The sequence below is a fragment of the Talpa europaea genome (assembly GCF_964194135.1).
Source record: "Talpa europaea genome assembly, chromosome: 6".
NCBI classification, from domain to species: Eukaryota; Metazoa; Chordata; class Mammalia; order Eulipotyphla; family Talpidae; genus Talpa; species Talpa europaea.
The window spans coordinates 3,374,731-3,444,740 of record NC_140072.1 but is presented as its reverse complement, the minus strand read 5'-3'; the positions used below and the strand labels follow the sequence as shown (position 1 = coordinate 3,444,740).

Here is a 70,010-nt window from a genome sequence, read left to right as displayed (position 1 = left end):
TTGCTGTACTAAGAATACATTCAACTTAATGCCTCCACTGTTTTTTAAAAGGCTCCTGTTTGGTTATTGTTTGTTAAATAGTGGTGGACATAGCGGTGTTTAAGGTAGCCCGCGGGAGCTGTCGTGGGGATAGCCAAACAGCTCTGACTTCTATTCGTGACAAGGTCACAAGTACTGACCCGCTACGGTAGGTTGTTCGTGTTCATAATTGAAGGAAACCCTAAATTTCAGTTACAGGCTAATGAAAATAAAGCTTTGTTTGTTTATTTGCCATCAAAATTCACAGAGCCCCTGAATTTTTATCCATCAATCCTTTGGCGAGTATGGGGACCCCAGGTGAAGAGCCCTGGGTTAGAGGGTGTGCTCTGTGTTTAGGTTCATAGGACTTTCTGCTCTGTCTTTGCACTGCTTAACGTTGTAACTGAAGGGGGTACATACTCAGACACAGGGTAGGAATCCTGTCAAATTTTGCCTGGTGGACAGCCACGTGGCCCACCTGAACACAGAACATATGCAAGTATGCACAAGCAGCATTTCAGGACAAGCTCTTGTAAAACACTGAGGCGCAGACCGCGTGGAAGGTGATGAAGTGTGGGCTGGGGCGTGAAGGACTGTCAGGTGGCTCTGGCACTGCACCGCCTGCCACTTGCCTGCTGCTTCTGTGGAGTGAAAACAGCAAGGCCGGTGCAGGTGAGATGAAGCCCTGTGTGAAGAGGGAGCATCACTGTGCTGGCCGGTGGCGTTTGTTCATGGGGTCCCGAGAGACCTCATTAGAAGAGAATTTACTTTGCTTAAAAAGCATGTCACCTAACGGTGGTGTCTTCCGTCTTCATGCAGTGGATGTTCTACAACGATGAAGATGAGCAAGCGGTTAACTACAGTGGTAAAGGCTTGTTAGCAGAGCTCCTTTCTGTGTGTGTATTTCACAATTTTTTTCAAATGCCAGTAGCTAAAAGATTACGGTGGTTTTCCCTGTGTTCTTGTCACTCTCTGTCTAGCTCTCACTCTTTTATCACCTTATTGTGGTGTCAGGTGCTTTTCAGCTTGCTAGGTTTACTAATTTGGGATTGCGTGTGCATTTTTGGCTGCACACCTGCTTGTGGGAGCCAAAGAGCACCAGGTCCAGGCTCTGGTACAGATGCCTCCCGATCTGTGCAACAGCAGGGTTAGGCTGGGCCAGGGGCTGCCTGACCTTTTCAGCTTTCCACTTGCAGGGGGAATGTACGTTCCTGCGCCCCACCTGGGAACACTCATTTCTTGGGTCCCATATCCTGCCTGCTGCCTATAGCTCAGACCGTACACAGAGGCACAGTCAACTAAGTAAAGCTCTGAAGCTCCTGCTCAGATACAGAGTTATCAAGGAATTGAGCAATAATTTGGAAGCTTTTAAAATTTTTGATCTAAAAAAGGGTTGTGGGAAGGGCCCCTGGGCCCCCACATGCAAGTATGTGGAAGCCGCATGTGGGGCGCAGACATTGGTGGTGTTTATTGGGTTAGGGTCAAAGACTAACTGTTGCCTGTTTGCATTTTTATCCTCTGCAAGGTGTGGCCACTGCCAGAGGTTGACACCAGAATGGAAGAAGGCGGCAACCGCGTTAAAAGTAAGTTTCTGAGAGCTGGGCGTCCAGCTGTGCATGTTTGAGTGTGGAAGCAGGCAGACAGGGTGTACACTGGGGAGCTGATTTGCATTGTGATGCTCGAGCCCTTGTTCTGGTGCCGGAATCTTACAGGGAACAAAGGAATAGTATGTATTTTAATTTTTACGTTGTCTTTTTATTATGATTTTTGGTTAAGTGACATGATTACTCTTAGTCACACTAACCCTGGAAGCTGCAGAGTTCCCTCCATGGGTTAACGTGCATCGTTGTTCGTCACGAACTGGCATCCCAGAATAGAGCCCTCATTGACTCTGTGTGTAAGCCTAACCCTGCTCTTTATTACTTGTCTCCGAATTGATGTGATTCAGGTCATGGGTTCTTGTGGAATCTGTTTCAGTTGAAAAACAAATAGATGCTCCTTTCTGCTTCCGCAGGGCATTGTAAAAGTTGGTGCAGTTGATGCAGATAAACATCAGTCCCTAGGAGGTCAGTATGGTGTCCAGGGATTTCCCACCATCAAGATTTTTGGATCTAACAAAAACAGACCAGAAGATTATCAGGGTAAGGACTTGTCCTGGCTACTTTATTTCCGTGGTGGGAATGGTAGTTTGGGCGGGAGGTGAAAACTAGGAGGGAGCCTCAGCTGCTTCGTGACTTGTTCGCTCGGCCACCCGCAAATTTCTCAGCCTCTTGTTGCCTGAATTTCCTCATCTTTGAAATGGCAGTGAGTGGTTCCCACCTTTCCTGAGTCATTTTAAATGTGTCACACAGGTCAAAGTTTGGTTTTAAATTACCATTGTATCAGTTTAGGCCAACACTGTCTTAGCAGTAATAGAGCAACAATGTTCTATGCTTTTGTCTTTCTCATAATTTTAAAAAGAATGAAAGTTATTTAATAATTTACAGTTACTTAGTATTCAGTAAAGCTCTACAAATTTTTTTTTGCTCTCATCTCCCTTCCCTCTACTGTCGAAAGGGTCTGGACCATATTGATGTGTAAAAAGAAGACCGTGACCCTAGATGCCTGGTCCTTAAGTGCTGACACTGTTTCTTAGTCTCCTAAACTGTTGTGTGCATCTGCTGCGAGTTACTGGGGCAGCTGAAGAGAGAATTCTGGCACAAGCCTCGAAAGGCCAAATTTTAGTCATATTCTCTTATAAAATAGCCCTGTGAGGTCATGCTGTGAGCTCATGCACGGTGTTGCCCACGGAGCGCTGTGTTTAGGATCAAAGGAATTCCCAACTTCAGCATCTTCGTGGTCCTGATGGAAGTGCTGGGCACTGTGTAGCTAAAGTTCAAATCATGGCTCATTCTGAGAATTTTTTTGTAAGGTTTTGTAGCATGGAACATACAACACGACTGAATTAGAGTCTAACATCTTTGGTTTGCTTTATGTTTAGGGCAAGATTCCATGGGGTGGGGGTGAGGTGGAAAATGAGCACCACAGTAACAGCGAGTGTTCATGAAGTAGCTGTTCTTGGTGTCCTGCATTGTCTCCATCTGATAAAACATGCTCAGAAAAAGGAAAGTGAAGGGCAACGCAACCCCCCTGGGTCACACTCCCTAGTGTGGCCTGTGAAGACAGTGCCTGGGTTTGCCTGCTGGCCTCGGCACACTCCGGCTTCTTCACTAAATTAAATAGCAAACTCTGGACCTGCTTCTTAGCTGTAAGATGGGGGTGTGACATCTGTTTTAGGCTGTTAGGAGTTTCATGAGATAGTACATCTCAGGGAAGCGATCTGGTAACTATCAGTGTAGTTCGTATATCACCAAGCTGGGGCTCATAATACTTGGGGACACACTGTTTCTTCTAGACTCCCCCAGTCTGAAGTTCCATAAAATTATCAATTTCTTTTTTATGAATAAACATTAGCTTTGGAATAATAAGTTGTTCATTTCGTGCTAATTTGTAAAAATGGGATGTGTAGTGCAGGGATTGACTTGGCCTGCCGCCTATTTCTGCAAATAAAGTTTTTCAGAACACAGTCAGGCCTGTTTGTTACTGTTGTCTGTGGCTGCTTTCTCACACAAAAGGCAGAATTGAGAGGCTGCAAAAGATAGTATGGCATGCAAAGCCAGCAGTAACTAACCTTTCTGTAGCCTTGGAGAGAGGCAATTGCCAGAACAGGACGCCGGCTGGGGAGGTGGAGGCACCAGTGATCTGAACATGCTCTCGGGCTCTGTACTGTGTGATCTTCCTGGCGTCAGCTCTGAAATGTTTTGTATCTCTGGGCAGTTTGATTAGAAAACTTCAAAAATAAGAATGAATGAATGAAGAGATTTTATTAAAGCTTTGCTTTTGAACTCAGATCACTTTGTGACACGTACTGCCCTGTACTTCGGAATCAGCCGCTAGTCCCCTGACTCCTGGCATAGGTTTTAAAAACTTCCATAGGCTCATCATTGGGTTTCAATACAGGGTTTGTTAACTTACATTGCAAGTAAGTTCAGCCACAAAATCTAAAGCTCAGATACCAGTGTTTTAACTTTAAGCTAGAACAGAGAGGCCTGATTTGCTTTACAGTTACTTAGCTTTGGACACCTCATATCCTACTAGTCTAGCTTTTTTTTCTGTCAGTTACCCCACGGGGATTTCTTTTTTCCCCAGTTTTCCTCATTCGGTACTTGTATTTAGATATTTCTACTGCTTTCTTGACTAGATAATACACATTCATCTGTGTATATGTGTTATGGTCAGTAAACATTTGTGGATTATTCTCATTAGTAACTAGTATTATAGGTGGGCAGGACGTTCTTGTTCACACTAAAGCTAAAACTGAAGAAGAGGCTTTGGTCTTTTCAAGTGTAAAGTGCAGTGCAATGCAAAATGCATTCTGGGGAGAAATTGGCCCTGTCCTAACTGTACATGTTGTCAGATCTGTTTGAACATCAGGCGAAGTGGACAAATTTGTGGATGTGCTAGTCTCTAGACTGTGGCAGGCGCATGGCCCGCTCCCCCTCTATCTGATGCCCTCTGTCTTCCTGCAGGTGGCAGAACTGGTGATGCCATCGTGGATGCTGCTCTCGGTGTTCTACGCCAGCTCGTAAAGGATCGCCTGGGAGGCAGGGGTGGTGGGTACAGTTCCGGAAAACAAGTAAGATTCTATGGTATCAATTTTTACTGTGTCTGATGATTTTGAAGCCTAGTGTAGGCGCATAGTAATTTGTTGTTTTTAACATTTTAAGTTGGTGAACTTTTGATTAAAAAATAATAGGGGTTTGGGTCATCTGCACCTTGGGGTCAGCCAGCCTTTCGCCTCAGAATCATCCTTTGGCCTTAGCCAGTCCCAGGGCATCTTGTTACAACTCCAGGCCAAGAACTGGGCCCTCGATAGGCTTTCTGGGCCCAGGACTGAAATAGAGAAGTTGGAACTACAGTTACCGCGTGACTTTGGGCACACAGGGATGAAGTTTGCATAAGCTCTTAGCCTGTACCTGTGGCAGTCAGCCCAGAACCTGCGGACAATGTTACATAAGTGCATAGGGAAGAAGAGGAAGATGTTTCTGTCCTACAGATTGGCATTTTAGATGCCCTTGTCTGAAATGTGAAGTTCAACCGTGATGTTCTGTTCTTGTGAAAGGACAGTAAGTTATTACTGATTGAGATAAAATGGCCCTTCATGGCTTGTGAAATCAGTAAGAGGAGCTTTTTCATACAGAGCTTACCCAGAGACGACCTGCTCTGGTCTTTATTTCAGACCTAGACGTTGATGAGCACAGTGCGTCCCTTCTCCAGGCTCTCAGCCCAAGCGGCTCTGGTGCTGAAGCAGTCCTGGCTTGCTTAAGACTTAGCGCTGAAGAAAATTCTTCAAAAAAATAAAAAAAGGGTTGAATAATACTTTCTCCTCTTGAATGGCAAAGCTTTGTGAGAAGGTCATCACTGTAGTTGTGTGTCAGAGCCTGGGCAGAAGCAGCAGCTGTGCTTGGATCTGAACTAGAGTAAGTGACACAAGGCGAGTCGTTCAGCCTTCTTGAGGTTTCTCATTAATAAAAATATCTGATAACAGAATTCAGACACTTGTTCTGTGTTATGTACCGGCAGTTGTGTTCACTACTTACCAAGTGGAGTGAACAGTATTAAGCAGTGTCCCACATTTTAGTAAAAGAGTATTTTGCTTGGGAAAAAAAGAACTTTGTTAAAATGTAGAAGTGATTTTTGAGAGTTATATTCTTTTTGGCCAGGTTGTAATTTAATGTTTAATGTCACAAATTACAGGGTAGAAGCGAAAGTTCAAGTAAGAAAGATGTGATTGAGCTGACAGACGACACCTTTGATAAGAATGTTCTTGATAGCGACGATGTTTGGATGGTTGAGTTTTATGCCCCTTGGTGTGGTCACTGCAAAAAGTAAGTGTTTTTTTTTGCCAAGTCCTTGTTCAAGTCTCCCAACTTCTAATATACCCGTTGAGCTATCTGCTTCTGCTGTTCTGTTTGGACCCACTCCCCGACTGCCTGCCCAACCCCCAACACCCTCCCCACCCCCACCCCTGTCTTTACTGTCTCTGTGAGCTTGGCTTTGTTTTTGTGCCTAGGTTGCGCGTGCGTGACCCCTCATGAGCACACCCGCCCGCTCCAGGGGAGCTCTGGCCCTGAAACGCGGGCAGTAGTGCCAGGGCCGTCCCCAGCATAGTCTCAGAGATTAGAGGGAGAGGGCGCTGGCGCCACATTATGCTCAAAGTACACCTTCACATGCAAACTGTTCTCCTGCAGCCTCGAGCCAGAATGGGCTGCAGCGGCCACAGAGGTGAAGGAGCAGACGAAGGGAAAAGTGAAGCTGGCTGCCGTGGACGCCACCCAGAACCAGGCTCTCACCAGCCGCTACGGGGTGAGGACGCTGCGCAGCTCACGGCTCTGGCGGCGTGGTCTTTTCAGCTCAGAGTTCAGCCAGTGCCCCGGGCCCCTGGGGGAGCGGGGGGATATTTAGCTGTTTTGTAATGAAGACATGGCATTTTATGTACAGTTAGTAGGTGTGGAACTCAGACCTGTTGTCCATTTTTTCCCCAATATCTCATTATTCTGCGCGCTGACCGTGAGCCTTCAGCTTACCCGAGCTTTTACAGGCTGCTCATATATGGCTTTTGAAGTCTGTGCACTTTCTCTAGAGCACAGATACTGTGTAAAGTATACTTGCAAGCTGTGAAAGATTTGACTGAGCCTGACATTCAAATTGTTAAAAACCCCTGTGTCTTACCCCTGGGACATTGACGTGGGCTTGGGTGTATTTCTGTTAACATTAAATCATCTAAAAGGTGGTTTAAGAATGTATAAAAATTATCTTATTGTGGAGTGTTAATTTGAATTTTTAAATAGATTAGGGGATTTCCTACAATCAAGGTGTTTCAGAAAGGCGAGTCTCCCGTGGATTATGACGGGGGACGAACAAGATCTGACATCGTTTCTCGGGCCCTCGATTTGTTTTCTGATAACGCCCCCCCTCCTGAGCTGCTTGAGGTAAACCCATCTGCCATTCAGTGGGGAAAGCCCTCCCCACCTGATAGTGGAGCTCTTACAGCAGTGATGACTCTTCCTGTCTGCCAGGTCCACTCTTTTCCTTCCCTTCTAAAGTGCTCTCTTTAGAGTGTTTTTATACTTCTAAATGGGCAAACCTGTCTGATAAATTGCTGCTATTCATAACTTTTAGTGCTCAAATAATTGCACTGTCAGCAAAAATGTGTCTAATCTCCTTAACAATAGAAAGGACCCCGTCCTGACAGACACCGTTCTGTGCTTTGACGTATGTGCTTCTCAGTTGATTCCTTGCAAGCACTTAGAGGGAAATACTATTTTTGTCTCCATTTTCCAGAGGAAGAAACTTTTCACTTGCATTATCATGTATGAAAATAATGTCCCTGAGCGATTGTCAGAGCTGGGCTCTGCAGGGCGTTTTATTCCAGCGGCCTGTACACCCGCGGGTGTCTCGCCGCCATCCCAGACGGAGGCTTAGGCTGCCTGGGGCATCTTCTGCAGAGCAGTTGGTCTTTTCGTGACCCAAGCGAGGCCATGTTGCTTGGCGGCGTCTTACTGCTCTTTAGAGGAAGTGATGGTGTTCCCGGGGGTCTGTGTCATGTGTCTTTCCACCCCTCCCTTGTCTTCGGGCTCCCTCAGATCATCAGCGAGGACGTGGCCAAGAAGACGTGTGAGGAGCATCAGCTCTGCGTTGTGGCCGTGCTGCCCCACATCCTGGATACCGGTACGGGCAGCCACCCCGCATCCTGCTCTGAGGGCGCTTGTAAGAGGGCTCATGTATGGAGTCCTTTATGTTCACCGTTTAAAAACTGTCTTTACACAGGAGCTGCAGGCAGAAATTCTTACTTGGATGTTCTTCTGAAGTTGGCGGACAAATACAAAAAGAAAATGTGGGGGTAAGTTGAACTTAATTGTCTCAGCGTCTTAGGGTAGGGCGCTGTGGCACGTCCCGAAGGCGCTGTGCCTCCCGACTTTCTGTAGGACATGTTCCTCTGTGTGCTTTGAAGTGTTCCTTATATAAGATACCAAATAATTAGGAAGAGAAGAAGGAAGGCAGGACTCTTGTTTGCAAGGCTCTTCCTAGTGCCACAGCATACTTCCTCTCATAGGAATTGTATTTTTAATTGGTCGCTAGGGCCCCAGGCTAGCAAGCAAGAATTTACTCAGTAACATAGCTGGGTGCTAATACGACCTTGCGAGAGGATGCCGTTGGAAAGTTCTAGAGGTGTGCTTCCGTACTGTCTTGTGAATGAGGGCTTGGTTTAAGCAAATTTTGAAAACCAAGTGTGCCTGTCTCCTTCCCTTTGCTTCTTATCCTCTATGTCTGATGCCGTTCTGCGCACGCGCTATGTCTCAGTGACCTTGCACCGCCTTCCCTTGCGCAGCAGTATTCCTTGTGCCCACAGAAGGCCGCGTTCTCCGTTCTCTGTTCTTCACCATTACAGAAGTTGTGTAAAGAAATGAGAGTATTTTTATATGTATGGAATAATAACATGCCAGACTTTTTATTTAAAGAAGTTAGTATACTTTTTAAAAGGCATGCATAATAGATTGGGAGGGTTAATTCTTGAGGTTTAGTAGACAACACTTGGGAGCTGTGGGTGGGGTGGGGAGCTACGGTCTTACAGACAGAACAGTCCATTTGGGGACTTCTACACTTAGGGTTTAGGGAAGTTATGTAAGAGCACATTTATAATACTTTTTTTTAAACTTCTGGGCTTTTGTATTTATACACCCATTTCGTTGCAGGAGATATTTGAATGTGCTTTTCTGTTATTTAAGTAAGATCTGCCAGCTCCATTGCAATTTGAAAGGAACATTTGCCTTAACCATCAATCTGTCTCTCTAGGTGGCTGTGGACAGAAGCGGGAGCCCAGTCTGAACTGGAGAACGCCCTGGGAATTGGGGGGTTTGGCTACCCCGCCATGGCAGCCATCAATGCCCGCAAGATGAAGTTTGCTCTTCTGAAAGGGTCTTTCAGTGAGCAAGGCATCAACGAGTTTCTCAGGTGATCTCTTGGTTTCTTTGGTGGTTTTGTTTTTCTGTCTGGTTCTGTTGTGGGTTTTGGTTCAAAGTTAGGTTTATAGAGACCAGGCAGCAAATGGAATTATTTTGCATTTGACAGTCTAGGGAATTAATTGTTTACAAGTTAGATCTTTTAAATCATCTGCCTGGACTTTGTTCTCCTCGTGGGCACGTTGTACACAGTGAAAGATAGGCACACTCCCTGCGCTCACGCCACCTCACCGCCCCGCAGATAGCGTTGGGCCACTTCCTGGTTGTCATAAAGGCCTCCTCAGGGCCAGAAGCAGGCCTGTCTCACCTGTTCTCGTCCCAGCATGCTTCGTAGCCCTGACCAGAGGAGATGGGGTTTCCATTTGTGCCATGGGAAGTCCGTAGGCAGTAAATGCTTCATGGAAAAGGTATGGGGAATGAGAGCACGTTGTGAACACAAGACAGCTACATGTGTCAGGTGTGGCAACAGACGGCCATTGGTTGAGATCACACGGGCCCTGAAGCGGGAGACCTCAGAACCCCACCCCCTGCCAGTGGGGATGCGCACGTGGTGGCGGGTAGGAAGGGAGCGACGGCATCTCACTGCGAGCAGTGTGCAGCGAGTGGCTGTGGACCCGTTTCCAGCTGCGTGAATCTTGTTCCTGAGTACGTGGGCACAGCACTGGTGCGGTGCCCCCTCCAGCGGCCGCCTGGCCTGGCTCCCCTGCCCATGTGCATGTGAAAGCAGCAGAAACACCCTCCGTCCGTGCTCGTGAGCTGAATTGATCAAGTAAAACCATAGACATTTATGAATGAGCCACATTTTAAAGTGTACAAGATAGTGGCAGCGGCCCCAGACTTGGTGAGCCCAGGTAATGTGAGCCTTTCTGCCTCTTTCCTTGGAAATGTGGCGGCATGTGCCTCTTGCCGTGGCAGCCAGGAGAGAAGAACATGGGAGCGTGTGTTATGCACCCAGAAGTGAAGGAAGGACCTGGATTTTGTGTCCATGGGTGTTTGTTCAGTTGGTTTGAAAGCAGCCCCCATGTTTCCCCAGCATCAGCCAGAGATCTGCCTGTTAGCACTCAGAGCCCAGGAAGGCAGGCGGCAGGAGGAGGTAGCGGGATTGAACCTTTTTTTAACAAAAAGGAAAAACAAAACAACTGCGGTCTACCCTGAAGGCATAGCCCCTCACAATTTTGTGCCTATTTAAAGGTGTCTTTCATTCACCTTTGCTTGGCTGGAGCTGCTGACGTGGCCAGGAAGCTGTGGGTGTGCGTTCTGCCGTCCAGCACATGTCCAGAGCAAGAGGCTGAGGTTCCACAATAGCGGAGCACACGTGGCTAGCACGGGGGGAACCGCAGGCTTTGTACTCACTTGGACTTGTTTCCCACATCTGACGAGCCTTGCGTCGGCCCGTGCTCCTCACCGTAAAGCGAGCCATCCTAGCCAGGAGTTACGGGCTGTGCGCCACAGATCTAACGCAGCTGAGCGCCGTCTGCTGGCATGGCGGCGTGCTCCAGTGAAGCGCAGTGAGGCGGGTGTAGGGCGCAGTCAGTCCTGTTTTCTGAGTGTACGCGGTTCCGTGCACTTGGTGTTTTGAGCCCAGTGGTTCTCCCCTTGGCCTGTGCCTTGTGGGATGTTTAGCAGCGTCCCTGGCCTCTGCTCCCTGGATGCCAATAGCGCACACACACCCCCGCCACACGTGGAATCTTGACAACAGTGTCTCAGGACATGGCAAAATAGCCCCTTGTGGGCAAAAATTGCCCCAATTTAAGATCCACTGATAACAGTTGTAAAAATGCAAAGTAGCCAAAGGCATTGGAGAAAATCACCATTTTCCCACCATGCAGGGACCGTGTCAGACACACACGGGAGCGTCTTGTCTTTCTGCTGCCCGTTTTCCCCGCGCCCTTCCCCAGAGGGTATTTGGAGCTTCCTGAGTCTAGTCACTGCCCCTGCATCTTTGAAGCGAAATGCCTTTTTTCAGTTCCTGCCAAAATCAGGACCTACCACTTCCTGCTGGAGCCAGCTTGCCTCACGTAGAGCTCGAGTGAGAGAGACGCTAACACCCTCTGTCGTTGAGAGGCCTCCGGGCTGGTTTTGAGTGCTTCCGCTTCCTTGGCGGTCTAAGGGAAATGAGTGAATTTTTCTAAAAGCCTTTCTGGGTCTTTAGCCTAGAATTTTGTTAATCAAATGTCATTGTTGGTTTTACCCGTGTTCTAGGTCAACCTGAATAGTTTTTATTACCTAATTTGTATTTTAGCAAAATACACTGGCTGAGTTATGAATTGGGCGTCCGTGGTTTAAAGGTTTTCCACAAGGAGTTTCTCAGGAGCAAGCAGTGAGAAGCACCCACGTTAACAAAATGGGCAGGTCGTTACTTTCAAAAGTCGTTCTTTATCTCCATTGTAACCGCTTGCGCTGCTCCGGGTCCTTCTCTCTCAGGGAGCTGTCTTTCGGACGCGGCTCTACAGCCCCCGTAGGAGGTGGGGCTTTCCCCCCCATCAGCGCCAGAGAGCCGTGGGACGGCAAGGACGGCGAGGTGAGTCCCAGGGCCCGGCTGCAGAGCGCCTGGCCCCCTCCGCTTCCCCGAGCCCTGCGCATGGGCCACACAGAAGTCGAGTTCTCCCGCTAGACCCCAGCGTCTGATGGTGCCTACAGTCACAAGGCCTCCCGGGCCTACTGGGGGGCCCTTAAGGCCTTTACCCCATCTTCCCTGTTCAAAAGCACAGCTGGCATTTGATTCTTGATAAACCCCAAGATCAGTTTCAAAAATGAGGTTGTTTCCTGATTTTTGGTGGCCCCAAAGTAGTGGATATTTAACCTGGAATTCACTTACTTTGCTTTAGAGAAGCGTAAAGTTATGTCTTTGAAATGAACATTGAATCCAGCCTCCTCCTCCCCCCATCCTCAGAGGACAGGGGAACAGCTCGGTTGCTCTAGTGAGGTCAAGTCGCGCTTCCCTTAGTGCGCAGCGCCTCCGGCTGTGTAGCGGCTCGAGGCAGAGCTGGATTGGAGGCAGCTGGCTGTGTGTGGAGGCCTGCGGGCGGGCATTTGCGCCTCTGTAAATGAAACGTGAGCCGTCGGCTTGCCCTGTCCATGGTGGGCGGCAGACCCTGAAAGGCAGCTTCTGTCTTCCAGCTTCCCGTGGAAGACGACATCGACCTCAGTGACGTGGAGCTGGACGACTTGGAGAAAGACGAGTTGTGAGAGGCTCGGCGTAGACCTCAGTTTTCTTTTCTTGGGAGCGAGCTTTTCCAGCAGTGAAGGAACATTCTTAGAATCAGTGAGTCTACCCGCGGCCTTTCAGACCAAGAAGTAGCACTGGACGGGTCGCTTCAAAGCACTGCAACAGCGGGCTTGCGCATCTCAAGAAAACAACGAGAAATTCTATGAATTGTAACCAGCGAATTGGGTTGTATTCTGTTGAGTAATATTTTGAAGAAAACTGATGGGCTGTTGAAACATTTTCCCTCCCTCTGACTGCTGCTTGAATGTTCTTGGAGGCTGTTTCTTACATAAGTTTTTTAATGTGATTCTTTCATTTGAATATAATGGCTTTTTTCCATTTAAGAATAAAACAATATTTTGGACAATGCCAGTACATGTGTGGAATTAGTGTCCACATACACTAAGAGTCTGGTGTTTAGCCAGTAAGTTAATATTACAAAGGGATGACCCGATGTCTTTCCTCCCTCGGAACTCGTGACTCAAGACGCGTGCGGTGCCTCCCCCAGCACAGCCATGCGGGTCCTGCAAGGCCAGCTCCTCTGAGTGAGGTGTGGAGCCCGTTTATGTGGGGGGGGAGAGGAGATGAAGAGGTGGTCAGTTGAGAAGAGCATTTCCTGCCCAGTATCCTGTCTCGGGCCATCGCCAGGGACTTAGCAAACACAGCTGGTCAGTCGTCCGCGCGAGGTTTTGATGTTGTTGTTAAGCCCTTACAGAATGTCCATGAAATAAAGCAGCAGATCACCAATTTATAGGCGGTCCCCATTTATGTGAAGGCCCAGAGAAATGAGGTTTGAATTATGTTAGAATCTGAGTGAAGAGCCAATTCAAAGGAGTGAGCATTTATTGTAACTTAAAAAAAATAAATACAACTGTCACTAACGCTTGTGAGCAGCTTCTCTGAAAATCTACACTCTGTAGGACAAACTGTTCTCCAGCTCTGGAAGGAGCCCCTGTGGGCGCTGAGTAGGAGGCTGCGCGTCCCTCACCCTTCAGTCCAGGAGGTTGAGGTCGATGTGGAAGTAGACATAAGGGTAGTACTCGTGGTTGTTGAGTTGTATCCCAGGGATCTCCACCGACGCCTGCAGGAGGAAGGCGGCAGCGGTCTAAGGGCCTAGCTGAGTCCAGTTTGATCTGTTTTTGAGGACTCTCCAGGCACTGTCCCCCACCCCCACCCATGGCTGTTACACTAGTCAGTCTTGCACAGCAGGCTGGTGAGTACCCTGCTCCCATGGGGAGGCCGGCCGGGCCAGGGAGACGCAGCCCTGACTGATATACGTACGTCCAGGATGCTCGCAGCAGCTACCTCGTCCAGGTGTCTGAAGACCGAGTCCAGAACGTCTCTCAAGCGCTTGGTCGATGACTTCTTGTGAGGCTGCAGGAGCACCGCCTGGAAGTTCACTGGGAGCCCGTACCTTCTCGGACAGAATGCATGAGTTACTCCAAGCGCACATGAACTAGGCAGGAAAGAAAGTTCTAGCAGCAATAAGCTGTCAGAAGAGCTTAAGAAGGTACAACCCAGGGCCTCCCAGGTGGCGCAGCGGTTGAGCGCTGGGTTGCGAAGCTGCCCGCGGCTGCAGCGCCGGTTCAATCCCCTGCTGCTCCCCGGCCACCAGAGGAGGGTCCCACATGGCGCGCAGACCTCTCCTGCCGCCCGCTGCTCCCCTCAGCAGTGTCCTTCGGTCCTTCTGCCTGCTCTGCTCCCTGCTCTGGCTCTGGTGAATTCTCTCACCCTCCCGCGCTTCTGACTGTACCCAGTGCTTGTATAAACAAAACAAACAAACAAAATAAATAAATAAATGAAAAACATGCCTCTATTAAAAAAAAAAAAAAAAAAAAGGTACAACCCAGTTGAGTAAAACGTCTGGGGTCAGGGAAGAGACTGATCACTACATCTTTCTGGGTAGAAAATCTCTGCAACATGTGGGCCCACTTGATAGCAGGTGTTGGTAGCAAGTCGCGATCAGCCCCGGTGTGGTGCGGTGGTGAATGCTTACGCTGAGTGGAGGCAACTAACGGGGCTGAGTGTTTGACAGCAAAACATTTGTCTCCAACCTGGCTCAGCCCAATTGTCCACTGAAAGAACAGCAAAAAGAATGTTTTTCAAGCTTATGAATTGTTTTTGCTGACTTTCTGAGTGGACAGGTGATTTCTGGACTCGGGCTGAGACGCCTGGAAGGCCTGCGGCGGCACGGCCGCGGTGGTGTCCGGCCGACTCAGAAATACCTCGTGCCATTTGCGGCAACATGGATGGTGCTAGAAGGGATTACTCCAGAACACTACGTACCAGGTGGTTTCACTTACATATGGAGCCTAGGGAAAGCAAAGGATCAAAGACAAACAAAAGCATCCTTGAAAGCTGACCACAGATCTGAGGCACTCGGGAGAGTGGGGGACGCGGTGGCGAGGGAGAGGGAGGTGGAGGGCTGGGGGTACTTTGGTGCTGGGAAAACTAGGGTGATGGCATCCGAGGGGAGAAAATCCCATCTTGTGAAAAGATTTTTTTTTTGAATGAATGAATGAATGAACGGAACATCAAAAATAAAAGTGTCAAGAATCTCCCTGGGGCCTCCCCTGGTGGCGCAGGCGGTTGAGCGCAGTGCCATGAAGCTGCCCACAGCCTCTGCAGCGCCTGTTTGATCCCGGCCAGCCGGCGAGGGTCCCACATGGCGTGCAGACCTCTCCTGACTCTCCCGCTGCTCCCTCGGCAGTGTGCTTCATCAGTCTGCTGTATTTGTGAACAGCAGACCCGTGATTTGTGACTGTCAGGGATTTTTGGTTAACTTCACCACCAGCGAGCAGGTGCCCGTGGCTAGTACTTCTGCCTCCTCACTGGAAACGTGGCGGCAGCCCCTCAACAGACGTCACGCCAAGGAGCCATGACTCAGTCTCCGCCCCCCAGTCCATGTCCATAAATCCTGCCCACTCCTAGACTTTGCCTTGGAACAAAGTATCCACTCAAATACTTCAGTGTCTCCTACTTGATGTGCGGAGGCTGCAGTAAATGTGCCAGGAGGCAGCCGGGCCTGGCTGTCACTGCCCAAGCATGAGCCCACCCGGTCAGGCTCCAGAAGCTTGGGTGAGCAGGTGACATCAGTGAACAAGATCCCAGCTGGGGACCCCCACCCGACCACGGAGCTTTACTTCCCCAAGGCAAGTACCACAGAGGCCAGAGGGGCTGTGGTGTGTCAACACCAACGTGTTGACTGGCACATTGGTGTGTGGGCCGACCCAGGTGACACCCCGTACCTTTGCTCCCATCTTTCGTTCCCTAAGGTCTGCTGTTGCCCATGTTCCGGGAGGAGTTGGGAGTGTCCCCAGGAGGCCTCCCCTCCTGGGAGCCGCCCACGCGCCCACCTGCTATGCCCCTCCGGTGCCTGTCACCATCTCGCCCATTCACAAAAAGCCTCAGCTCCCTGTGGCTCATTCCAAATCTGAGAGCACCCCAAGTCCCATGGCGTCAGCCCCTGCATCCGGCTTCTCCACCCACGGCCTCCCATGGCCTGGTCCCGGGACACCTGATGCCTTCACATGCCTCTCCCCACTGCTGCTCTGCCCGGCTGCTTACATGTCGGGGTTCCCTGAGGCTGCCCTCTAATCCTCCCCCGGGTCAACTCATGCATACTCATCAGTCATCACTGTGCGCCCCGTAAGGAACAGGGGGTGCTCAGGCTCTCTTCTCCGCCTGCAGCCAGCCTCTCGGGCCTCCACTCCCCGCTAGGTCTTCGCCCCCCGCTAGTCTCATTGCCCACACGTGGTAACGTGTTACCACACAGCGCTTGGGAGCGTGAGCCCGGGGCACGCGCACCTGACTGGGCACCCGCGCAAGCAGCCGAGCGCACGGGGTGTGCGTACGTAAGCACGGACACCTGGGCCCAGAAGCCAGGGATAAAAGGAGAGACGGGTCGGGGGCTCACTGCTGCCTCCCTGCCTGCTGGGCTGCCCGTGAGTCCAGTCCCCTGATTCAGCATCAAGGGCCCGTTAGGGACACCGAAGGCTCCAGAATTCTCTTTTCCTCTGCCGGAATCGGCAACGAAGCTGCCAGGCCTCGGAAGGCTGCTCAACAAGCCCCTCAAGTCCCCTCCCCGCCAAGACCTCCCCCCGACTCCAAGCCCATTAGCCGCCCAGACAGCGGACCACACCACAGCCCCACGAATCACCCAGCGCTGCTAGAAATTGCTCCTGTTTCTCTCCTGGGGGGCTGAGCCCTTCGTGCACCCCCAAGATTAGTCATTTCTCAACTTTGCTTCTATTCAATCTACAAACATTAGAATCTACTCTCCCCCCCCCCCGCCCCCAACTCTGAGCTACAGCCCCAGCCATGGGGCCAGGCAGGGAGCAAGGAAGAGAAGGCAGAGCCCCAAGTGCTCCCCTGGGGTGGGGGGGGCGGGAAGCAGGTGAACTTTACCTGCCTGCGCAAGTGAGCCTGCTCGTCACCACCATCTCCTCAGATAGGGCCTCCCCAAGGATAGAATAGGAAAAAGCCACCAGGAAGGACCCCCAGCTCTCGCCTCCGCAGGAGACCGCAGTGCGCCGGGGGAGCAGGAGCAGGAGCAGGGGCAGGGGCAGGGCGTGAGGGAGCAGCGTCCCGCCGGGGACACGCAGAGCCTTGAAGTGGGCAGCCGGGACTGTCCCGGCGGGGCTGGGGAGGCGCTGCACTTCCCACACAATAGATCTCTGCACTTTTTTTTTTTTTTTTTTTTACAGAGTTCTACTATACTCACTAAACAAAAAATGGCTAGTTTTTGAAAAGTGATTCTTGCATTTACTTTCAGGGGAAATAGTTTCATGGCACTTGAGTGAGACACCAGGGCACCCTCCTCTACCTCTCCAAGCCCCGGCCTCCGGTGGGAAGCCAGGGACAGGCCGCCGGTGTTGGCCGAGCCAGGCTGGCCTGGGGCCGTCCCTGCTCCAGGCGGTTGGGGCTTTGCAGGTTAGCTTGAGCACGCCTCGCCCCAAGGCCGCCATCCCAGCCATCACCAGCCGGAGCGGGTGCCAGGGCCAGGCCTGCTCTGTGCCGGGCAGAACGCTGGCAGCCACGCGGAGGACAGGCTGGAGGCTGAGAACCAGCGAGAGCCGGGCAAGCCAGGCGCAGACACCGGAGGGGGGGGCGAAGGCGGGGTAGGGCGTGAGGATGCGGGAGCAGAGGCCGCCAGGCAACCCTGAGGTTTGGGGCCTGGTAATGGCAGGACAGGACGCTGGTCTGAACGGGAAGCCAGGGAGGGGCCGGGGGTGCCTGCGTCAGGCAAACAGCAGCACCTGGGGGCTCAGGAGGGGTGGGGGTGGAGATGGCTCAGCAGGAAAGGGATGGGGAGACCCCCACGAGGGCTAGCTGCACAGGAGCCTGCGGTCAGAGCCAGCCACGGCAGGGGCAGCTTCCAGAAGGGGGAGCTGGTACCCAAGAGTTCAGCCTTGGCCTGAAAGCAATTCAATGTCCTGTTTGACTCATTTTCCTAAGAAGAGAGTAAACAGCCCACACCTGCTTGAACTAAGTGCTTCTCTCCCTTGAAATGGGGTCGTGCTTTAAGGCAGTGGCACCTTAAGCTCTCAGTGTTAAAGCCAGAGGATTTTACCTTTATTTCCACCCCCCCCCTTTTTTTTTTAAAAAAAAAAGGCAAAATAAGATTTGTTGGTGTCAGTTCAGTTGGGCTTTAGCACGGCTGCAGGGTGAGCCAGGAAATGGCCGCACATTGCTGAGAGTCTGGGGGCAGAGGTGGGGGGAAGAGAAGATGCCAAGGAGGCTGAAGAGGCTGGGAGGGGGAAGGCAGGAGCCCGGGCACCCCCAGAGCTGGCTCCCACTGCAGGACATTCAGGGTTGGGCCACCCCCTCTACGCACCTGAGCACGGACTCCACAAACACCCTCAGCGCCTTGATGTGGATCCAGGCGATAAAGGCTTCGCTGAAGTTCACCTTGAGCCAGTGCAGCAGGGGGCCCTGCAGAGATGGGAGAGGCAGTGACCCCTCCAGGCCGCTGTCCCCAACACCAGGACAAAAGGGACTTGGGTTTGGACAGTGCAAGCCCTGCGCTGAGATGCCCAGGAGCCAGCAGAAGCAGCGAGCTGCTGGCCAGGGCTGGTGAAGTCCAGGCCACACCCTCCAGGGTGCCTGGGCCCTGGAAACGCAGCAGGCCCACACCCGGCACATGCGTGGGCAGCAGGGGGCTGGGCAGCCCCTGACCTCAGGGTGTCCTGCAGCAGGCAGCTGGCAGGCTTCCATTTGACCCTGTCGCCCAGGAGCCACCTTCTGGAAGGCTCTGCTCTTGGTCCTGGCATCAGGGCCAGTCGCCACCACCAGGGGGCTCCTCACAGCCCCAGCCCCGCGGCCACCAGCCCTCAGGGCCTCCGCAGCCGGCACTCTCGCTGGGGGGGCCCGTCCTAGGGGGAGCTCTGCGCCTTGTCTCCAAGTCCCCACCTGATACCTCCAACTGCCCACCAAGGTCAGGGGTGGGTCCAGCCAGGGCAGCCGGGGGAGGAGCGCCCAGCTGCCCGACCACCCAGCAGGGCCTGCCCGTCCGTCACCAGCTCCAGCCACCTCCAGGCAGGGCAGACACACCCTGGCCACCAAGCACGGTCCTGCTGGGTGGGTGGGTGGGGGGCAGCTCCAAAGGCACCCTGAAGAGTAGGAGGAAGGCATGATTCTGGGCCCCTCGAATTTAAGCCTCCAAAGCCACATTCGATCACAGAAAATGCAGGGATTCGGCTTCTCAGAAGACGCCTGAGCGGGCGAGGACATGCGAGCCAGGGAACCCCAGGGCTCCCGGGGGGTTGCTTACCTCACCCTCGCCCTCACTGTCTCTCTCTCTGTCGGTCTGCCCCGCAGCAGGCCTAGTGGGGTTACCTAGCGGGGTTACCTTAACCTTGTGGTCCGGGAAGGAGGATGATCCCTTTTTAAGAGCAACACAGGAAGTTTGCTAAAGGCACAGAAATCACTTATTAATCATTCAGCAAACACGCATCACAAACAAACAATTCTCGGCCTGCTGGTCGGGGTGCAGGTGTGCCGGGCGCCCCGTGGGCCCCGTGGGAGCGGGGCTCAAGCCCCTGGGGGGCAGCCGCTTGCCGGGAGAGGGGTCGGAGCCTCCATCCCTGCCCCCCTCTGCAACCCGGGATGGGGACCGCAGCTCTGGGAGGTGGCGGGGGGCGCTGGCTGCCTGGCTCGCGCAGTGTCACCACCAAGGCGCGCCCAGCAGGCTCCGTGCACAACGGCGTCCGGTGCCGGGGGACGTGCGCCCCGTGCCACCTTTCTCTGCGGGCAGCCGGGCAGCCCCGGGCTCTGCTCTCAAAGCAGCTGATGCCCGCAGCCAGCCCCCCACACCCCCCGCCCCGCCTGGGTTGACAAGTAACAAAAAGGAGGCCAGATGGCGGTCAGAGGGGTGAACCCGTACCCTGAAATGAGTGTTAAATCATACGCACCCCAATCCAAAACAGTCTAAATGCTGGCCACGCCCACCTCCAAACAGGCTATGGGGGTGGGGGGTCTCAAAAAGCAGAGCAGGACCACCCCCGCCCCCATCCCCCATGCCCCTCCACCCTGGGGCACAGCGGGGGCCTCGCGAGGCACAGGGCATTTGCTAGTGTCTCCTTCGGGCTCCACTTCCCTCAGCGACCCGGCAGGGCTCCCCGGGGCCCCCTGGGGTGCGGAAATCTACACCAAAAGCGCCAGCAGACACCCGAGGCCGAGGCCGGGAGGCGGGCGGGCTCCTGTGTCACCTTGGCGCTCAGGGCTGGCAGGGCTGGGAGCGGGAGGTGGGTGCCAAAGTCCCCACTGGCGCCCTGGCTCGGGCAGGCCCCGCTGGACCTCGTGCGAGCGGCGCGGACGGGAGCGGGAGCGGGGGGCTGGCTAGAGGCCTCCGTCCCGGGGTCGGGGTTTCGGGGAAGCTGGGGCTGGAAGGAAAGCCTTTGGATAACATCTCTGTTGGTGAACCCCTTTCTGCCCAGGATTGGGGGGCAGCACTCTGAGGCTCAGGCCCCGGGGCTCCGGCCCAGCCCATCGTCTCCTGCAGGGGGACGCGCCTGCGCCTTGGCCCAGCGGGTTTCGTGTCTGAGGAGCGTGTTCACTCACGCGCACGTCCACACACGCATGCGGGTTTGTGTGGGGGTGGGGGATGACTCCCCCCGCTTTTACATGATCAGTGTCCATGTCCTCCTCAAAAAAGGACAGGACTGTCCAGCGGGGGCAGCAGGAACCCCATCTGGGGGCCCCAAGACTGGGTGACTCATCTGGAGCTCTTGTGAAAAGGCCGTTGACCCAGAGGTCAAGCTCGACGTGCAGAACCCCCGGCTGATGTCGAAGAATGGGGACCGGGGTGGGGGGGCGGTGTAAACACTCAGCCACGGGGCACTCCTGGCCCTTCCCCCAAGCACACACTCACAGCTTTATGTCTACACCGACTTTCCTGCAAGAGGCCTGCAGAACATTCTGCTCATTCTTCCCGTGCACTCCACCGCCAGGCTGAGCTGGCAGGTGCTCCCGAACCTCCCCCGTGGGGATGGGGACAGGGGCTGGAGACATTTCACCCGCCGGGCCCCTCCCGCCCAGCCCCTGGCTCGGCCCCACACACCCATGTCACACAGCGGCCGGGGCTTTGCAAAGGCTACACTGTCCACACTTCAAGCGTGTGAGTCTGTCTGCTCCCTCTGTCTGCTCCCTCCACGCTGCGCTGCCCTCCCAGGTGAGGAGCTTTGAGTGGCCATTGCCGGAAATCTCCAGCCTAAGCACCTGCTCTTGGTTAGAGGAGCGGGGAGGTAAACACAGGTGCTGGTGGCTGAGGGGGTCATCTCAGCCTGCAAATCACACCACCAAGGGCAGCAGGTGACTGTCGCCCCGTTCTCTGAGGGCTGGCCAACACGTGTGTCACCACATGTCCCCGCCTGGAGCCGCGCCTATCTGGCTGGACCTGGGGGATTAGGCGGGTCCTGATCTCCAGGGAAAGGCTGATTAACTGCTCAGAGCCCGCAGCCCCCCCACCCCGCTCCTCTGCAGGTCAGCCCGGAGGCCCTTCCTGGGAGGGTGCGACCCCGGCAGGGGCACCCGGCTCATGTCCTCCGTCCACGTGACCTGGGCTCACCTGCCCAGACCCTGCTCTGGCAGTCCCAGAGGGGGGTGCACCCGGGGAGGGGGGATGGTCGGGGCGGAGAGGTGGAGACTTGGGGTACTTCTGCCCCAGGCTTTGGTGGGGACCGAGGGGACCCAAGGCCCCTCAGGAAAGGCCTGTGTCTGATACTCACATACTGTTGCTTCTTATCAGACAGCAACCTGGTCATCTCCTCCCTTTCTCTTTTAATTTCTTTCTCATCATAATAAAATTCACGGACAGTGAACCTTGAAGCAAGCAAACGCAAGGCTCTTATTAAGAAGCTTCTGGTTTGAGCAAAGGCCCACAGGTGCAGGCAAAGCCCGAGAGGCCCGAGAGGCCCGCCAGGCCGGCCCTTACTTGTTCTCTTTGGCTTTGGATTTGAAGTCATCGATCACTTTTCGAAACAGAGTCACGGTGAAGAGGCCGCCCTCGCCGTCCTCAACAATCAATCTGTTGGAGAAGCGTCCGCTCACCGCACTGGCCACTGGGCCCCGCACTGGAGCTCGGCTGGGGGTGGGCTGTCCCCTCTCTTGGGAGGTGGGTCAGGCAGGGGGAGCCTGTCACCCTTGGCCGGTGGCCCGTGGGCTGGGGAAGGCCTGCCTGTGCCCCCCCCACTCCAGACTGAGGCCTCAGGGGCCCCCAGGGGGCTAGTGGGGGATCCCAGGGTCCGCCTGCGCAGAGATCTGAGCTTTGCTTTACAAGCTCTGCTTGTAACGTGCCCGACAGAGCAAGCTGCCTGTCTCTCTTCCCTGCGATGCCGCAGCGCCTCCGGCCCTGACATTCAATGGCTGTCATGCAGGACAGGGTTCTGGGTGGTGGGCATCAGCCCCCAATGTCCAGTTCGCGTCTAGTGTCACAGTGTCCGGTTGGATACAGCCTCCCAGGCACGCCTCAGCGTTGCTCCACGGGGCTGCGAGCCCCACATGAGGGTCTCTGAGTCCCACGGGCTGGAAGACCCGATAATGGGAGCCCTTGGGCCCACAGGCATGCCTGGGTCACCTTCTTGTATCTCAGAGCCACCCCAGAGGGGCCAAGCCAGGCTCCCGTGACTTTTCAATGTCATCCCTGCAGCCTCTCAGCTGCCCTTGACACGGCTGACAGGGGCCCCAGGGGTCTGGCCTGAGTGGAAGCTGCCTGTGGGGGCCTCTCACTGGCATGGAAAGCCAGCACTGAGCAGCCGCCTGTGCACACTTGTCCTCTGCTGCAGAGGGGACCCAGCAGCCATACACTGCGATGTCCTCCCTGGGGGCAGCTGCTCAGGCCAGGCCCTTGCTTGACCCTCAGCAAAGGCCTACTGGGGCATGCATTGAGGGGACCTCTGCGTGTGGCAGCCCGGGAGGGCATCCCGGAGGAGGCAGTGGGGTCTGAAAGCTGAAGGGAGTGGGCATGTGGTGGGTGGGGCTGCAAAGGCACTCCAGGCCCAAGGTTGGGGGCACAGGTGTGGAGGGCTGAAGGCCATGCACCCTTAGACATGTTTGGTGGTCGGATGCCCCCCACACCCCACCCCTTTCCCCCAGGGAGCCTGGGCCCAGGCTGGGCCTCACTCACTTGGTCGACCGCGGGACCACCATGTCCGAGAGGGACTCGTAGGTTTTCTGCCATTGCACGTAGCTCTGTCTGCGGGAAGACAGAACTGCTGGTGATTTTTGCAGAATAGGCTGTGGGGTATCATGAGTGCCTAGGAGCCTGGGCACCCCTTTTTCTGAGGGACTAGGTGGGCAGGGCAGGGAACAGAGAGAACCCCACATCCTCTGCAGTCCTGCCCTCTGGGAATCCCACCCGGCCCCATCCCAGCCCCACCTCCTGTGGGGACTCCAGGTACCCCCAAAGGGCCTGTGTGAAAAGTTCAGCCACCTGTTGGGAGATTTCTGCTCCTGCCTGTGCGCCCTGGCGAGCCCCTGACCGCCCGGCCTTGGACAGTCAGGGCCCACCGGAGAGGAGACGCACGCCTGGCACATCGCGGCTACTGGGGAAGCTCCTGGCCTCCGCTGTCGCCCCACACCCACATCCTGCCCTGCAACCGTCCAGGACCCAGATGCAGGCCGGGGGCTCCTCCTGCCTGGTGCACGCACTTGGGAACGATGACCAGCAGCGTGACCAGGTACTCGGAATCCAGCACGAAGTCTTCTTTGCTTACAATGTCACTCAGCGTCCGCGTGAAGAGGTTCCCCCTGAATCAGGGTGGGACAAGCAGGGGAGGGGCGTGAGCAGTGAGCAGAGGCCTGGGCTGGCGGGGCCCCTGCATGCATGCCCACTCGCATGTGCACAGATGCAGCGCGCGGGCCCTGGGACAGGAGGCTGGGTTCCCCTGCGGAGAGGGCCCCAGGGCTGAGCGCGGGCTCCACTCTGCGTCTGGAAGCCAAACCTCTGTGCTGGCAGGGCCGCAAGCACTGTCACCCGCCACCACAGGGGCTGCTGAATTCAACACCTCTGTTGCCTACGCTGCCCCGTGCAAGCCCCCCGCTGCTGGGGGGGGCCGCGGGAGGCAGGGAGCTTGGGTTACTCAAGTGTCGACACAGTGGCAGGCAAGCTGGGCCTGTCCCTGCCGAGCACCCGAGGGAGCTCCGTTTCACCTGACACCCCGTACAGGTCGGGCAGCCGGGGCCTGGCCTGGAATAACTCTCTACAGGCCCAGTGAAGCCCGGTCCTTATCAAGGTCATGGTATTTTAAGCACAAAGATCAAGGCCACTGTATTAGCAAATGGGGCAGGGCAGAGCCACCGAGACCCTGCGCAGCGTCAGCCCACGGGCCAGTCAGCAGGTGCCCACACAGCACTGTCCAGCCCTTGGCCGGGGCCCGAGCCTTAGACACTGCTGTCTGGAGGCCCTGCTGCCTGCCCAGGCCGCCTGTGCTGCCCTCGCCAAAGACTGCACGCCTGTGCCAGGCAGCCGCGGCGCTCACACACTGACTGACGTGGCTGTCTGCCCCGCCCGTGCCCAGCACAAAGCAGACGTCCCTTAAATGTTTGTTGATTGAGTCGTGAGCTCTCCATGCGCAGAAGTCCTATTTTATTCTGGTCGGTGTCTCGGGGCCTGAGAGTATGGCAGGTGCTTGGTAAACTCGCTAAGTGATGCTCAATAGGCGCTGGCTAACAGCAGGAGGTAGAAGCAGCCACCCTCTCCGTGCCCCCCCACCTGCTCAGTGCCTGTTTGCGCTACTGGGGAGCAGTGTGTGGACGTCGTCAGCTGCGAGCTGCAGAGGCCGGGCCAGAAGTTTGCTCAAACCTAAACAACTCTTCGGAGTCCACAAGTCGGTGGCACCACGAGTGGACGGTCCAGCCGGCGAATGGCCACTGGCCCCATGGTCAGTGCCACAGCTGGTCTCTACCAGAGTCGCCGTCAGGACGCCCTGCCCAGCTCCCATCCTCACGCCCCCGTAGGGCCAGAGGCGAGACTCAGCTGACACCCGACTCACTGGGATAACGTCAGACGGATGCATCGCATCCGTCCTCCTGCCTGGCGTGGTCCACCAACAGACCCCGACCATGGCGCGCTCGCCCCCTCCCTGCAGCCCCGCCAGACCACCAAGCTCATGCTTCTCTCCGCCTCCCCCCTTCTTGGCGCCCTGCGAGTGGCCGGATCAGCCTTCTGCTCCCTCTCCCACGCGGTCCTGAGGGGCGAGCCCCGGGCACCGAGTCCCTGAGCCCACTCCCTCTGCCTCTCCGAGAGGGGCCTTGACAAAGCTTCCACCAGGGAAGGAGCTTGGGGGGCACCCCAGGTGTCCTCAAGGGCAGGGAGCGGCTGGAAGAAGGAGGGAAGGGGCGAGGAGCGTGAGGAGCGCGAGGGCCCGGGGCTGCGATTCCTCTCTGGGCGCGGGGAAGCGGCGCCACCAAGCCCAGCCGGCCCTGGGCTCCTTGCTGCCTCTGCGGGAGCCGGGGCGTGAGCTGCGGAGCCGCGGGCAGACACTCACATGGACCGCTTCTCCAGGTTCTCCAGGTTTGTCTTCAGAGTGTTGTAAGCAGCCGTCCGGGACTTCACGTCGGTCTCGATCTGTGCCAGTTGCTGTTTGGAAAAGCCCAGGAGTTTAAAGAGTTGGTCAAACTTTTCGAACATGACCACAAATGGCTCCCAGCTCCGGAACATACTATTTGCCGAGTGCAGGGCGGGGCACGGGCAGAACCTTCTCGCATGGTCAAGGTGTTCACAGTGCCTCAAGCGCCCTCAGCTCTGCTGGACACCAGCTCAGGCTCACCCCCACCCTGGCCTCTCTAGGGACCCCCCAAGGGCTCAGGCAGCCAGCAGAGGTCTCTAGGCTCAGCTGGGCGGCGGCTGCCGTCTGTTCTGCACAGACAACACAGCTCCTTCAGACCGGAGGTCCGTCATGGGTCTGGCATTAAGGAGATCCCAGGGGGCACGACCAGAACCCCCTCCTGTGTGGAGCAGGGTTGGGATGTAGTGGACAGAGGGGAGAGGGGGTGGCCTGGACCCAGAGCCCAGCCAGGTCTCCTGCTTTCCAGATGCTGGCCCCTGGGGCCTGTCCAGCCAGGTGCTCGCCTCCTCCCCAAGGGCTGGCAAGAGTGAAAGAAAAGTGCCCACTGGACCCCAATCCAAGGGGAGCCCTCAAAACAGCCACGGTGCAGCCCCCGCGCAGCTGTTCTGAGGTCGCAGAAAGCGGAAAGCTCAGTGCACGGGGCCTCCGACCCCCTGGGAGCGCGTGCACGGCCGTGGACACGAGCGAGATCAGCCGTCCCCACTGACCACCATGGACGGGTTCTCGGAGCTCTGACCGCAAGCGAAACGATGACAAATGACCTTGAGTAAGGTCATTCAGGTCAGCGTTGGCTGGGATGGTTTTGTTGCCACCAGTGTCACGACGAAACTTGAGGCTGGCTCAAGGATTGGCTGTGGACGCACACCTGCGACACCCGAGCTGCGGGGCTGCCCAGGCAGCTGAGAAAGGGCCCCTCACCACCCCCACCCCCCGCCATGCTCACAGACCCCGAGGTGCTCCCCGCCACCGTGGGAGCCCTCAGCCCCAGACCTCAGCACGGCTGCCGAGACCCGACCGGTCATGTCAAGACCCAGTGTATTTAAAAAAGGGTAATCTAGGCTTTGAACAATTCTGGGTTTCAATGTATACATTTTCATGCAGCTGGGAAGATCCACTTTAAATTTTACATGTGGGTCACCTTTAGGGGGGTTGGACGGAAGGCAGTGGGGTGACGTCACAGGAGGCCTTTACCGCTTTTATCTTACATTTGACATGTATGTCTTTTTACAAGATGGAACTTCCTTATGATAAAAATTTCTTACTTTCAAATGCTTATAGATTCACAGGAAATTGCAAAAAGAGATCCCATGTCTGGTTCCGCACGGGCAATATCTTACTATCAAAACCAGAAAATTGACACAGACACAATCCACGGATCTTGATTCTTACGCGTTCTAAGGGGAGCGGGGAGCCAACCAAACAAAAATACCCTGCAGCCTCTGCAGGATTTGTTTCTTATTTTTCTGATTTCACAAGTGAATAAAAAAACTACAAAGGAACGTTTGGAGACCAGTAAGTGTGGGAGGAACTCGGGCCTTCGAACCAGGCAGGCCGGGGCTGAAGGGCTGCGTGGCCCATATCGGCTCCTGAACCTCTCTGAGCTCAGCACCTCGCAATCACACTGTGCTGCCCCGCGGAGCAGCCACTCAGGGAGCGAGTTCTGTGCTCCCCAGCCTGGGCTGCACGAGGCAGGGGTCACCTCTGTGGGTTTGGCCAAGCGGACAGCACCGGGCAGCACTCGGAGATACCAGCTCAGCAGGACCAAACTCACCCGGCCTGGCTCCTTCAGGCAGGTGGCTGGCGCGGCCCTGCGGAGGCAGGCATGCCAGGCAGAAGCCTCGAGGGCCCCTGGAACTAGCTCTCCCTGAAGTGCTGGGGATGTTCTGGCTGCAGAGGCCGGTGGCGACCGCTCCAGGGGGCGGGCGTGGGGCAGATGCCCACCTTGGCAGGCAGGTGCATGGTGAGGAGTGAACCTGCCTGCTACCCTGGTGACCTTGGGGGTTTTCTTGAAACTGGAGCCTGGCCCAGACTGGCACGGCATGGCTGGCCCCTGGCCAGGTAAGGATGCCACGCTGAGTGCCTGCAGAGAGTGGGCCAAGCCCTCCTCCCGCCCTGCATTTCAGGGCGCACCCTGCATTTCAGGGACACAGGTGGGCTAAGTTACCAGCTATCGGCAGGGACCAGGCCCTGACCCTGACTGCCCACACCCGGCTCCTCCTTGGCTGTGGCTCTCCATAGGGGGCTTTCTGGGCTGGTGTCTTTGGTATCAGACTCACACCTCCCTGTGGGAGCGGGCACTGAGCCAGAACTGAGGATGGGGCTCCTGGTGCAGGACAGGTAAGGGGGCCAAGAACCACAGCCTCTCCCCAATGGCCTCCAAGACTGGCGCCCTGGGGTGGCACTGGCCCAGAGCTGCCTGGGTTGGCGGCACCCACACATAGCACATGCCCAGAGCAGGCCCTCCCCACCGTGGGCCTGGAGCCTCCCCCTGCCAGATCCTCCATCTGAAATCGAAGGAAGGGCTTCCTCCCCCAAAGAGGTGACTACAAAGCAAGAGCCCCAGAGGGTCCAGGCCCACTATGAAAATAGGGGCTACCTCCCCCTCCCTGCTGTCCTGCGAAGTCCCTCTGTGTCCCCAGGTTTTGTCTGTGACTACTGTCCCCCATCAGCTGGTGCCTGGATGTGCTCCAGGGGGTGTGGCGCCCCAGGACTGGTGAGCACTGTCTGCTTGGCCTCAGAACAGCACTGATAGGCCAGCCTGGCCTCCCCAGGCTTCATGCGGGGCAGGACACCACATCCCCACAGATGGCAGCGAGTTCCAGGCTGGGGGCTACAGCACACAACGCCCTCCCGGAAGTCACACCTAGCACAGGTGCTCCGTCCCCCCCACCGCAAGGGCCCTCCAGGATCACTGCCCAATTGTCCCAGGTGGGGCTGGGACCTCTGTGATGTAAGCTGTGCCCGAGGGGCCACACCCAGATTCCAGAGCCTTCATGCCCCACCTGTTTCCAGGGACCAGCCAGGCACCCGCCTGCTGTCAGATGGGAGGCCGCGTGGGGATGGGGCCCAGCGGCCCATCTCCTCCACTGACCCGCCCAGACACACCTGGGTGGCTCAGCTGGCTGCGCAGACAACAGGAAGGCTTTGTTCCTGGCTTGGCTGAGATGTTTCCAGCCACCCTGGCCCGCGCGGCCACAGCAAATCCAGAACTTGGTGGATAGCGGCGGGAAGGGGTCAGGCCGCAACACTTCACATCAGTTTGTGTCAAGGAGACACCCCCCTAGGGTGCAGGGCCAGGGTCTTAGGAGTTGCTGGGGTGAAGCTGCTTCTCCACCAGCACTTTTAAGAAGCACAAGGGGAGCAGAGTGGGCAGGACAGGTCTGAGGTCAGACCCCCAGAGGCTTGACTACCGGGGCGTGTCCGGTGAGATCAGGCACCTCGCCAGGGAAGGGCTGGAGAGGATTCTGGGAGGGCAGTGGTTGCCTTCCCATTTTAGGACTGCCCTGAAACCCAGAGGTCTCTGACCTCATCCACGGTGTGGAGGCCTCACCTCAGAAGCCCACCAGGCCTGGTCAGACCCACTGGAGGCAAAAGGTGGCGGGGGGGGGGGGCTCAGCTTCCAAATGTCCCCTAGAAAGATCCACCTCGCCTGGTCAGATGCCCCTGGTCATCATCCTCCGGGCGAAGCACCACTGCCCCAGACAAGGACTTTCTCTTACCTTTGCCAGAGTGTCCACCACACTGGCCAGCGGCTGCTTGGCAGGGTATTTGGCCATGTTCCATTCAAAGTGGGTCACAAAGGACGGTAAGTCAACTGGAAGGAAACAAACAGTCCAGCAGGTGAGCGGGTTCGCCCACCGGGGAGACAAGGCCGCCTCCCAAATAGAGCATCCCCGCGTGCACCAGGGAAGCCACCAGAGAGCGGCGCAGCGCGGCCGGAAAGCCAGGTTTCCCTGAGGAGGCAAGACCCGAGCCAGCGACCGACCAGCAGCAGCACCCAAGCTCCTCCGAAAACAGCAACAGCCCAGGGACACAGTGACGGGCACACTGCGCCCCCAACCTCGCTCTGGCTGCGCCCCCCCGAGAGCTTGTCCAGGAGATCCCACTTTCTCGCAGGTGGAAGACCAGCCGGAGAAATTCCGAGGGCCTGACGCTGTTCCTGGTCTCATCCAGTGCACCCCCAAAACCACATAGCCCATGGCTGGTCGTGGGGGCCACCCATACAAAATGAGCCATCTTCCTGCCTGCTGCAGAAAGCAGGACCCCCGAGCTGTTTTAAAGGCATTTTAACACTCGCCAGCCCTGGAGTTGGCAGCTGTGTGGGGGGAGGGAGAAGAGGGAGCCAGGAGGACCGAAGCCCTGGGGCGGGAAGGCGCAGGCGGACTCGGTGGGACACGGGACCATTACCACAGGGGACCTGGCCTCCAGGTTGGTGACTGGTGGTGGGAAGGATGCTCACTAAGCCGAGCAGCCAGGGAGGCGGCAGAGGAGGAGGCGAGCTCAGCTTGGGACAGGCCAAGGTGCCCACGGCCAAGTCCCCAAGAAGCAGCAGATGGGGGCGAAATGGGGCTCGAAGGTGGAGGTGGAAGGGCCCTGGAAGGCGGGAAGGAGGAAGCGCCTGAAGCTGAGGCCGCTGAGGCCGCTGGTGCTGCTGTTAACGACCTAGGCCAGGACACGTGAGGCATTTACTCCTCAGCCTCATTAGGTGCCATCATCTGCAGGAGGACATGCCGGCACAGAGCGCCTTATGTCACCGCCACCATAAAACAGGACCACAAGCTCCTAGGAGGCTGCCGCCGCCTCCCTCCTCGCCCCACCTCCCGGGCACGGTTGCGCAGCTGCTGCTGCTGCGGGAGAAAGAGCTGGCATGTCCCTGGTTCCCTCTGCAGGAACCACACGCCAGGGTGACCTGACCGTCGGGTTCCAGGGGTGGTGGAATGGACAGGAGCGCCCCTTAAGCACAAGGGGCCTGACCCCACAGGGCCAGCGTCCTGCAGAGAAGACACACTGGGGAGCTTGTCTCCTGCAGGACAGGCGCTGGGCGCTCACGGCCAGAGGCAGCCATTGACGAGCCGCCAGAGAGCTCTCACCAGAAGCCAACCCGCCAGGCCCGTGGCGTCGGCCTCCAGCCTCCAGAGCCTCAGGCCCGTGGTTTCAGCTCCCGGCCTGTGGTTTTCATATGGCAGCCCACACAGGCAGGTTTGGGGGTTAGTTTGTCATTAATGTGGTATTGCCACACTATGGGAGGGAAATGTCTCTGCAGGGAGAATCCAGTTCTGGAAGTTGCTGAACTAATTTGTGTGCATGACAGCACGGGCGCCGTCAGAGGCGGAACAGGGAGATGGTCACTGACTCCCTACTGGACCTGGGGGCACAGTGCCCCCTAAGCTGAGACACCCCCTCCCTCCCGCCCTCACTGCTTGTCCTTTAACACCAGGTCAGAGATCAACTCCTGGAAACTGCCTGCATGTCCTCACCCTGCTGGCCCGAGCCAGCGTTGTGCGCCTGGCCCCTGCACCAAAGCTGCTGCTTTCCAACTCCTGGCGGGCGATGGCCGTCTCGGCACTCCCAGGGGCTGCACCCACAGAGCAAAGCGGCGCTCCTCACTCAAATCTCCCCAGTAACCTGGTGACGAACCAACCCCTGGCACTCTGGGTTGCCCAGAAGAGGTACATTTCAGATCAAGCTCTCATCTGCAAGCATTCGCAGCAATTCCCAGGTCTTTATGGCCGACAGACCAGAGAGAATGGGTTCCCCATCCTACTAAAAGCTACAATGTTTTCTCTTAGTCTTTTTAAAGACTCCTCTCATCTAGGGGAGGCTGCATCTCCACCACCGCATAAGGCTCTGTCGGTAGGTCCCCAGATAAGGGGGCTGCAGAAGCCTCCGGAAAACTCTAGTGAACGTGACCTCCTCCTGAGCCCCGGCTCCTGCTGAGATGCAGCCCCTTGCCCAAGACGACACGTCCCAGGGCAGCCTGGCCCCTCCATCACCTTAACGAGAACACCTGCCAAGGACGGGCCTTCATCTCAGGCCTGCTCCAGCCTCCTGGGGCCTCCCGCCTGCAGCTCTCTGACTTCAAAAACAGCAGACTCACCTCTTCCCCTGGCCAGAGTCTGCAAAGCCAGGTCTCCTAGGAGCAACACCCGGGCTGACAGCCTATGAGGTCAGACAAGGACCCAGGAAGGTGCCTTCCCCATCAAAACAGCCCGGCTGCTCTTGAGCAATAGTGACCTCATCTGAGAACCCAAACAAGGCCTTCCTGGCAGTCAGCAGAGTGAAGGGCCAGTGACTGCATGGTTCGCAGACAGCCTACACAGAGGCCGGCTCCGTGCACACCGAAGGCCCAGGCCAGACCACAGCCGGCTCAGCTTCCACTGCAACTCAACACCCCACGCCTTGCACACTCATGTCTCAGCTAGAGGCAAAGGCACCCAGGCCACACTAAGTGTCTATGAACGGATTGGCTCCACTGACAGGTAAGAAAACCGTGAGTCCAAGAGCCAACCTGCCAAGGTCACGGAGTGCCCCGTGGAGCAGGCCCAGGTTTGAACCTCCAGGGGCCAGTGCTGCCGGCCCTCTGAAAAACAACCCCCTTAACTCCCTGCAAGGGATGGGATTAAAACCCCACCTGCAGGGGGCAACACTGAGACCCTCCACTTCACCCTCGGTCACTCGTTCCAGGGTGGTCTACAGAGGGGCAAGTCCCCTTCGCAGCAGCATCAGAAAGGTCTGAATCCAGCCAAGTTTAAATGGGTCTCTTGCCGCTGGAATCTTCCAGAACCTTTCCTGCGCTGACACACGCTATGGATGTTCAGGCGCTCCTGGGGGCACAGCCCAGGGTCCTTGACTTTGTTTGCAAGGACTGGTGGCAAGAACAAGCCTCAGGAGCCTCGCGTTGCGAGTCGGGAGCCCGGGCTGCGGGAGGCTGGACAGTGAGACACACTGAGCAGCAGCGAGTGTCCTCCTGCCGGACAGAGAAGAGGCTCAGCAACGGCCCCGGACGGGACGCCGGGCCATGGCACTGACGACTCGGGGTAACAACGTCCCATTTTAAGTAACACAAATGTTGAATAGAAAGTCAGCATTTCCATCACACTCTCAATGGAAGTGATCCTCGTGCCCTAAAGACCCGGCTTTTATGTAGGAAAGTCGCTCTCCCTTGTCAGCCCGAAGAGATGGCTGCTGAGAAGTCAGACCCGCGGCTCAGCTGAGCACGATGATGTTGGTGTTCGCCTCGGCAAGAAACAGCGTCCCGAGCAGACGCGTTGCAAAGCCGTCTGGGCAACACGCGGCCTGCAACGATTTGCGCTGGGCCTGGAAGGTCTCCTGGTTTTAACTTCCCCCCAGTTGCTGACACAGATGCCAGGAACGGGGCGTGTGGGCGCGGGGACACCCACGAGGCCCCAGGAGGGAGCCCCAACAAGACGCAGAAAGCTCCTCCCGGCACGGACGCGACCAGGTGCGCGGAACAGCCCCGGGGAGCAGGCAGGGGCGGCAAGCCAGGGGCCCGGAGCAGGCGAGGGGGGGGGTCCGCTGGGAACACGCAGGGCTGCCCGGCCCGGGAGGCATGCAGGGCGGGCGGCGGGGGCGCTGGGCAGAGGGCAAGGCGAAGGGGCTGCCGGCCGGGTCGTACGGAGGCGTGACCGAGCTGCATGGTCTCCGCGAGGAGCCCGTCGCAGCCGGGGCACCGGCTCCCTACGAGCAGGCCGGGTCATGCGGCACCACACAGCACACACCCCGCCCCCACCACGTCACCTACTCTTTAAGCATTTCATTTTTTCCTTCAAACCTGCAACACAATAAGGTGGAGTTACAAGCAGTCATAGCAAAGCCACGCCAGGCGCGGGAGCAGGAACATCTCCGCCGGTCAGTCTCGGACAGCAAACAGCCAGCACACTCGCTGCGGCTCCCGGGAGGGCCTGTGGGGCGTGAGTGAGGCCCCACACTGATGTGACGCGAACCTCGGCGTCCGCCCGGGACGGGGTGCAGGTGCCACTGTCTCCAGATGCGTCATTCTCGTGCCCAAAGTGCCTACGTTTTCACCTTGCACCTCTGAAGTGCACTATTTAATGTGTTCACAAGGGGCCAAAATGGCGAGGGAATCTAAAGGTTGACCCCACCCGCCCCGGGGAGACGGACTCCCAGCGCCAGCAGTGAACAAAGCATTTCGGGTCCAACTCTGCCACTGTACCGGGCACAGCCTCAACGTAAGTCTGTGCCGCCCCTCAGCTGGTGGAGCTCCCGGGAGAGCCTGTCGGGGTGGGGGACTCTGTTGGGGAAGGTGGGGGGCCAAACAATCAAGACTGGGTGAGACCTCACTCGACCCATTTTCACACCGGATTTTGTGGAGTTCACCCCCAGGGTAAGATGCTTTAGACATGCGTCGGCAGGGGCTGTTGCGCTAATGGCCTCTGTCCAGCTTGACCAGGGGGCCCGTGGGGGGCCCTGGCCCTCAGCCTCTCCAGGGTGGCTGCAGCTGGGGCCACGGAGGGCTACGGTGAGCCGAGCAGCCAAGTGTGGTAGATCATGACCTACCTCCATTGGCCAGGAGGTTCTCCTGCACCTTCTCCTTGGCATCCTCCATCACCTCCACCACGCTGTGCGCCGTTTTCCGGATGAGGCTTTGGGGAAAGGAGAGAGGCCGGTCAGCACAGGAAACGACCCCTCACGCCCTCTGGGGGAAAGGATCGGGCTTCAGCCTCCAAGGAGCAAGCTGGCAGATGGGTGAAGAGGCTGAAAGGTCAAAAGCCCAGAAACCAGTATTTCCACTTCTGGAAAATTATGTTGAGGAAATGGGAGGCAGAATAAAAAGATGATCTTTGCAGCACATGGGCCCACAGTAAAACATCAGAGCCCACTGGAAGTTTCGTCTACAGGGGGTCGCTTAGGTCAGTGATGGCTGTCCAGCTGAGTGAGGGGTCCTCTGGGAGCCACCGAAAATCAGGTTTGTAAAGGATTTCCAGCACCGGGGAACCAGGCAGGTCTCACATGGGGCTAAAACAAGAGACCAAAGTCTGGAGCCTGCAGCTGCGTGAATCTTGTTCTCCCTGCTGTGCAGGGAGAACCCAGTATCTGCTTTATAACCCAGTATCTGCTTTATCGTTAGAAAAGTTAAAACATTTTAAGTCTCCAGGAAACATCTGGAGACTCGGAAGTGCGAGAAGGCAGAGTGGCCACCAAGGGCTCGGAGGCAGCAGGGCTCATGCGGGCCACGGCTCCACCCATCGCCAAGGAGAGGGTTTGCTTCCAGGTCAGCGCATCAGTCTCGACCTCGGGTCTCTTCTCTGTAGGATGCAGATGAGACCATTTGGAGGGATCATCCTTTCACTGTCACTATGTGGAGAGCCAAGAGCATCCACTTCCAGGGCCGACCACTCAAGCGAGGGCCTCCCTGGTGGCACAAGGGGTTAAGCACAGCTACGAAGCTGTCCACAGCCTCTGCAGCATGACTTCAATCTCCGGCCAGGCAGCTGACCCACGTGGCGCAGCAGACCTCTCCTGTCTCCCCTGCTGCTCCCCTTGGCAGTGTATTTCAGTCAGTCTGCCTGTTCTGCTCCCCCCTCTGTCTCTGGTGAATCCTCTCACCCCCTGCATTTCTGGCCTGCACCCCAGTTCTTGCATGCATAAATAAATAAAAATAAACTTTTTTTTTAAAAAGGAGGAAGAAACCACGGTGCTGGGAAATATTCTATTCTCAAATTTTATCTCTTCTTCCTGTTATTGGTAGTTCAAAAAGTCACATTTTTTTTCCATGACCCAAAGGCACCTAAGTATACAATGCAAGTGAGAAAACGGACAGAACCCAAGAATGGGCCGTTTTTCCATTTTTCACTTGTGTGTGGATTTAACGTAAAGCATTAAATGTAATGTAAAGCACTCACACAAGCCAAAACATTTCAGGGAGCAAGCTTGAGCAGTGCAACTTTGTGACGATCATAAACTCGTTAAACTATTCTGGGGAAAACACCTAATAACTCAAACCTGCCACACACACAAAATAAAGTGTGCACATAACACTCTCCTTCCTTCTGGTTTTCCACGCATTGTTATCACAAACATCAACTTTAAGTGGCCAGTTGAGACAAACAGCCGGAAGACTCTTCTTCCACCACTGAGCGAGACCAGTGTGGCAGATACGGGTGTACAGTCACTGATCCTTCCGAGTCTTCTGGGCAGACCATGTGACCTTGCCAGCTCCAGTTTGGTTCCTCTGAGGACACTGCAGTGACCGTCTGCTGCTGGCCACCAACAGGAAAGTGTAGTTGCTGCCTCAGGTTTACTTTTATCACTTTACAATTCATGTTTGTCAGGCTAGCTCTCCCTCGTTCCTTTCATTTATTCATAGCATTTTTTTTTTTTTTTGCATGTCTGTGTCCTAACTAACTCTGCTCTTGGGCATTTGAATTATTTCCACTTTAATAAGATGCTGCAATGGTACCCAGATTTTGCCCACCTGGTGCAGGTAGGTACAGAATAAGTTGATAAAAGTTAGTACTGGAACAAAAAGTGTAAGTATTTATGATTTTAACCAATAAGGACAAAATAAACTCCAGATATACAGGACTAGCATACACTCCCGCCAACAATGCATGAAAATGTTGCTTCCTTAAGCCCTGAATGATAGTAGCAGTCACAGATCTTTCTCATCTCCGCCAAAGTGACAGTTGAAAAATCAGGCCTCAGTGTTACTCGAATTTGCACCTCTCTGACCACCAGTGAGACTGGACATCTTTTCACAGACTTGCTGATTCTAGAAATAACTCTTTTCTTCTGAGAAAACTGTATTCAGATCTCTTGCTAGCTTTTCAACTTTCATTTTTTATGAAATGACTGTAAAGGCTCGAGTGTTTCAGAGACTCAGTTTTTGAGATAATGATTTGTAAAACATTTAAAGAAGAAAAGAATGAAGACTTAGAGAGCTTAACGTCCCCAGCCCGGGTAACCACTGTCAGGGCAGAAATTGCTCCCAATCTACAGGACTCCAAAGGTCGACTCTTCAGTGCCAGTGTAAACTACCTGGCACCTTCCTCTAAGACACTCGTCAAAAATTTATATTACCCTAAAGGGAAGATAAATAAATCATATTTTTATTTAAAAAAGAGCAAAATGCAAAGAGTATGTAATTTTAATCAATGTTCTGGTAACAATGATGTACCCAACAAAATTTATCAGCCTGTTCACTTAAGATGTGGACATTTCACTGTATGTAAATTGGACCTCATTAAAGAAAACTTTTTTTCCTGCAGCAGATACTATCTTATGTGACCAAAATTAGCATCATCAGTAAGGGGAGAGAGGAACAATGTGTGCTCCTGAGCAATGCACGAAGAACACGATGTCCCTTCTGTGGGATCCCTGCAAGGGCCAAGCCTGAATCTTGTCATGTGGAAACAGCAGCTGCGTTCAAGTTCAGGAGCATTTGACAAAATAACCAGTCAGTACTCTTCAAAAGTTATAATGTCATGGAATTCAAAGGAAGTTTGAAGAACTGTTCCAGTTTAAATAAATCTAAAGAGACGATCACTAATTGTAAAAACTAGAACAGAAAGCCATCTTAGTATTTATTGTTATCTGAGAAAGAAAGATTTGTTTCATGATAAGAGACACTGTGGATAAACTGGTGACAGACATTTCTCCAAAGACATTCAAATGGCCAAGCACAGGATGCAATAAGCACTAGTCAGCACCGATGGTGAGGACAGCTGGTAAAATGCTTGGAAGCAATAAATGGCCCATAAACATCAGGGTAAAAGCTCAGCCTCACCTGCTGTGAAACATTTTCACTCACCATCTGGGTGTGTTAAAAAGATTTACAGTTTCAGCACCAGCAAGTAAATAATCAGGGGAATAGAAATGCCAAAGCCCTATTGACACGGGGTGACAACTGGTCCGACTCACCGGAGAGTGTCACAGAATATCATGAGGCATTTTGAACACAGACACTTCTGCCCAGCAATTGACCTTCTAGGAATCGCTCCTTCCGACAGCCTGGCACCTGGGCACAAAGCCACCCACACAAGGTGTCTGGGACCATCCAGCGCTACCGTCAGGGGACCCGGCCGAGGATCACGAAGCTGCACCCCACGGAGTCGAGTGAAAAAGCCAACAATGTACAGTATCGATCGTTACAGTCATTTTTGTACAAAGCAAAGGCAAAAACATGGAAATGCACGTTTGTCTTATACACTGAAAACTCAAAGATTGGCACTAAATCGTCGGCAGTGGTATCACTTGGGGAGTGGGATGGCAGAGACGGGAAAGAATGAAGTAACTTGTGGGCATTCACCATAAAGACCAACAATAGGTGAAAAAAGGAAAACTCAAGCGCACGCTGCCGGGCACAGCCTGCTAAGGTTTCTTCCAAATTAACTGCGCTTGACGGTCATCTGGGGTGCCTCCGGGGGAGAGTTAGGGTAAGGGGGAGCGGGCGGAGCAGGGGCATTACCCAGGTGTGAGATGGGGCAGGTATTAGAAGGGGGACCTTCAGGAGCTGGGCAGGCAGAATCTGGACACCTGGAACCTTCAGGGAGAAGAGTCAGGAAAAAGCAGCCCGTGGCCAGGAGTGAAGGAAAATGTCCTTCCACCAGCACCAGGGGGTACCTGGAAGCCCCGCTTATTCTGGCTCTGGGACCTCAGGTTGCCCCAACTCCTGGGGCTGTAGGGACGGGAGCCCTGCACGGTCTGTCTCCCTCCTTGCCCCTGGGGTCCCAAGCTCATCTGTGCGCCATGCGGACCCCAGAGCTGCGCCAGGCCCGGGTATGTGGGTGCACAGGGCAGCAGGCAGGGTTCTGGGAGCCGCCTGGCCCAGGAGGAGGCTGGCACAGATGACCCTGGAGGAGAGGCAGGGCCCCTCCCAGGGCTGCGTCCCCGGGCAGGAGCACAGGCGGGTCTCCCTGAAGGGTGCTGCGACTGGGAACTGTTTCCTCTCCTGAAGAGCACCCCTGAGGCCCCGCTTTCATCAGGGCCTCCGCCCCAGCCGGGAGACCTGTCCCCGCCTGCCCCACGGCCTGCTCTGTGGGAAGGAGCCATGTCTCCGGCATCCAGATCACCTGTGCAGAGAACGAGGCTCTCCGGTTCTGAAGCGGGGGTGTCAGGTGAGTCGATGCAGGGAGGGCTTCCCCTCCCCTGGGTTCTCTGCAAAATTCAGGCCACGCAGGCTGAGGTGGGCCTGGTTCTCAGATCCTGCCTGCCTGGGAGGAGAGGGCTGGCAGGGTGGGGTGGAGGGGGTCTCCCAGGGTCTGAAGCAAGCACCACACGGCCCCATGCGGGGGGCAGAGCTCATCCTCCAAAGCCAGTGTGTGTGACTCCTCGGGACCAGAAGCCCCTCAGACCCAGGGAGGCTGAGACACCCGCCGCGGCCCTGCGCTGTGTCAGCTTGGCCGGCGGCTCTGCCTCTGAGGCAGGCTCTGTCCACACCAGCCACTCTGCACACGAAGGGCTGAGGGACTGAGTCCCCTCTCCATGTGGATAACAGAGCCCCACCCCACACCCCCTGCAGGGCTGACTGTCCTGCAGCCACACAGGAGCCCTGAGGGGGCCTGGAAGCAGCCACACTGTTGAGGAGTCTGCTCCCCATTCTGCTCCCCTGTGACTTACTGAGCCCCCGGGCACCTCACCTCTGCTTTCTCCTCAGTCGAGCACCCACACAATCTATGTGGCCTGTGGTGAAGCCTTCAGGAAAATGTGATGAGAGAGCAATTCAGTGGGTTTCTTTTTATAAAAACAAATATCTAAGGAGGCCCCTGGGAGGCTCTTAGGTGACTGGGGCTGTAGTGGCTTGGGGGTGGCTCTAGGATCCCTGGGGATTCTACAGGGAGCCTGTGGCAGCTTTAGAAGGGCTGGGGAGTTGTGGGGTCTCTGGGAGTGTCCTGAGGGACCCTCGGGGGTGGGGGCTCTGGCCACAGATGCACCAAGCTTTGAATTCCTGCTTTGCTTCTCAGAAACTGGAAGTTTCAAGAAGGGACTGATTTTTTCCCATCTTTCAAGGGATTCTTCTCACAGCTCAGCAAAACAGTATTCGCTTCAGCCATATTGGCTACATACAGCTGATTCGCCCACACCCTGGCATAGAAATTCTTGGTCCTATTCAAACACCAATCTCCCTCAGAAACCGCCCCTCCTTGGGAGGTTTGGACAAGAAGGACTCCTTGTTCGGAGTGCTTGTGAGAAGCTCTGGGGTCCCCACCTTTTAGGAAGGACCAGCCAGCCCCCAGGCATGGGGGTTGGCAAGGAGCCTCTGCACATTTGTTTCAGTCACCAAGTAGCCCGGCCACATGCCCGCAGCAGGGACCCCACTCCCATGGAGCTGGACCCCAATGTATACCAGGCGAACAGCCCCCAGACGGGCGGAAATCCACACATCATGTTCATTTTGAGAGTAGATGCAGTTTTTTCAGGCACTGCGCTGACAAGGGTTTGGCGAAGTGGCACTTCTTACAGCCTCACTGGGAGACGCCTGAGCCACAAACAGCTTCACGTCCACCCACATCCTCTGAACCAGTGATTCTACTTTTGGAAATACACCTTAGGACATAACCAAAAACACAGACAAAGGTTTATAAAAGATGCTAATCAGGGTGTTAATTATAATGACGTAGGTATTTTATTGCCATTAAAAACGACAATGAAAAAGGCCCTCCCTCCATTGAAAAAAAGCCTTCCTGTTATTTTAGTGGCATGAAAGCGTGACTAGAATATAACCTACCTGCCCGGAATCAGCAAGGCAGGACCAGGAGGTGGGGCCAGGTAAATGACTAGGACAAGTCACCAGGCCTCCAGGCCAGCCTGCGCCTCCCTGGAGGTGACCGACAGACTGTAATGGGGACAGGCTTTTTGGGGTGATGATGCCGCCCTGGCATACACTGCATCAGAGAGGGCCATATCACTCTAAATACACTGGAGGCCAATAAATGTGCCCAGTACAGGGCGAATGTTACAGGGTGTCTCACCGTATTAAATTATATCTCAATTTATAGAAACATGTCCTGGATTTTCTCTTGGCTTCGTGGGTGGAGACAGCCTTGGGGAGCCTGTCAAGGCCTGGTTTGGCCTTTCAGGCTCATGCCATCATCTTCTCTAAAATTCCTTGCCTCTGCTCCCCTTCTCTCTGTCACATTGTGTTTTAGAGCCACCACAAATCTGTCGGGTCCTGCCCTGGGTGGTGGTCTGGATGCCACGACCTTTTCCACAGGTATCCTTCAACAACTTCCTCTCCGCTTTCCCTGCAGTTCAGCCCCCTTTTGTCCATCCTTCCCTGGAGCCAGAGGGATATCTAAAAATACACATCTCGGCATGCCATTGTACTGTTTGAACTATGTCAATGATTTCCCCAGAAGTTCAAATATTGATGTTTGCACTCCTTAGCAGAGTTTACAAGCAACACCCCCACCTGTCCTGCTTCCTCTTTCTCCGAGTCACCCCCACCCTTGCCTGCCCCAGATCATCTTTTGGAGAAACCAGAATACCCTGAGCCGCCTGGACATGTCTCACCCTTTCCAACGGTCAAGTGCCCCCTCCCCAGGCAAATCACCCTAAACAAATACAACACAGCTCTGGATAACACCCCAGCCTGGTACACGTTGCTTCTGGCACTCAGCACAACATACTGTGTATCAATTACACACCAGGCAGCGTCACCAAGACAGCACCAAGCACAATAGGCCACTCATGCTGCCACCTGGGGCTCAGTCAGCACTTCCCCCCGCTGCATCAGCAGCCCACTGCCAGAGAATTGGCTTCCTCAGTGGGCACTCAGTGGGTGTGAGCAAATGTGTGGCCTCACTGCTGGGAAGCCTCCTGCTCCACAGGAGTAAATAAGCCAAGTGTCTATCCCTGGGACTGGTCAATAAACTCTGGCACCCAGGGAAGGCTGGTAGCTTAGGAATAGAGAAAACTCTATGCACAGTGGGAGAACCTCCCAGGATATGTTAGGTGAAAAAAAAGCAAAGCAACACAGCTCAAGTGGACAGCTTGAAGAAATACAAATACATAATCAATGTGTAGGACTTTTCTTGTGTTTGCATGAAGAAGCACCAGAAATTTACCTAAGCCACATGTAAAAGTTGTTACCTAGCGGCAGGCAGCTGAGGGAGGAGTTGGAGTAGGGACTGTGGTGGTGCTGCGGAGCCTGTGCTGGGGAGCTGGGGGCTGGGGATGGAGCTGACAAGAAACTACTAAAGTTCCTGTGCATGTGAAGAATTTCCCAAGGGCCTCCCTGGTGGTCTAGGGGGTAAATCTCAGCACTGTCATCTCTAAGTCCTGAGTTCGATTCCTGGCCAGGGAGCTGACCCACATGGTGCAGCAGCCCTCTCCTGCCTTTCCCCCTGCTCCCCTCAGCAGTGTATTTCAGTAGATCTGCCTACTCTGCTCCCTACTCTGTCTCTGGTGAATCCTCTTACTCCCCACATCTCTGGCCTGCACCCCAGCTCTTGTATGCATAAATAAATAAAATAAATATTGAAAAAAACAAAACTGGATTTTCCCTAAAGAACTAAAAATGAAAATGCCATATAACCCAGCAATGCCACTCTTGGGCATCTATCCAGGTAGACAATCGTCAATGCAAAGGACCGTACGTCCTCCCACGTGTACTGCAGCACTGATCACAATAACCAGCCATGGGCACAGCCCACCTGCCCGTTGGTGGAAGACGGGGCAGGAAGACGGGTCTCTCCACCCCCTGGATACTGTTGACCCATAAAGAAGGATGAAGCACAGCTACTGACAGCAAACTGGGAGGAGCTCAATGGAATGATGTGCAAATACTGGACATCCACATTGCAGACACTTTGACAAAGCAAAACACTTATAAAAACCAGTGGACACGCAAATGCAGTGAGGTTTCTGAGATCCAGAGAGGGGGGGGAGAGAGGGGGGCTCAAAAGGGCATACGGGATGGTAGTGGGGTAAAAAAAAAACCTTTAATAAAACTTTTAAAAGAAATATAGGGCAAATGGATGCAAAAGATTCCCATTAGCAGTTTGAAGCTGGCTGATAACTTTTAGATTAAGATACAGACTTTGAGGATGACGACGGTGCCGGAGAGCTGACCCCCAAGAGCTGGCCTGTCAGCTCAGAGGCTACGGCTGAGATGTCTCCGTGTTCCACAGCACACCGTGTCAGGCATCAACAGAGATAAATGGAGTGTCTGCCGCGTGTGGTGGCTGCTTACGGGCCTGGGAATAACACATGATGCAGGTCTACAAGATTAAGTCATTAAAATGCAGATCTCCATTAAAATGCCCTACCTGAGACAGAGCAAATTAGGATTCCTGGAGGCGGTACCCCAGGACTGGATTTTCTGCAGTTCCTGGAGAGCATGTGCAAAAAGAGGAGACCCCTTCTGCAGGGGGCACACTCAGCACCCCCAACGACCCAGCAGTGTCCTCACAGCTGGGAATACCAATAGGATCCCTGTTTTCTTGGGGCTCCTGGGCTACCCAAGACAAAGACAAACAAGAAAACTGCGACAGGGTGTGTGGAATGCAGAGAATGAAAGCACGGTGCCCTGGAGGGCCTAGGCTGTCTCCTGGCCTGGAGAAGGTGCCTCCGGAGGAGGCGACATTTAATCTGAGATCTGATGACCAAAAAATGCCCGCCCGGCAAGGTGGGGAGGTGGGTGGTGACTTCTCTGGACTGGGGAAAGTTTGAGCCGACCCAGGGCAGGATGGAGCCAGGCTGGTGGTGGGCCCTGAAGGAGGACCCCAGGACCCTGCCAGCGAAGGGTCGGAAGCCATGGAGAAAGGTAAGGGTTTCACGTGGAAGGCAGTGAAAATCCAGCGGAGGGTTTCAAACAAGAGTCCAGTGATACCATGTATTTAAAAGATAACCCTGGCTGCAGTGTGGAGGGGGAGGATGGGCTAGGAGTTAGTTGCAAAAATATAGGAAGAAGGAGCCTCCTTGGTGGGGCAGGGGTTAAGCCTCAGCATTATCAGGCTATCTCCAGCCACTGTGGCCTGACTTCAATCCCTGGCCAGGGAGCTACCCACATGGTGTAACAGACCTCTCCTGTCTTCCCGCTGCTCCCCTCAGCAGTGTGTTTCAGGAGATCCTCCTGTTCTGCTCCCCACTCTGTCTCTGCTGAATCCTCTCACTCCCTGCATCTCTGGCCTGTACCGCAGTTCTTGCATGCATAAATAAATGAAATAAATCATTCATACACACACACACACACACACACACACACACACACCAGGCTCCCCCAGGCTGTCTCCACCCACGAAGCCAAGAGAAAATCCAGGACATGTTTCTATAAATTGATATATATATAGGAAGGAGCTGAAGGTGGTGTCGTAGACAAGGGCAGAGCACGGGGTCTGCTGAGATACGGACTATACAGGACAGGTCTTGGAGACAGAGGCTGCAGAGCTGGGTCCTATTGGGGACTCAAGTGCAGTCAGATGTGAGGGGGGTGCCAGACCATTTGCTGGGCTCCGGGGAGCCTTTGAGATGGGCAGGACCGCAGGAGAGGAGACTGCCTACTAGCAGGTGCCTGCTGGGAATGACATTGACAGCAGAGCATGCGGACGGTGCAAAAAGGTCCATTTAAAGTGACCCTTTGAGGTCTAAAGAACAAGCACAGTCTAGCTGCCATCCATTAAGGCATGCGGAGCGTCACCAGGGAGTGCTGTGTGCCCTCTGGGCTGAGGTCTGCAGAGCACAGGCCGCAGGAGCTGGCAGTGCTAAGACAGAAGCGCCATGTAGTACAACACTTCGCTTCCCAAGAATGGCAGCATTTCACAGCCCTGCCGCAGGCTGGCCCCTACCCCTGCCTGCGCGTGGAGAGCCCTGCTGGCATTCCTTCCTCCTGCCGGCTGGCCTTCTGCTTTGGTCAGAGCTGCAGCAGTGGGGGCCGGGGGACTGCCGGGTCCTGAGTCACCCACGGCAAAGAAGAGACAATCCCGGCAGCGCCGAAGGAAAGGGGACAGGGGAGGGCGGCGCTGTCCATGGCCAAGACTTCTGACCAAGGAAGGGAGAGAACCAGGTTGAGCAGGTGACGCCTGGCAGCCACGTGGCCCCACACAAGCACCTCCACGACGTAAATGCCACGGTCTCCTCTCTGCTGTGGGGAGACCCGCCCAGTGCACCTGGCCATCGTGAGCGCCTCGTACAGAGCCTGACACAGAGCGATGACCACTAAGCAGCAGTTACTGAAAGAGGGGACTGACGAGCAGTACCGTGTGGAGCTGCATGGACAGAGGCTCAGAGCACTTCGGGGAGCCTCAGTCCTCTGCGGAGCACAGACTCTCGGCTGCACCCAGTAAGAGCGGCAGGGAGTAAAACTATGGCTGCAGCAGACATAAAAGCTGTGGTAGTATTGCTCTGGTAAACACGTCAGTGCTGTGCAATGAGAGATCACATCCACCCGGGGAGCCAGGGGCACGTAGCAAAAGCAGCAATGTATGAGATCCCAAGAAAACCTCAAATTCCCAAAGGTAGAACTGGCACTTCCTTCACTCTCTGAAACAAAGCAACAGAATTAGAAGTGAGAAGCAAAAACAGAAACCACAAAGAAACTCAACCTGTCAGAAAGTTTAAAAGCATGAGAAATGCAGAACATCAAGGAAAAACAATGAAAATAACGTGTCGAAAGGGGTGTGATAGTCACAGAAAAATTCACTGCCTTGAGCAATGCAGACTGCAACAAAAAAGAAAATAAATGAACTTAGTTTGCAACACAGTATGTTCTATGGAAAGCCCAAATAAAGTAAGAGGAAGGAAATTAGGGTAAATGCAGAAATTTAGAAACTAGAAATTAGAAAAGTGATAAAATCGATTTAAAAAGGTGAGAGGAAAACTGCTCTCTTAAAGAGTGAAGAAGACAAACCACTGAGTGGCCTAATCAAAGTCAGCAAAACACCCTCAAAAGGAGAAATTAAAAGAGACAAGTACAATATACTCAAAAATATGTTCGTGGACTCTGAGGAAAAAACTTGGAAAAGTTGATAAAAGGGATTATTTTCTACAAAAATGAAATTTACCAAAACCACACTCTCTTTCCCCAAAGAGTCAACTGAGAAACCAATAACACTGGGAATTTTTGTGCTCCAGTCACTCCTAAAAGTCTACCAAGGCCTAAGATGCCACAGTGACACATTTTAAGTCTTCCAGAAACAGAAGGTCCCGTCACTGTTGAGTCAGCTGCCCCCAAGAACACATGGCAGAGGGGCCTCCCCGGTGGCGCAGCGGTTGAGCACTGGGTTGCGAAGCAGCCCGCAGCCTCTGCGGCGCCGGTTCGATTCCCAGCTGCTCCCCGGCCACTAGAGGAGGGTCCCACATGGCGCGCAGACCTCTCCTGCCGCCCGCTGCTCCCCTCAGCAGTGTACTTCGGTCCTTCTGCCTGCTCTGCTCCCCGCTCTGGCTCTGGTGAATTCTCTCACCCTCCCGTGCTTCTGACTGTACCCAGTGCTTGTGTAAATAAATAAATCTTAAAAAAAAAAAAAAAGATTTAAAAAAATATTTAAAAAAAAAAAAAAAGAACACATGGCAGAACTAGGGTCACCCAGGAACTTGCTGAAATGCAGATTCTGAGACCCCCACCTCAGACCTACTGAGCCAGAAACGCTGGGAGGTAGAGCCTAGTCACCCACATTTTAATAAAACTTCCAGATGATTCTGATGCACTCTACAGTTTGGGGGCACCTGATCACCTGTGGTATGCCCAGTGAGGTCTGCAGACCAGCAGCCCCTGTACCACTGGGGAGCTCATAAGAAATGCAGAGTTCCAGGCTCAGCCTAGCCCCACTGAGTCAGAATCCATTTCATCAAGGTCCCTGGGGAGATTCATTAATGAGTTGGAGAAACATCCTTTAGATCGCTAGCCCAGTGATAACCAATAAATAGAGAATGCAAGCCACAGGTGACTTAAGTTTTTAGTAACCACAGTTAAGTAAAAATAATGAAGTTAATTATAATAGTATATTTTACATCACTCAATATTCAAAATATTATTTTGACAGGTAACCCACATAAAAATTTACTAATGAGATAGTTTCACATTGATTTGTTTTTGGTTACAGCTTTAAAACCCGAGGAGTATTTTATACTTCTCAGTTCAAACTAGCCACATCACAAGTGCTCAACGATCCCAGGTGGCTGGTAGACACCAAGCTGAAGAGTGTAAGGCCTCCCTGGTGGCGCAGCGGGTTGAGCGCAGCGCTGTGAAGCTGTCCGCTGCAGTGCCGGTTCAATCCCTGCCGGCCATAGAGCAACCCACACGGCACGCAGACCTCTCCTGTCTGCCTGTTCTGTTCCCCGCTCTGTCTATGGTGACTCCTCTCACCCTCCCGCGCATTGGCCTGTACCCTGGTTCTTGTATAAATAAAAATAAATTAAAAAAAAGAAAAGCTGAATAGTGTAGCAGGAACAGGAAAAAAGTAAAGCCTCCCAATCCTTTTTGCAAAACTGTCATCTTTCTGACACTAAAAAGGCTTTCTAATTTTACATGACCATACAATAGACGAATCTCAATATTGTGGTTAAGAACAAGGACTTTGTGCTAGATTCCCAGCCTTCAAGCTTAGCCTCCTCAGTTACTGCACCTCCCCGAGCCACACAGAGTGAGCACTTAGTAAATGGTAACTCATTACGTGGTGATAACAATGGCCATTATTGTTATTCTGTACACCAACGCAGAATCTTAAAATATAGCAAATAGAGTTCTAATGACACATGAGGTTTCTCCCTGGAACACAAAGATAATTCAGTAATGATGATGTTTCTTAAATATACTGTATTGAGGTCAAAGGGGGAAAAAAGACAAATTCATTACGTACCATAAAAGGAATTTGAGAGAAAATGCAATACTCATTCCAGATAAACCCTTAGTAGAACAGAAACATACTTCTTCAGCATGATAATATCTATTTCAAAACAAGAGCCAAAAGGATAGTTAATGGTAAGATACTAGAGTTATTCAAATTAAAGACAGGAAGCAGGCTAAGATGTCCTCCACCAGCATCGACAAATCAAACATTTTTCTGGAATAGTAGCCAATGCAATTAAATAAGACAAAGAAATGAGAGAAAAGGACAAGAAATTATTTGTCAATAATCATATGCCTAGAAAATAAGCTGAAACACCATTTGAAGCAATAAAAAATTTCATAAGTTGGCGAGACATGAAATTGACACATGAAAATCTATATACAAACAATCAGCATTTAGAGAATAGATCTCATTTATTTATGAAATTTTTTAAAGATTTATTTTTATTTATGCATACAAGAGCTGGGGTGTAGGCCAGAGGTGCAGGGGGTGAAAGGACTCACCAGAGACAGAGTGGGGACCAGAACAGGTGGATCTACTGAAAATACAGTGCTGAGGGGAGCAGTGGGTAAGACAGGAGAGGTCTGCTGAGCCACGTGGGTAGCTCCCTGGCTGGAGCTCAAACTCATGCCACAGTGGCTGGAGATAGCTTAATAGCGCTCAGACTTTAACCCCTGTACCACCACAGAGGCCCCCTAGATCTCATTTATAACAGCAATAAAATAATCCTAATACTTGGAGGGGAAGTCACCCTTATTGATTAAACACTGAAGCTCTACTAATTTAACAGCACTGAGCTCAGAGAATCACTCAAAACTAGAAGAACGTTAATCCCTCTCTAATTTCAGTGTGATTCCAAATGAATTATCCTTAAAACCTTCATGCCAACCATATGCCAGGCTCTACCCCAGATGCTTGAAATATATCTTAAAGGTCAGGGCTTAGGAAGTATCTCCAAACATGTTCTTCCACATCTGTAAATATTTGGACTCGATCATGAATCCATGTGTGTGCCTTGCTCTTGTTTTGTTTTGTTTCACCAGGGAAGGAACCACACAAAACCCTGATAGTGGTTACCTGTGGGGACAGGGACTGGGGCTAAAAGGATCTTTTTCTTTTCTTTTTATACCTCTTTATACCATTTGATTTCTTTTTAATGTTTAAGTATATGACTTTTCTTTTTTTTTTAAAGATTTATTTATTTTTATACAAGAACTGGGGTACAGGCCAGAGGTGTGGGAGGATGAGAGGATTCACCAGAGACAGAGCAGGTAGCTGAACAGGCAGAAGGACCAAAATACCCTGCTGAGGGGAGCAGCAGGTGAGACAGGAGAGGTCTGCTGTGCCATGTGGGATTCTCGCTGGCAGGGATCGAACCTGCGCTGCAGAGACTGCAGACAGCTTCACAGCGCTGCGCTCAACCCGCTGCGCCCCTGGGGAGGCCCTATGACTTTTTTCTTAATGTCAACAATAATTATCTGAGCAAGGAATGACATGAGTAAGACATTTTTAAATGTCAGTACTTAAAAATAGTATGAAGTGTTATCATAAATAATAACATCAATAATGATCGAAGGTGGGGGCTGGGAGGGTAAAAGGGAAGAGAAAACATCCTTTCAGGAGAGTTCATAGCCCAGGATGCCAAGTCCCACTGGTGCTGGTGGGAACCAGCTGGAGACCGCGTGGGCCCGACAGACACACCATCAACAGGCAAGTAGTTGAATCTGAATGAAGGGTCTGTTCACAGCCTGCTGCCCCCAGCCCACCCAGTTCTTTCTAGGAGCTTCTCTGGACCTGTTTCCTCAGTGGGAACAAGAAGGGGTTAGTTAGATCTCTAAGGGCCTGTCCAGGACTCTTCACTCATTCGTTTACTCGTCATGGAGGACCCACGAAGTTATAGGTTCTGGGTTCAAGACTGACCTCATGGAGACACAGTCTAGCTGGGAGATAGATACTAACCAGCGATCCCCTTAGAAAATATTTAAGTCCACCCTGGCCGCGCCCTGGAGGAGGGGGTGCCCTCAGCTGCATTAGCAGAGGGTAAATGGACAGTTGTGAAGACAAGTGGGGTGGGAGCAGAGTATGGGAGTTGAGCAGATGAGCAGGTGTTAATGAGGGGGCAGGTCAGAAACAGACATGCATTACAGAGGACAGGAGAACAGGGAACACACAGTAGGGCTTCCAGGCTGCTCTAGCATCTAGTAAGCACAGAGCACAAATGGGTGTTGAGCTGATATTTGTGTAATGAATGGAAGACGTGTCACACCCATCACCTCAAGGTGATATTCTTGTAGTAAGAGAGAGGCTTGGTTAATTTCTTTAAAATCTATTCTGCTTCTCTTTAGAATGTCCCCGCAAGAACTATTCCTAAACTCTACCTCACTAAGCCAACATCCACACTCAGAGGTGATCTTGATCACCTCCCGCAACCTCATGGGACTTCATGGGTAGAAGCCACCAGCTCCTCCAGCAGTCAGGGGATGCACTCTGGGGTAAGTGACAGTCACGCTGTGCCACAGGGACTCGAGAGGCCCGCAAAAGGTGGTACATCAACCAGCACCCCCACACAGATTAAGATCCTGAAGGACATTTATTTAAGGGGTGGGGGAGCTTTTAAAAAGAAAAACTGTTCCTAAAAGGTTTGTGACGTGCAGTGTAAATACAGAGTGAAAATGAACAAAGGCAGCATGAAAGAATAAATCAAAAATAAAAGGAAAACTCCAGTTAAGTAAAACCTGCCTTCCAGCTACATGGAAAAACACTCCGGTGCCCCGGTAAATAAATAATAAAAGGATATGGAAACAATACACCTTGAAAACGGGTGTCCTTTCTCTGTTCTCCTAGCCAGAAGCAGTGCTGACAGGTTTGTGCTGCCTGGCTCGCCGACACAGCTAGCATTTATTTATGTAAAAACACCTGGGCACTTTTCAAAGAATCAGGTAGGACATTTCAAAGAACTCAAGGCAGTCTCTAGTTTACTAGCATAATCCCATCACGTTGCCCCAAGCCCCAGTACTAACCCACACCTAAGATAAGATACCCCGACCCCCTGGACAGGATGAATGCTAGAAATAAGAATTTGGGGTGCTCGGACCACGCCACCCTCCCTCCCCCATTGGAAGGCTCCTGAGAATGTATCCCCACAAGGAAAACGACAACAATGCACAGTGATTTCCATTCTTACCACACCGAGCCTGTTTCTTAAACACCCTAACCTGTAACAGGTCCTGTCCGGCTCACAGCTGCAGCCTTAGCCTCGCCTGCCCACCTTTCCATACTATGTCTTACATCACGATCACAGGCAACTTGTGCCACAAAGAGGTGCAGGACATTATCCCGGCCGGCCGGAGGGAATCCCACAGGGCGCGGCAGCCCTCTCCTGTCTCCCCGCTGCTCCCCTCAGCAGTGTGTTTCGGTCGGTCTGCCTGTTCTGTTCCCTACTCTGTCTCTGGTGAATCCTCTCACCCTTCCACACCTCTGACTTGTACCCCAGCTCTTGTATAAATAAATCTTTAAAAAAAAAAAAAAAGAGGCTCAGGACAAAGCATCCAGGCTTACTGGAAAAAGGCGCCAAAGGAGCAAAACTGAGGCAGAAATAGCAGCAACGCAGGACCACAGACATCATGGACTAGGGGGCTTTGGTGACCAAGACGGGGTGAAAGGTTGCACTAGACAGACTTGGGTACCAAGAAAGTCTAGAAAGGTAGTGAGTAGCTGTCAATTCTGCAGCAGACCTGGGAAAAGGTCACCTTCGGAAGCCCACACACCTCAAGCTGCACGGAAAACAAGTCACCCCAATCGCTGGCCGGGGCACCAGGTGGGCCTCCGGGGCAGGTCAGAGCCCCAACCCCCACCTGCCAAGGCACAGAGCAGCCTACGAAGGAGTTGGCAGTTTAGAGATCAAGTCACTTTTCCTTACATGTTAACTTTGCATAGAACAGGTATTGGGATCTGCTAGTCCTCAAGCTGATTTACTCCACTTCCTTCTTCCGTGAAAGCACAAAAGGTCCCGCTACCCCACCTCACGGAGGAGATGCGCAGAGAGGAAGAGGAGCAAGTCCTTGCGGGGTGAGGGGGTCATATCCGTGCAACTTTCTGTCCAAACCTCTGTGCCGCAGCATTCCAGCCTTTCCTGACTCCCTCCCCCCAGGGGCTCAGAGAAAAAGGACACTCGACATGGCAGAAAAGACTAGAAAGCATATGCCCACCAACAGGGAGAGTCAAGTGAATCAGGTCTGTCTATTCAGAGTGAAGAATGAGCTGTTAGGGACTCCCACAAAGGAGCCCCAAGATATGTAAAGTAAAAAAAGCAAGGATCAGAAAGACTACAGGCCTTGTTCATATAAAGCTACTTTAAAGAACACATTCACATTTGCTTGTGCAGGGACAGGCTGCTTCTGGAAGGCTGTCCCGGGACATTCTAACATTGCCTCAAAAGAGAGGAGAGGAGGGACCAGGTGAGGGGAAACCCAGTTGTCCCCGGAGCACTGTCCTTTGCTAGTTTCAGTGTCTCACTCTGGACACAAGTCACTGCAAATGTAAACCCAAGCAAACCAAAAAGACTTTAAATGCCTGGGAGGAAACCTGCGCCAGTATTTCTAAATGCTTCAGGCCTGCACGGCACGGCCGTCTTCATGTTCAAGGCAGCCTCCTAAAACCAACCCTGACACCCCTCTCAGCACCCAGCCCTTCCCCCAAAACTATTCAAGGGACCCAGGGGCTGCTGTTTGCCTGCCCGCCCTCCGGCTTGGGCTCGGCCAGGTCTGGGTCCAGCCAGAGCAAGAGCACTGTGTCCTTTGAAAACATTGTTGAATTTGTGTGTAGTAAATAAGACATAGTTTACCTTTCAGCGAAGGTATCGAGTTTCCCCAACTCGTCAGAGAGGCGGATAAGGGAATTCAAGGTCCCCACCTGGAAAAGATGGTAAAGAAGTTAGAGGTTCCTGCTTTCTGGCAGAAGTATGGGTGCAGGGTGTTAAGGGTTAAGTCTCAGCACTGGGGGTGTTAGGGGTTAAGTCTAACCCTGGGGGTGTTAGGGGTTAAGTCTCAGCACTCTCAAGCTATCAGCAGCCATTGGCCTGAGTTCCAGCCCTAGCCAGGGAGCTACCCACATGGCACGGCAGACCTCTCCTGTCTCCCCGCTGCTCCCCTCAGCAGTGCATTTCAGTAGATCTGCCTGTTCTGCTCCCAGCTCTGTCTGCTGAATCCTCTCACCCCCTGCACCTCTGGCCTGCACCCCAGTTCTGTATGCATAAATAAATAAAAACAAATCTTAAAAAAAAAGAAGCGTGGTGCTTTCAACAACATTTCGGGGAATTCTGCATCTTGAGTCTTGAGGTGGCTGTCCTTGGGCAGAAGCCACAGGGGAAGCTGGGAAGAGTTCGAAGGAAATGGGTGGACTGGGGGGTTTCAGTTTTGCCACCAGGATGAACTGTGGTTTTTCTGCCCTAGGAAGGGGGTCGCAGCCTGACCCCCGTCATTCTTCCTGTTAGCCTGGCTCTCTGCGGGTCGCACGGTTGACCCCCATCGCCCTGGAGAAGATACACTAGGAAGCAGGTTAATGAAGTGACCCTTTCTGAGAGTCTTTCTTCTCCAAGATAACCCGCCCTTTCTCTGGCCCTCTGAGCTGTTTTTAACAGTCTGGGGAGACAGCGGCTGCTTTTCCTCCCCCTCAATCATCCACGATAATCCTTTTCAGGTCACCCATGAAGACCTGTTTCTTAGTGTGGCAATTACTATGGGGTCCAAAACTGTATTTTAAAGTGTATTCACACAATCAGAAGGAAAAGGTTTGTTATCATTTCACTGACCCCCAAGCAGACACTAGAAGGTGATGAGGGGCCTGCGCGGCCTGGGGGTGCTAGTAAATGAAGCTGCTCCTGTTCAAGCAACGTGACTTCAGCCACTTGCAGCAGGGTCCTGTCGCTTTCACCCTAGGGTGCCCTTGAGTGCTCACCCTCCCAGCGTCTGTGCTTGTCAGCAAGACGTGGGGTCAGGGCCGGTGCCACCCCATGTTCGATCAACTACTCTCCTCCGCCCACCCTGTTCTGTAAGCGGGAGTCGTGAATGTTCCAGATGATTTGCTGAGAGTGCCTGGGCCAGAGTGTTGTCCAATCACCTCGGGCAAGCACAGAAACATTACCGAGCTCTTCCCGAGTTTGGAGGAGGAGACCCTGGTCAGCTAGAAGGGTGCCTCGAGCTGCCCTCTGCAAACCCACAACCGTAGAACACACTGGAGAAAGTTCACTCTGAGCTAAAAAGACTTTCCATCTCACGCCCCCTTTTATATTCGTTTCTTTTACCTCCAGGCTCCACTGCGAAAGCCACAGGCGTGTGCGCAAGAGCAATCTCCTGCCCCTGCCAGTTACCACAAAACCCCCTTTCTGCCCTGCTCCCACAACCAGAGGGGTCCGGGGTTCCTGCCCAGCTCCGATCAAGGTTGACGCCCCCGAGCCTGTATGTTTAAACAACAGTGTTCTTAGATGCTCGAGGCCAAACAGGAAGAACGGAAAAGATGAAAAGACGCATGAGGAGTCAAGTGTGTAAATGCTCTTCACACTTTGGGGCGCTCTAGACACTGCGGGCCGCACCGCCCGCTCCTTCATTCTCTCCTGGGGCTCTAAGGCCATCGCTCCCGGCACCGGCGCGCTGTTCACTTAGCCCTTGAACCATCCACAGGTTCTTGACCCACCAAGCCGTGAAAAGGAATTCACAGACATTTTAGATCAGGAAGCAGAGAGAGACGAGCCTCAGTCAAGAAAGTAAAGAAAAGTTTATTTAAAGGAAGAAAGTCAGGACTCCCGAGGGAGGGGCGAGGAAGCCATTGTGGGCCTGCGTCTAGGGGTCTTCAAAGCTTTGCGTCCCCCTATCCTGAAGTCTCACCACCCTGTTCTGTGACTGGCTCTTCCTCCTGGTGGCCACACGCCTCCAGGCAGATGTGCCCATTTTCCCAGCTCATATCTTCTCTTTCTACCTCCCCTGGCCAAGGTCTTCTAAAATTTACTGTCCCAATTAGTCTCAAATTTTAGCCTTAAAGTTTCCTGCCCTCATCAGCCCTCCTGAGTTTCTCTGCCCTTATCTAGAGGCCTCCCCGACTCTCCCCAAGTCCCCGCCTGCGCTGTCCCTGAAGCTGCCTGCTTAACACTAACGTGCCCTGGGACTCCAGACCATAGTTAATTTTGGATTATTCTGCAAACTCCCATCCAGACCACAACCCTCCCACCCCCAACCCCTGTTGATTCTCACCCCCAGGCTCGTCCTCAGCCTTGTTGCCTTTGCCCTGTTATTGTCTCCTTAGCCCCCCAGAAGCTACCCCCACAGTCCAATCCCCCACTTTTTCCCTCCTCCCCAAGAATTTTACCTTGAAGTCAGGAATCGAGAACTCGGTGTTGTAAGACAGGTTGGACTTGGAGGTCACTGTTTTCATCCTCTCAATAGCCTGTAAATTCTCCTCATCACCAGGGACAGAAATTAACCAAAACTCCCACATGCTTCCCAGTCTTCTTTGATCCAGGAACTGCCGGAGCCGCAGCAACATGCACAAACAGAAGCAGGAGGAGAGAGTGTCAGACGCCTCCTCTTCTTCACCACTCCCGGCCTCAGCGGGAATCCTCTCCAGGAGGCCGCTGGTCCGATTCCCCTCACTCTGCCTCAGGCCTGTCAGCTGGGACCCTGCAGGTCCAGGACACCCGCACACAGCGGGGAGCGCTTGGAGAGCCCTCTGCTCTTCACCAAGACACCCCAAGCTCTCCAGCCCCAGGGAGGCTCTGGCTGGTCTTAAGCCCTGGGGCTGGGGCAGCACAGCCCCCTGCCTGGACTCTCCTCACTCTGGCAGGACCCCCAGGCCTGACCCAAAGCGGGGGACGTCAGCTGCAGTGGGGCACCAGCTGGGATGACATTTTTCCTCCTTTCCCGGTGCATTTTCCCGAGTACAGGGCAGAGGGGGAAGGAAGAAAACAGGGAGGGGTTTTCACAATAGGCCACCTGGGCAAACCCCGGAGCGCGGCAGGCCGACCTGGAGACCCTGGAGACGGACGCGAGCTGCGAAGACTTCTGGAGGCCTCGGCATTTTGTGAAATAAGGAAAAGGCAGAGGACACTACAGCGCGTCCCCCCAGGGCCGAGCATCGCGCGGACGCGGCGGCGGCCCCTGGCCAGCGTCCCCGGCGCTCCAGCCCATTAGTTCTGACCGTTCAAACGTGGACACACCCCCGCCTTTCTCCGCCGCCGGCTCCTGCCTGCCTCCCGGGCTGGGGGGGGCGGTTAGCCAGAGACCCTTCTCCAAGAGTTTTCTTTCTGGTGCTCGCCTCACGCACCCCAGCATTACACCGTCCTCGTCGCCCCCCGCGCCCCGGAGGCTGTTCCTCCGCCTCGCCCGCTGCAGCCGGGCAGACCCGCCGTGCGCAGAGGCGGGCGAGGCCACCCGAGGGGCGGGGAGCGCGCGGCGGCGGCGCGGGCCTCCCCGGGGCCCCCGAAAGCGCGGACCCGGCCGAACACCCGAGCCCGGGCCGGGGGGACCGCGGACGAGGGGGGCTCGGCCTGGCCCCCCGCCGCGCCCCCCACCCCGCCCCGCGGGCCCCGCTCCCCGCGCGTCTTACCCGCAGCGGGGAGGCTCGGCCGGTCCCGGGAGGCAGCGGCTGCAGCGCGCGCCCCGCCCCGAGCTTTTATCCCGAGCGGCGGGGGCGGCCGCCGGCCCCCGCCCGCCCCCGCCCGGCATTTGCATGTCCCGCCGCCCGCCCGCGGGGCCGCCCGGGGCGCAGGACAGCGGGGCGCGCGCCCCGCGCCCCAGCCCCGCTCCCGGCCCGGTCCCACCGCGGGCAGCGGGGCGCGGAGGAGAGGCCCGGGGCGCCGAGGGTCCCTCGCTGGCCGCCCGCGCCCTGCGCCTCCCTCCCAGCCCACCCGCCCCACGGCCACCCCGGGCGGGTCCCGAGCAGTCGCCGGGGACAAGACTGACCTGCGGAAAGCGACGCAACAGGTTCACCTGCGTTTTGGAGCACACACCTGGGCAGAGGAGCTCACCTCCCGTCCATGTGGGCGTGAACCTGCCCTGATTGCCCGGGGACTCCCCACGGCTGGACGCACCCACCTCCCGCTCCCCTCCCGGTCGCGGTCCCGGGGTCGCCCTCTGTGGGGCGCGCAGGACCCGCGCGCACGGCGAGGAAAGTCCCTGACACTAGCCCGCGAGTGCAGAAAGCAAAACAAAAGCAGACTCTGGGAACTGGGTTTCTCCGGAGCGCAGGAGGAAACCAGCCATCCTGCTCTGTGGGCCGTGTTTTCGGTGGTTTCCGGGAAAGATAAATATCTCCGAATTATTCTTGGGGGTGGGGTTTAAAGAAGCTCTTGCTGCTTCCTTGAGCTGGCCGGCCGCTCGCTCCAGCTCCCACTGCAGCTGCTTTCTGATCTTCAGAAAGACAGTGGGATGCACCCTCTGCTGCTGGGGTGAGAAGCCCCGAATGCCGGACAGAAAGTGGCTTTCAAGGTCAAGCATGATCACGCTGCCATGCTGTTGTGGTTTGGAATTGGCAATTTGGAACTCCCAGCACCTGCACGCTGCATCATCGCGATTGGGACACCCATGCATTAGTCAGTCCTTGCACCACCCTCCTGAAGGAGGACACCTGAAACCGAGGGATGAGGAAACCGGGGGTGTGTGGGGAGCTTAAGTGTCTCTTCCAGGGAAAGAGCCGCCTGACTGAAGGTTGACCTGTGGTCTCCAGTCTCAGGCTTTATTCCAGGGTTGCATTCTCTCCAGCCAGGGAAAGCGGACGTCCAGCCGTGGCAGACCTCTTTGCCAGCAAAGCGAAGGATGCCCACGGAAGCGTCATAAATTGCCAGGTGTCACCGGTTAATGGCAGAGCTGTGAGCGGGACTCTGGCCTCAGCCTTGTCTGTGTCCTTCCCACGCGCCCCGCCAGCCGGAGGACCCTGCTGACCGAGGGAAAACCCATGCTTTCCATCTCACTCTGTGTTTTCCATCCGGAACCATCAGCCTGGCTTCTCAGAGACCGGGCAACATATTACAGTGTTCCACCTTTGCTTAGAACATCGTTTCTTCTATAAATTTGATTTCCTCCAACAAGCTTCTTTCATGGAACAAAAGAAGACTCAACACAAAATAACTCCTGGACATCATCTGGTTGGGAAAATAATACAGACCTGCAGTGTTCCTTGTCTTTCTCAAACTCTTCCTCAAAATCTAAAATATTTCTAGTCTTTCATGTCTTAAGTTTCTTACTAAATATGGGAATTTATAAGAATTGTCAGCTGCTGGTTTAGGGGCAGCTTGCTTTTATTCAAATAATTGTTTTTCCTGCTTATTAAGGAACTCTGCTTCCTATAGAGAATTGGAAAAAGCATAAAGAAGAAAGTATATCGTCACCTGCATTTCTCTGATCTGAAAATAGCCACTGTTAACATTCAAATTCCCTATGTTACTTTTTAATGCATTTTCATACATACAGATAGGGATTCTTTGGCATGATAAGAAGCTATATGACACACCAGTTTGGCATCCTGCTATTGATCGCTATTTAAACATGAAGACATTTATCAAATCTCTCATCAGTAAAGGGTAATTCAATGTCATCAGCAGGTTGAGTATCTGAACTTGAGTCAGATACATTTGATTTCAAAGGCAAATGAAGAGGTTTTGTTGGACAACTTCCTGAAGGACAGGGGAAAACGACACCAAAACGATTCTCTCTTACCCGAGGGTGATCTGATTTACCTTTTTCAAGGACAGCCACGTGTGTACTTACCAATTTTGCACGACTTGACCTGTGTGATTCTCTGAGTTTTCCTCTGAAGATCACTCTTTAACTCAAAGACAGGGGGGAAATCAACCAAGAGTTGTGGAATCTGATCCCTGAGTATATTCAGAGTATATAAAACAGCATTCCCTGTTTCCTCCCATAGATCAAGCTGAAGCAGCTTTGAACAACCCATTTCTTAAGCACCCCATCCCCACACACTCCCAAAATCTCTGAAATCTGCTGCTAAATGGCTGCCAGTGTCTCTGCCTTGACACTGCTTCTAAATGTGCCCCAAGTAAGAAAAATCACACAGGCGTCATGAAAAAAACCAGGTCATCAAGAATACTATCTCTTCCTGGGAATAAAGGCTGCAGAGGAAATGCCAACAAGCCTGAATCAGCTCCAGCTTCTTAAGCACCTGGCTCTGGCGAGCTAGTCCAGAAATGTTCCTGCCGCGGGCACGGGCTCGGGCATTGCTCGAGCCAGCTGCGGTCTGTGCGGGATGGAACTGTCCCATCAGGTTTGGAACCAGACAGGCAGGACTGGCCCAGTCTGTGTCCTGTTGTCCAGCCTCTCCCACATGATGTCCTTGGAACCTCTGGACCTCTTTCCGGGCGCAGGCCTCCTGGGATGCCCTCTGCCACGGGACACACGCCACTCCACCTGCAGTCCACTCAGGTGTTTTGCTGAAGAAAACCTGGGGAAGTTTTTCTAGAAGGACAGCTTTGTAGTGGAGAAAAAGGGAAGTAGGGCCTCCCTGGTGGTGCAGGGGTTAAAGTCTCAGCACTATACGCTATCCGCAGCCACTGCGGCATGAGTTCAATCCCCAGCCAGGGAGCAACCCACATGGCACAGCAGACCTCTCCTGTCTCCCCGCTGCTCCCCTCAACAGTGGATTTCAGTAGATTTGCCTGCTCTGCTCCCTACTTTGTCTCCGGTGAATCCTCTCACCCCCTGCCTCCCCACCCCCGCACCTCTGGCCTACACCCCAGTTCTTGTATGCACAAATAAATAAAAATAATTTTAAAAAAGATTTATTTATTCATGCATACAAGAGCTAGGGTACAGGTCAGAGGTGTAGGGGGGCGAGAGGATTCACCAGAGACAGAGTGGGGAACAGAACAGGCAGATTGACTGAAGTACACTGCTGAGGGGAGCAGCGGGCGAGACAGGAGAGGTCTGCTGCGCCATGTGGGTTGCTCCCTGGCTGGCCAGGTATCGAACTCACGCTGCAGAGGCTGCGGATTGCTTCATAGTGCGGTGCTTAACCCCTTGTGCCACCAGGGAGGCCCAATAAAAATGAATTTTTTAAAAAGAAAAAGGAAAGCAGAATTGCCCCTTGCATCCGTGAGGGAGTACAGAAACAGATTAGCATCTGGAAGGAGCTACATGGATAAGTGGCTTAGCCTTGCTCAGCTGCAGTTTCCCATGTGACAGGAGCAGGACAACTATGTCCACTTCTTGGGCACATTGTGACGATAAGAGAGGACATGTAGCCTTTGAGGAGTGAGGAAAATTTCGGTCACACTCTTTGGAAGCTTAGAAGGGAAATGCACCTGAATAAAATTTGCTGCTAAAGCTTCCGTGAGAACTCTTACCCTCAGATCCATCGAAATGTCTCTGCAGCAAGACGAGAGGCTGCTTCAAAGCCTGCTTTTTCCCGTTGCTTTCTCATTTCCAGGTTCCTTTTTTCCCTCACGAGCTCAAAGACACTGATTCTGGCCAGTTGGAACCACATGGCCCGTTGGCAATTCATGCGTTCAGTCCCTGCAAACCTGTCTTTGATGTATCAGCCTGTGCGGCAGGTGCTTCAGGGAGAGCCCCGGGGGGCATTTTGAGCTCTGGCTTTGGGAGTTGAAAGGATGTGCCCTCGGGTCTCAGTTCCATCCTTCCTTAACTGTGCCCTTTCCAAGGACACGGTCTCTCTGTAACCCACCTAATGACTTCAGGGACTTCCAGGTATTGTTAGAGAATTATGAAAAAAAAAAAAAAAAGAATGAGATTGTGTGTGCAAGACATTCAGTGTCTGATTCTTTGTACTCTAAATTGGAGTAATTTAATTAATTTAAGCAGGTGGCGGCCACCACCCCCACTTCACTCACTGTCAAGTTCTTAGTGCCCCGTGGATGCTTAGCAAGTGCATTTTGGATCCCCGGATGCAAGGAGCTTAACTGCTAGAGCCTGGAGTATCAGGCAAGCTGAGTGAGAAGCATTTTGCCGGCCTTAAGTCTGTACTATTCTAGAAGGTTTTGTGGTCTGCAAAATGTCCTGGGGATGTGGCTCTGCGGATGTATTTCAGGGACATAAGTTCAATGAGTGATGTTCGTCGCCATTCATTTATGTTTATAAGACTGAAAGTCGGGACCTCCCTGGTGGCGCAGCGGGTTGAGCGCCACGCTGTGAAGCTGTCTGAAGCCTCTACAGCGAGGGTTCAATTCCCAGCGGCAGGCCAGGGAGATACCCACATGGTGCGGCAGACCTCTCCTGTCTCGTCCACTGCTCCCCTCAGCAGTGTGTTTCAGTCCGTCTGCCTGATCTGCTCCCCACTCTGTCTCTGGTGAATCCTCTCATCCTCCCGTGACTCTGGCCTGAACTAGTTCTTGTATAAATAAATAAATCTTTAAAAAAAAAAAACCTGAAGGGCCTCCCTGTTGGCACAGTGGTTAAGCGTTGGGTTGCGAGGCTGCCCGCAGCCTCTGCAGCGCCGGTTCGATCCCTGGATGCTCCCCGGCCACCGGAGGAGGGTCCCACATGGCGCGCAGACCTCTCCTGCCGCCCGCTGCTCCCCTCAGCAGTGTATTTCATCAGTCTGCCTGCTCTGCTCCCCACTCTGGCTCTGGTGAATTCTCTCACCCTCCCGCGCTTCTGACTGTACCCAGTGTTTGTATAAATAAATTAAATAAATAAATAAAAATAAATCTTAAAAAAAAAAAAAAGACTGAAAATCGGAGACAACTTTATGCCCAACAAAGAGGGATTGGGCAGATTAGTAATGGTTTAATCACAGCATCGGTAGGAATGTTTTAGAGGAATATTAAGTAAAAGGAAATGCTTTCAGTTTTAAATAGAATTTTTTAAATGAAGATTACAATTTTGTAAGAAGTCACGTGTAAATATAATAAATACTGTGTGTGCATGTATCTTAAAAGAAAAGAACTCAAGATGGCACTAAAGGTTATAGCTGAAGAGTGCTGTTCCTCTTCTCTCTGGCCTTTATATTTTCAATGTTTTTATAATGAACAAAAAAAATAAACTCAAGAAAAATGCTGAATGATATTCAAGTGGACAATTGACCATTCAGCCTATTACAGGGCAGGAGAGTGGACATGAGCGAGCCTTCTCCCCTGCTCCACCTACCACTTTGAGTCGCCCCTGGAGAGCAGCACCATCCACAGTGACTTTCCACCATGATGGACACATTCTCTAGCTGCACTGCCCATTAGAGTAGCCACTAGCTTGTCAAACACTTGAAATGCGGTCAGTGAATCCACACGTGACTGGTGGGCACTCTACCAGGGTACACAGCTAAGACATACCACCACCCCCCTTTTTATAGTGTTCGATAGACTCCTGGCCTGACTCAAATATTTAGCTCTTCGTTCATTGTCACCCTCCATCAACACTCGGCTCTTAACTCTTGTGACGTCACCATGACTGAAATGTTCTGGCCATATCTTCATCTTTCTTTCTCTGAATCCTTCCCTTTCCATGATAGTGTCCATCTGCCCTTTGCTCCGTGGTCTTAGCCTGGACTTACCACAACAGACTGCAACCCCTCGCTGGCCTTAGTGCCCTGCCTGCATTCTCAGCCCCTTGAAAGGGTGAAAAGTAAAAAGATCAATTTCTCTGTTGTCCAAATGGGATGAGCATTTTACCTGTTCCCCTGTCCTTTTTTTTAAGAGCATTTGCTAAAGAAAAATAGATTTGTAAACCCTAGCTCTGTCCTTTGATGTATAAATAAATCTTTTTAAAAGCTGCCTAAGCCTCTGGCCAACATTGCAACTCAGAGACTTTTTTTTAGGGCCCAGAAGCCACTTGTTTGAAATGTAAGCATGAAGGCAGCTGCCTTCCTGTTACTACTGGTCACAGAAATATGCGAAGTTTTATGTTTTCCATCAGATAAAAGCAGCTAACGACCATAGATGGCTGCCCAGTGATTCCCTTTGGACCACCTGTATCCCTAGCAACGACCTTTCCAGCCCACAGGGACCCAAGTCACTGACCCTGCCACTGGCCACGTGTCTGTCCCATCATGTCCTCACTTCCCTCCTCAAGCTCTGTGGTCTGTCCTTACATCCACTCCCTTGCCACCCCCTTGGCTCTCCCATCCCATATATATTCACTTTGTTTTCACTTGGATTTTGTTGGCAAAAATTCAACTCTCCACCTGAGAGAGGTGGCTGGAGGAAACACCAGGCCATACTGATTGATCTTGAAGGAATCAGAATATCCCTCCAAAATGTGCCACTTTGACATAGTGATTGTTTGAATTAAAGATACGTAGGAGACGGCAGGTGATGAGACAGTTGCGATCATTTTGGAAAAAGCGCTCGATATACCTTAAAAAAACAGAAATGAAATACCACAGGACCCAGTCATCCCCACTCTTGGGCATCTATCGAGGGAAGCCAAAATCATCAGCTCAAAAAATTATATGTTTGCATATAATTTTGTTTGCATATGTTTGCATATAATTTTGCAAAAATCTTTCTTGCAGCATTATTTTTTTTTTTAAAAAGTACTTTTTTTTTAAGATTTATTTATTTATTTATACAAGCACTGGGTACAGTCAGAAGCGCGGGAGGGTGAGAGAATTCACCAGAGCCAGAGCGGGGAGCAGAGCAGGCAGAAGGACCGAAGGACACTGCTGAGGGGAGCAGCGGGCGGCAGGAGAGGTCTGCGCGCCATGTGGGACCCTCCTCCAGTGGCCGGGGAGCAGCCGGGAATTGAACCGGAGCTGCGGAGGCTGCGGGCAGCTTCGCAACCCAGCGCTCAACCGCTGCGCCACCGGGGAGGCCTGCAGCATTATTTATAATAACTGGAAACAACCTTGGTGCCCGCTGATAGAGAACTGGGCCCAGAGATGTGGTCTACCATGTGGAGGACTAATATTCAGTCACAAGGAAGGACAAATGTTGCCATTTACAGCAAAATGGAAGGAGTTCGATGGAATTATGTACAGTAAAGCAATTCAGAATGACAGAGGCAAATACCAGACATTTATATTGTGGACAATTTGATGTGGATTTAGCCATGAATCACACCTCATTTTTCTCTATTCAGATTTTCCCTGATATCCAAAGGTAGAATATTCTTGGGCCTCCCTGGTGGCGCAAGGGGTTAAGTACCGCACTATGAAGCAATCCGCAGCCTCTGCGGCACTAGTTTGATCCCTGGCTGCCGGCTAGGGTCCCACATGGCACAGCAGACCTCTCCTGTCTCTCCCGCTGCTCCCCTCAGCAGTGTATTTCAGTCAGTCTGCCTGTTCTGCTCCCCACTCTGTCTCTGGTGAATCCTCTCAGCCCCCGCATCTCTGGCCTGTACCCTAGCTCTTGTACGCATAAATAAATCTTTAAAAAAAAACAACAAAAGTAGAATATTCTAGTTTGTTATGATTTTTTTTTAAAGATTTATTTTATTTATGCAAGAACCGGGGTACAGGCCAGATGCGTGGGAGGATGAGAGGATTCACCAGAGATAGAGCGGGGAACAGAACAGGCTGACTGATGAAATACACAGCTGAGGGTAGCAGCGGGCGAGACAGGAGAGCTCTGTTCACCATGTGGGTTGCTCCAAGGCTGGCGGGGATAAAACTGGCACTGCTGAGGCTGCGGACAGCTTCACAGCACTGCGCTCAACCGCCTGCACCACCAGGGAGACCTCTGGTATGATTTTTGGTAGGTTATTTTTTGGGTCTAGGAACACTAGTAGGTTGCCTGTAAATATTTGCTTAATGAGTGAGCCCTCCTAATTTATCTGGCTCGCTAGCTAACGGTTTCATGACTCAAGCCAGGAGCGTATAACCACAATGTGAATTATTGGGGGAGGTGGGTTCACAGTACCATAATGTAAGCGTACAATTACATTGGCAGGAAAGAAACCAAAAAGGGGGTCAGGAATGAAATGAATTTCTGGCAAAATTTGGAAGACTTCCCAATGCAGAAGGGCGGACCTGATCTGGAGAGCCGGAGGAATCCACACACCGGCCAGGAGGGAGGGGCACACTCAGCCGAGTGCCTGGAGGCTCTCACCCGCTTCAGAGAGGCCTTCAGGACCATGGGCTTGGAGTCCATGAGCATCTCCAATTTCCTCAACATCAGTGCCTGTGTTTATGCCACGTCTCAGAGGCATCTTATAAGGACAACCTATTAATTTGATTAGACGGGGCCTCTCCAGACAGCCAGGGGCTAACCTGTCCTTGCCTTTCACCTGCCTATCTGCCGCGTCCTAACGGAGTGATTGCTTTCTCTCCGTAACTTACCCCACCTTTCCATCAGTCGGGACCATTACAGCAGCAGCATGCAACAAAGGACGGTGAGTCTGAGTTGGGGGCAGCCCTGAGTTTGAAGAGGCTCTTGGGGACCCTCTATTTTTTGCAGTCAGCCCACCCCACACCGCACACTTCCCCGTCAAGCTTCTCCCACGGGGTGTGGGCCTCCTCTGATGCTAAAGCCCCAGACTCCCTGAGGTCAGACTCTGCTTATCAACCGTCCTCTGCTCCTGGCCACCGGCCCCCCCTGAGGACTCCCTGGGGACGCGCCTGCTCCCTGACCCAATGACCCGTGTCCCTGGCCACATCCACCAATCGCCCCCCCTTCCCGGGAGTGTAAGGGAAAGCAGGGCCAGGTCCCTGGGGGTGACAAGGCCCGTCGGGGAGAGACCCACGTGGACCTGCTGACGCGGGAGAAACTCAGCGGTCAGCGCCTCCTGCATGAGTGAGCGGAGGCCCGAGGGAGCGGGGAGGGAAAACCAAGTCCCGCTCCTGCTCCGAGGGCCTCCCGGTCCCGAACGACACATAACAAGGGAGAAACAGCTTCACAGCGCACGGCCCTCCGGAAACGGGGAGACGCCGGCACGGGGAAGAACGGCCCCAGTCAGCTCGCTCGCCGCGGCGTCCTGGGCGGGAGGGCAGGAGGAAGGGCCCGGCCGGGAGGGGTTCCCCGGGAGGCGAGACAGTCCCGAGGGCTCCCGTGGGCAGCGCGGGCCGCACCCGGCCCCCGCCAGGAGGGCCCCCCGGCCCCCGCCCCTTCTCAGGGCGAAGGCCTCACCACGTGGCGACGTCTGCGCGCTCGGCGGAGCCGTTTCCTGGGTCTGCTGGGCTTAAAAACAACCAGAGCAAAACAGCCCTTGCGGGAAGAGCCGCAGTCAGGACGGCGAGGGCGCCCGGGGCTCCCCCGGGGATGAAGGGACGCGCGCAGGCAGCGTCTCCCCCCTAACGCCCCCACCCCCCACTGAGGACGGAGCCCCACTCGGCGTTTCCCGCCCGCCCGGGAGGGGGCGGCCGCAGGCGGCCCCACCACACTGCACCCCGCCCGCCCCGAGCGCCCCTTCCCCTGCCCGCCCTTCCCGCCGCCCCGCCCGGCGGGCCTGTCGTCGCCTGAAACTGCTCCGCCCGCGAGAGCGTCAACACCGGGGTCCCCGCCCGCGCCCGCCGCGCGTGCCTCACACACACGCCACACACCACACACACCGCGTGCCACAGACGCCACACACTGCGTGCCACACACACCACAGACGCCACACACACCACACACCACACACACTGCGTGCCACACACAGACGCCACACACACCACACACTGCGTGCCACACACACCACAGACGCCACACACACCACACACTGCGTGCCACACACACCACAGACGCCACACACACCACACACTGCGTGCCACACACACCACAGACGCCACACACACCACACACTGCGTGCCACACACACCACAGACGCCACACACACCACACACCACACACACTGCGTGCCACACACAGACGCCACACACACCACAGACACCACAGACACCACACATACCACACACTGCGTGCCACACACACCACAGACGCCACACACACCACACACTGCGTGCCACACACACCACAGATGCCACACACACCACACACCACACACACTGTGTGCCACATACAGACGCCACACACACACCACACACCACAGATGCCACACACACCACACACGCTGCGTGCCACACACACCACACACACACCACGTGCCACACACACAGATGCCACATACACCACACATGCCATACACACCACACGCCACACACTCAGATGCCACACACCCAGATGCCACACACACCACATGCCACACACACCACACACAGCACACACACAGACGCCACACAAGCAGATGCCACACACACCACAGACACAACATGGCACACACCACACACATACACACACAAAACACACACTACACACACACCACATGCACCACACACATACCACACACACACACACACACCTCTACTGTCTCCTGCTCTGTCACCTCTTCGCCCTCTCACCTGGCCTCTTTTCCTGCCAGGTGTGTCTGAACTTCCCTCCTCCCGGCACCTTTGATTCTCTCCTGCTGCCTTGTCCCATGAACTGCCTCCGCCCTGTTTTAGCCAAGCCCTCACTTCCGCCGACAGCAGGGCTGGCCCTGGCAACCGAGGAGCCACGAGGCTGCAAAACACTGGAGGGGGGAAGTGAGGATGTCGGGGGGAAGGAGGTCCTGAACAGACTCACACACAACTTTTATGGACCCCGCCCCACCCCAGACCAGGGAGACCCAAGACACCAAGGACTGCAAATCCCTTAACGTCATCACCACAAGGCGGGGGCGCTGGGACCTGAGGGTGGCGTGAGCAGCCAGGCTGGGATGTAACTCAGGGGTGCGTGGTTTTTCGCCCGCTTTCAGCGAGCTGCTGGGGCTCCAGCTCAGCGGATCTGGCAGGACGCAGTCACCAGTTTCTCTCTCTCTCTTTCTCCCTTCATTCCCCGTTTTTGTAGATAAGCCCTTCGTTAACCTTCCTGTGTGCACCTGCAGTTGAGTCTCATTACAAGCCCCTCTTACATGCCCGGGCGAGGACCCTCAGTCAGACCACTCATTTCACATCGGGGCTGCCCTGCAACAACCCCATCCGTTCCTCAGCAGGCTCCTCTGCCTCTGCCTGGTGGGCCACAGGGCGGGGCCTGCTCTCACCATCGGCAGGTGACCTCCTGTTTCCTGGTCACCTCAGATAAGTCAGGCCGTTTAATTTTCATCCAGAAGTCTCAACGCGGCAGCTTAGAGACAAGAAGAAATCTGTTTGACTCCAAGCAGGTTCCTCAGCCGCCCTGCCCTTGACCCATGACCTTTCCCCAGGGGAGACTTTCCTTCACCCTCCACACGTTCAACACTCCCACTGAGCGCTGCAAACTCAGGCGCTGGGGACGGAGCTGTCAAAGGGCAGGTGCTCCGGGATCTTATCTGCGGCACGAGGGACGACCAGTAGGTAGATCATCCTCAGGTGACTTTGGCATCCCTGTTCCAGTTCCTCCCTTTGCCTTTGGTGTCTTCATTCCTAGATGACCTCGACTCTGACTTCAGGGAAAGTGGTACCCTCAGATCCCTTCCTGTTCCTCTCTCTCACTCACCTTTCTCCATCTGCCAAGCAGATGGGGCTACATCACTGTCCTATTCTCCAGCACTAGCTGGAGGTTTTTCACTCTCAAATTTTACCCGTTTGTCAGTCATTTCCATACTTACGTAATGCACACCTCTCCTAGTGCGCACAGCCTTCACTCACCCGCCACCAAAGCTCTGGCGCTCACACCTATCACCTTCTTCCCCCACAGCGCCCCACTCCTACCCTCTGGGGTAACAAGTATATTTTCCCCCTCTGGCTGGGACATCACATACTGTGTTGAACAGTCGTGGCGAACGAGTGTTCCTGATCTTAGGGGAAATGTTTTCAGTTTTTCAGCATTGAGTATGGTGTTGGCTATAGGTTTGCCTTTGATTCTTTATTATTTGAGATATGTTCATTTAATTCCCATTTTTATTGGGAGTTTTTAATAGTAAGTGGGTGATGAATCTTGTCCAACGTGTTTTCAGCATCTGTTGAGATGATGACATGATTTCTACCTTTCTTTTTCTTGATGTGGTGAATGACGATGATTGATTTGCACACAGTGAACCAAACTCGCATCCCTGGTATGAATCCAACTTGGTCATGAGGGATGATTCTCTTCATGTAACGCTGAGTTCTGTTTGGCAAGATTGGTGGTGGGGGGGGGGTTGCATTTATGTTCATCAGAGATCAAGGTATAGTTTTCTCTTTTTCTCCTCCTTCGGGGCCTTTGGTTTGGCGATCAAGGTAGTGTTGGCCTCATGAAATGTGTTTGGGAGTGTACCCTCCTCTTCAATTTGTTGGATGACTTTGAGAAGGGTAGGTATTGGGTCCTGTCTGAAGGTTTGTCTGTAGCATTGTCCAGTGAAGACAACTGCTCCTTGTTTTCTGTAATTGTGTAATTCTGTAATTTCTGTAATTGTGGTTGGTTTCTTCAAGCTGTCTATTTCATCCTGGCTCAATCTTGGAAGGTTGATTCTGAAAGTTCTTCCACTTCTAGGTTGTCCAGTTTGCTCATAGACATTCTGGGGGGCCCGCAGGAGCCTTTGTATTCTGCAATATCTGTTGTAATTTCACTTCTTTCATTTTTGATTCTTCTTATTTGGATTTTCTCTCTTTCTCTGGTGATTCCAGTTAATTACTTATCAATTTTGTTTATTCTTTCAAAGAGCAAGATCTTGGTTTCATTGATCTTTTATAGCATCTTTTTGGTTTCCATTTTGTTTATTGCTGCTCTAATTTTTATTATTTTTCTTCCTTCTATTGATTTTTTTGGTCTCATTCTTTCTTCTATTTCTAGTTCCTTCAGTTGTAGAGTTAGCTTAATTATTTGAGATTTGTCTTTGTTTATTGATGGAGGCCTGGATTTCTACTTACTTCCTTCTTCATAGGCACCTAGTGATCCCATAGGATCTGGTAGCTTGTTTCTTCATTTCCATTAATCTCCAGATAATTTTTTATTTTTCATTTGATTTTTTTAGTCAACCCAGGAGTTATTCAAAAACATTTTGTATAGTCTCTATGTGTTTGAGTTTTTTCTGGGTTTATTTTTGTGATTGATTTCTAGTTTTATGCCATTGTGCTCAGAAACAATGCTTGATATATCTATTTTCATATACTTTTGATACCTGTTTTATGCCCCAGCATATCCTCAATCCTTAAAAATGTTCCATGTGCTCTTGAGAAGAATGTGTATCTGTTTCCTTGGGGATGGATGGCTCTGTAAATGCCTATTAATTCCATTTGATCTATTACTTCACTTAAGCCATTATTTCCTTGTTTACTTTCTGTCTGGATGATCTATCCATTGATGTAAGCGATGTGTCGAAATCTCCTACAATTATTGTGTAGCTGTCAATGTGTTTCTTTAAGTCTGTTAATGTTTGTTTTACATATTTGAGTGTACCTGTGTTATGTGTAAATACTGATGATAGTTATATCTTATTGATAGTTTGTTCCCCTGATCATTACAGGGTACCAGGCTTTGTTACTGATTACTTTTTTAGTTGAAAGTCTTATTTATTATATTTAAAAATAGCAATACCTGACTTTTTATGTTATTGTTTGAAACATCTTTCTCTATCCTTTCACTTTAAGTCTATGTTTGTCTTCACATCTGAATTGAAGTTCTTGTATGCATAATATAGATGACCTATGCTTTTATATCCAGCCTGTTGTCCCATGTCTTTTAATTGGTAAGTTCAGACCATTCATATTTAGGGTAATTATTGCTATCAGAGGCTTATTTACTGCTATGCTATCTTTGGTATTGGGGTTGTTTTATCTATATGCTGTTTCTTTTTCCTGTGTTTCTTATCTCGTCTTTCATTTGGATGCCAACCCCTAGTGTTTCTCTGAGTTTTTCATTTCTTCCTCTAAGTGTACATTCTCGATTTTTGTTTTGTGGTTACCATCAGGATTGTAGCAAAGATTCTTATCTGAAATAGTCTTTTTTGTGCTGGTATCAACTCATTTTCCTTTAGCTATACAGATTCTGTCCTTTTCTACCCCCCCCCTTTAAAGTTCTGTATTT

At 53.3% G+C, this 70,010-nt stretch overlaps 2 protein-coding genes across 4 annotated transcripts in view; one reads left to right on the top strand and one right to left on the bottom strand.

The window, feature by feature from the left end:
- Window positions 1–12,269, top strand: part of PDIA6 (protein disulfide isomerase family A member 6) — a gene marked incomplete at both ends in the record, with an annotated part of 19,011 nt that extends 6,742 nt beyond the window's left edge. The window contains 11 exons of the mRNA XM_084235999.1: window positions 1,544–1,601; window positions 2,033–2,159; window positions 4,587–4,693; window positions 5,815–5,945; window positions 6,309–6,423; window positions 6,909–7,049; window positions 7,704–7,788; window positions 7,888–7,960; window positions 8,914–9,072; window positions 11,505–11,601; window positions 12,201–12,269. Coding sequence (XP_084092125.1) covers window positions 1,544–1,601; window positions 2,033–2,159; window positions 4,587–4,693; window positions 5,815–5,945; window positions 6,309–6,423; window positions 6,909–7,049; window positions 7,704–7,788; window positions 7,888–7,960; window positions 8,914–9,072; window positions 11,505–11,601; window positions 12,201–12,269 — 1,162 coding nt within the window. The remainder of the gene's footprint in view (window positions 1–1,543; window positions 1,602–2,032; window positions 2,160–4,586; window positions 4,694–5,814; window positions 5,946–6,308; window positions 6,424–6,908; window positions 7,050–7,703; window positions 7,789–7,887; window positions 7,961–8,913; window positions 9,073–11,504; window positions 11,602–12,200) is intronic.
- Window positions 12,270–13,279: 1,010 nt separating this feature from the next.
- Window positions 13,280–54,610, bottom strand: ATP6V1C2 (ATPase H+ transporting V1 subunit C2; the record flags this gene model as incomplete). 3 transcript variants are annotated; one of them, XM_084235012.1, is made up of 14 exons in its annotated part: window positions 13,280–13,369; window positions 13,570–13,702; window positions 18,125–18,222; window positions 19,061–19,198; window positions 21,516–21,609; window positions 21,722–21,814; window positions 22,913–22,977; window positions 23,433–23,535; window positions 25,275–25,366; window positions 29,075–29,169; window positions 33,118–33,147; window positions 33,894–33,979; window positions 51,966–52,033; window positions 54,482–54,610. In XM_084235012.1, the coding sequence occupies 14 exons, from the start codon at window positions 54,608–54,610 to the stop codon at window positions 13,280–13,282; spliced, it is 1,314 nt and encodes a 437-aa protein (XP_084091138.1). The 3 variants fall into 3 exon arrangements, with proteins under 3 accessions (XP_084091138.1, XP_084091139.1, XP_084091140.1); XM_084235013.1 differs by lacking the exon at window positions 33,118–33,147; XM_084235014.1 differs by lacking the exons at window positions 19,061–19,198; window positions 33,118–33,147.
- Between the last annotated feature and the right edge of the window lie 15,400 nt (window positions 54,611–70,010).